The sequence below is a fragment of the Vidua chalybeata genome, chromosome 16 (assembly GCF_026979565.1).
Source record: "Vidua chalybeata isolate OUT-0048 chromosome 16, bVidCha1 merged haplotype, whole genome shotgun sequence".
NCBI classification, from domain to species: Eukaryota; Metazoa; Chordata; class Aves; order Passeriformes; family Viduidae; genus Vidua; species Vidua chalybeata.
The window spans coordinates 642,367-712,091 of NC_071545.1; the positions used below are offsets into that span (position 1 = coordinate 642,367).

A 69,725-nucleotide genomic window follows, 5' to 3' on the forward strand; every position below is an offset into this window, starting at 1 on the left:
CAAGATATATGGTACGCACCCGCGGCCCAGCTTCAATCTGCTCTTACACTGTAAATTCCAATTACATCATGCTGCCTTGTTTAAATACCGTGAAACCTGGCTCATGCCCTAAGTATGTTTTATATATTGCCACATCCATTTGAAATAGATGGGCAATGTGTTTTATGGCACATGTGCAAATATCTCCATATTTTTCCATCTGGGGGTTTATGGGATCTTTCAGAAAATTAATAATGGGGCTCGGAGGAAATGTTCGACTTGGAGGCAGTAGTGGGGATTTATGGCCATCCCACTGGATGCCAGGGAAAAGTCTGAATGCACCCAGAGCAGACGAAGGCCCCACGATTTCACCAGGCGTTCCCTGAGATCTAATTTTGCATAACAGTCAGGACCAGGAATTTCCCCCTACAGCCAGCAGGTTGACAGGAAGGGATTGCTCAGGGAGTGAGGAGCAAGGGATAGGGATGGGGATGGAGGTGGAGGTGGGGACCAGCATCCTGGGGGCTGCTGCCAGTGGCTCAGATTTGGGCAGGGCACGGGAATGACTGAGCCTTGCTGGTGTGGGGGCAGTACTGCCCAGCCACTCCAAGATCCCTCTTTGGCCACCCTGCCTCACTTCCAGCTCCAGGTGCCATCTGGTTTTGCTGGAAAAGGGACAGTCTGTATATGTGTGCTGGCCAAAGCCGCCTCATTTCTGGCTCAAGAGGCCAGCTAGAGCCTGTTGTGGTCTGCTGGGTTTCCTGATGGATGAGCTGCCCCAGCTGCCCCAGCACGGGGAGCACCCAGGGCTCCCAGGACAGTGACCTGAGCAGCGCCAACCCTGTCCCGGGGCCACAGGGATCACAGCATGGGTGGCCAGCAGGGCTGGGAAGGGACACTCAAGAGTCACCACATACCAAAAGCCGCAAATGGCCCTGAGGTCGGGTTAGTGACCCATAGCACAGTCCTGGAGCTTTAAACATTGGAGATTACTTGGTCCCACTGTCATCTGTCTGGCAGGACACAGGCAGGGGACAGGAGGGGACAGACAGGATGGAGCACTGGGCTTCAACCACTGCTGCTGCAGAAGTCTCTGTGGTGATGTCAGTGCCAGGGAGAGACCCAACCCAGGCACTTTTAGACTCCTCGAATGTGCTGAGCTGGGTTTGCTCTGCCCATCTTCATCTCCTCACTCCTGGTGCTGTGAGCAGGACTGTGGCCAACCCAGGGATCAGCTGGTGACTGTGTGTGCCTGGGCTGGCCACTGCTTGCTCTCAGACAGGGAATCCTCCAGGACCAGCCATCTTCTGGGAGTGCCACCTCTCCCTGCTCCTGCACAGCTGATGGTTTCCCATCGTGTGGGTGTGTGGGGGGAGGAAGCAGTGTGTGGTGTTTATTTTGACAGTGGAGAGGCTGGTTCTCCAAGATTTTGTGGTAGAGCATCTTGTCCAAGATGAAAACATTGTCTGTTTATTGAGTCTCACAGTGGCTGTGTAAATAGAGGATAAGCTTTGATGGATGCTGAGGGTCTGATCCTGCCCCATGCAGAGAAATTGTTGATTTCTGCACAAAGATGCTGATCCCAAGACATGGGGGTACCAGCATGGCTCTGATGGGGCAGCAGCTCCCCTGGGTGGATGTTCTCTTTGTGCCACGACTCCTGTGCTGCTGGCAGCAACATCACAGCAGTGCTTCAGAGCCAGCTCAGGGCATATGCAGGTCTGGGGCTGCAGCAGGGCGCTGCTGGGGACACCTCTTCCCTCCTGCCTCATCCTCTCCATTGCCACTGAGGTAGGAAAAACCCAGCAGGAGGGAGCTGATGGGTTTCTCCAGATGGTGCCCCGCTGACCCCAGCTGTTCCCCGTCTTCGGCTCTTCCTTAGGAAAACACGGCTTGGGCCAGCCCATCGATTAATGGTTTCCTCATGTTCCCCCAATACAGCCGAGGGGGGAAGCTGTCTCCCTGCTCCTCAGGCCCTGCTGAACTGAGCCCCCTGCCTCCCTATGCCCCCAGACCCCACACAGGTGCTGCATATCTTGTGCACACGGGGAGCATGTGTTTAACCAGTGAATTGTGCCCTTGCAAAGATGAACAAAGAGATAGGTTGGATGAAGGACTACATGAACAAATGAATGAATGACAGGTAATTAATGCTGATGTAATAAGTGTCCCCAAGGCCAGTAAACATACACTAGGCATATTGAAGAACAGCACATTTCTCATAGCTTTGCAAGGACAGGAGGGGCTTGGAGCAACTAAATTCCCCAAATGCTTGTTTGACATGGTCACGAGTGGGAAAACTGTGCCCTGCCCTGGTCCTACAGCCCCTCGGGAAGGAGCCTAAGTGAGTGAAAGAGCCTTCATTGAGATTGGGACAACAGGAGGAGGGCTGGGAATTGCAGAGGCTTTTCTTTGCTTAGGAGGCAAAATTTAGGATGTTAATGAGACTTGTGAGGGTTGGAAAGTGCCAAGTAAAACACCATGCTTGGGTAAGGGGTGATGGACAGAGTGCTGCAGTACCAAGGGCATGGGACAGAGGATGTGGCACTGGTTGGCTGGACAAGATGTGGTTGGTTGGACAGGTCACCACACCTGAGGAGTGGCAGCAGGCCACAGTTGCCTAGTACCATGTCCAGAGGTGGCAAAGTATGACTTGTCCATGTTATTAACCATTGAAGCCTGAAGAATATGGGCTGGCAGAGCCACCATCACTGCTCACTGACAGCTGAAGCCACTACTAAGATCCACTTGGATCTGCATGGTAGCATGGACACAAGCTGCTCTGTGTACCAGAGAGCATCAGGAGAACAAGGAGAGCAAGACCAGGTCAGACTATGACAGAGGTCACGTTATGTAGGTCTTGCCCCTTCTTAGAGGCTCAGCTCTTCACCAGGAAGAATATTCCCACACCCCAGCACTGAGCTGTGCCCTGCTGGCCAAGCAAAATGCTCTTTGCTTGATCCCATTTCACCTAAGGAATGTGTTTTCCTGTCTGATGCAGTCAATTTTATTTATGTGGACTTTGGTTACCAAGAGCAAAATGATGGAAAATACTCTACACATACATCCATTTGTCAGGCTGGAGTTCAGCTGTTCAAACTCCTGTGATCTCTCGTGAGTGGAGCTGGCTGGACAATACAGAAAAAGAGCATTGAGTTTTCTGTAGTGTTCTCACATTTTGTGTCTTTCCTTGGCCAAATTCTGGGCTTTCATGAAAGATGTCCACTGGTGTTTTGAAATGAGAAAAATTTCAACCAGCTGCAAAATTCAGTCCCAAAGCAGGGGGGAAACTGCAAACTTGGCCTCTCTTTCCGCTGCCTTTGTGTCCCAAATACTTTGCCCCAGCTGAATACTGGGAAAAGACCTGTTAAATAAAAAAACATGGATGGAAATGTGCGTGGTGGTTTTGGCCCTTCCCACATGGGCCGGCATCCACCGCCTGCAGCAGCCGGTCCCAGCACGGGGCTTCTTGGCACACTGAGCTTGGCCAGCTGCTGCAAGGGGAGGGGGATCCGTGCTCGAGGAATTGGGAGTGCACCAGAGCACACCAAAGGCTTTTCAGATACTTTGCTGAATTAATACTTTTTTCCTTGAAGAGCTATTTTGGAAAATACACGGCTTTGTAGTGCCAAGCAGAGCTTGCACTGCAGTCTCTCTCTCTTGCCCTTGCAAAGCCCATGGCTGTTTACTGCAGCCACCAGGACTGTGTGACATATCCTGCTGCCACCTGAGCCCCCTGCCCTGTGTCACCCGTGGCTTCTGGCTGCTCCCAGTGGTGTAAAGCACTCCTCACCACCAAAGGGGTGGACAGGGCTGGGTGGATGCTGGTGGATGTGGAACTACCCCTGGATTTGCAGCCCTCCACCAAATGATGCCTGTGCTGGTGTGTGTTCCAAGCCCGATCTATAGGGCAGGACGAGCAGTACCTCTGAGCAAATCCATGGTGCCTCCTCCACTGCCCTTGGTGTCCTGGCACCAGCTCAGGGTGATCCAGCTACAGTGACCCAGGTACAGCCAAACCCATGTGCAGACCCCAGTTCCCGTGCCAGGCAGAGGGAGAGGAATAAGAAAGGTGAATTCTTGCTTTGGACATGGAGGTGACATAAGAAAGACAAGTCAGGAAAAGTCCTTCAGGGATCAGATTCAGTGAAGAGTGTCTTCCTCAGTCTAGACTCAGTGCAGAGTGTCTGCCTCCAGTCCTTCAACCAGGATTTTAGGACATTCCCCAGCCAAAGGGAGAGAGGGAGAGAGGGAGAGAGGGAGAGAACTCCTCTCCTCAGCACAGACCATGGGGTGGTGGTTCTGCTCTGGCATCTCTGATCTGCCCCAGCATGACACTGAGGTGCCAGATGGGAGCCATCCTTCCTCAACAGATGGCAGAGGTGAAAGAAGAGGGAAGAACTGCTGGGAAGATAAACGGAGAACTCCAATCAGCAAATTCCTTAAAGAGTTTTAGGTACCCCACTTCAGTCCCAAATCAGGTCCCAAAGGAAACCCTGGATTTCCCTGCCTGAGAAGGCTGTGCCCAGTGTTTTTGCGGAACACAGACACATTGTGCCTCTCCTTGCTTGGAGAAACCACGTGCTGCTGAAGCCCTGCTCTGAGAAGTATCCATGCCTGTGGAACAGAGGTGCTGCCCTGCTCCTTCTGGGCTGTGGCTGCTGAGGAAGGGGGGGGGGGTCAGAGAACCCCCACACCCTATGGAGTGATGTTGAGGGATGATCCTGATGAAAGTCCTGTCCTTGCACACCCAAAGGGTGTTCCACCACTGACATCTGTGTGAGGACTCCTGCATTTGTCCAGAGAAGCTGTGGCTGCCCCATTCCTGGAAGTGTCCAAGGCCAGGTTCGATGGGACTTGGAACAATCTGGTCTAGTGAAGGTGTCCCTGCCCCTGGCAGGACTTGGAAGAAGGTGATCTTTGAGGTACTTTCCAACCCAAACAGTTTTGTGACTGTTGGGTGCATGAGGTTGGAGTGAGCCTGAGCCAAGGGCAAGTTTGGTGAAAGCAGCCGTGGGAGGAAGAGGAGAACTGGGTGGCCCAACTACATCAAGAGCTATCTCATGGCAGAGGCCAATAGTCTGTGACATTCCAAACAAGAAGAGCCAGGGATGGGAGGGTCCTTTCAGCTCAGAGAGAGGAGGGAAGAGGGTCTGTGTAGGGAGAGGGGATAATATCAGCTCATCCAAGCCCAAGTGGTCCCACATACCCATTACCCCTCAGCTTCTAGCCTCCCCACACCTCTGCCCATGCCCTTTGTAGGCACCCATGGGACCTGAACAATGGCACTACAGGCCCTCCACAGCTCTGAAATGTCACTTCCAGCATCTCCAGCAGCTTCACCAATGCACCTGCATGTCCACACAGACATCCCCAGGGCCTAGATCCTCACTCCCCAAATTCCCTTGTCCTGAAACCCAACAGTGCTCCACTAGTCTGTTTAGCTGGAAGCTCCAGCACTACCCTGGGATGCTGAAGCCTGGAAGAACCACCCTGGAATGGGGAGTCCACACAAGCTGCCATGGGCTGGAAATGGTAAAGTTTAATGGAAGACCATTAGGCTACAACCCCTCACTGAGCCATTCAATAAGCAAGGCAAGGTTTGTGTGGAAATGAATATCTATTATCAGAGCACCTATTATTTCTATTTGTATTTATTAAGCCAAGACTACTACAATCTCAACATGGGAAGATACTGGTGTCTGTTTAACCAGAGACTAATACATGGTGAAGAAGATATAAAAGCCTAGAGGTGGATCAATGAAAACTCTCTTCCTGTCACCTCTGCCTTGTGCATCTCCTTGGACAGCCTTGGCCACAGCAATTCTTCCCAGGAGAGCACAGTCTGGCCAGCTCTGAAGATGCACACCAAGACAGATGGTCACTTGGTGTCATCTCAAAAGAAACAGGTGGAATTATGTCAGTTAGTACCAGGTGAGAATACAGGCACATAGATCTGGGTGGATGGATGATCGGTTATACATGATGGCTCCGGTCAGCCTGGCTACTCCAGCTCAGGTTCAGACAGAGCAGGTGGACATGGGAGGGGAAAATGGTGTGTCCAGGTCTTTTTCACTGGGTTGTCTGGACTAGGCACCAGGACAGTGGCAACCAGGGGTTGCCAGGTCTGTCCCTTTCTCCCTGGTGGACACAGTCCTGCCTGGTAGTGGCCACCAGCACACTGCCAGGGCTTGGCTTCTCCCTATGGCACTGCAGCACCGCACAGGTCCTGCCCCAGCTAGCAGCACTGGTCCATGTCAGCCCAAGGTCACCGGGGAATAAGGCCTTGTAAAAGTTCGTTTGTCCTTCCTGGTGGAGGTCCTGGGGCTGGACACTGCAGCACTGGACAATTTCCACTCAGCCTGCCCGCATATCGGAATGAGGGACAGAAGACTCTGACTTCCTGTTCCTCCTGGGTGAGGAGAAAGGCAGAGAGAGGTCTGGAAGCAGCACATTTTCAGAGTGAGGAAGAATCATACCTGGGTGCTGGAGAAGGGAGAGCTATCAACTGAGATGTCAGCACTGGGCAGAAGACAACTGTGTTAAAAGGAATACAAAAGCCTTGAAAATGAGTTCCAGAATGCCTGGAGCAGGACACCAATCTCCTTCAAGCGCCTTCAGGTGACAGGCACCCACAGGACCTCGCTCCACTTTGCTCCTCATTAAAGGTTTGTCATTACTGCATTATTTTTAATACACACTTAGAGAAAAGGACTGACACGCACACCCACCCATGCACACGCACACAACGGGAAACCATTGCCAAAATATACACTATAGACAAAGAGTCCATTCACACTATATATATGTACAGAGTCTGTGGGCAGCGCCCAGCTGGGCTGGGGCTGGGCATGGGGGACAGGGTGGGTGCAAACCCCTCAGGGCTTCACACACTTGCCCTTCTTCTCCCGCCGCTGCAGTTTCCGAAGGCGGCGTGTCCAGGCATCCCGCCACTGGATGACCAGGCTGTTCTTGTCGGCCATCAGTCCGGGCCGGTCAGTGGAGTTTTCACTGATCCCCATGACCAAGTACTTCTTGCTGATCTGGATCTTGGGGCACTTGCAGGACAGGTCTTTCAGGTGGATCCACAAAAAGTTGTCACCACGCTTGACCCGCTCGTCACGGCACTTGTAGACAGAGAGGATGTTGATGGTGAACTTGGCCCAGTTGGCCACTGTCTCCATCTCAAGGATGTTTACCTGGACCACTGAGGGGAAAAAAGGGGGAGGCATAGTGATGGGGGATGCTTTGCCTTGCTCCCCCAAAGGAAGGCTGGGGACAGGAACTGCCCTTCTCCAGCAGCCCCACCTGCCTCATCCATTGCAACTTTGGGACGGTTCATTTGGAGACCTCTCTCCATATGAAGTGTCCCCCAACCCCTGGATGCCTTCATCTGCCCCACCCACAGCCAGCCCTCATCTGCCTGTGGGCCAAAGCCCAGGGGAGGCTGGAGGTCCTTACCATAGTCCTTCTTGCAGTACTTCTTCATGTTGATCTTGTAGTTGCCCTTGGCTGGTTTGCAGTAGGAGTCGCAGTCTGTGGCAGAAGAACAGTGGGTTGAGCACCGAGGGGCTCGAGGCACGTGGGGACTCATCCCACCATGGGGGAAGAGGGAGTGGGGTGGAGGGGACAGCAGCAATACCCAGCCTGGCAGAAGGTGGTGGGTACTTGACTCCTCCTGAGCCAGGGACTGAGCACTGCTGGGGACAGGGGTCTGTTGAGTCCAGTTGCTCCCCTGGCACTTCACAAGGGCCCAGGGCTCAAAGACCAGCACGAATGGCTGATGCCACATCAACTGGGAAGAGGAACCAGGTGGCCTTGGGTGCATTGAGCAGACTCTGTCACTTTTGGTGACGGTGTCCTGCAGGATAAGTCAGCAGAGGGGTAGTGGAGGAAGCCTGGAGACTCCTTCCAGACACAGAAAGGGATGGATGGGAGGAGTGCAGGGGAAGTGATAGTGGCTTCCATGGAGGGCTGGCAGGGGCCATGGCCAAAGAGAGTCAACAGAACAGCTGTGACCCGGCAGTCCTGGGTGATGTGGGAAAAGAGGATTTGGCACCAGTCCCACAATCAGCTGCACAGGGGGCAGATCCAAAGGCAGGTGTGACACCAGACCAAGGGGGTCATGATCCTCAGAGTGATTCAGCTCTCAGGGGCCAGAGTGGTGGGAAGCACGCTCAGGGGGTAGCCCCTCCAGGGACCTGTGCCTTGTAGGTTCCCACAAGTGGGAAGGGGACTCAGGCTGTGGGAAGGAGACAAGTGAGGGAAGTGGCCCTGCTCTACCACATCACTCCTGTTGCCCAGGCATCCCCTGCTCAGGCTGCTCCAGAGGGGCTGGGGAGGCCACCAGGCTGTCCTCCACCACCCTGCTGTCCCCCAAGGCTCCTGTCCTCCAGGAAGCTTTTTTCTGTGCATTTCTAAAGCCTCCAGATTTGCATCTCAAGCAGAGGGAGGGCAGGGAATACCTCTTTCCTTCCCAAAGCCTTTGATCCCAACAATTGCCTGAAGCAGCCCTGTTCTCCTTCTTTCTTTACCCTGCCATCTTCCTTTGAACATCTCAATTTGTCTCTTTCCAAATAGCATGTTTTTTTTCTGAGCCCATCTTTCTTCTTTTCTCTGCCTTTTGCAGGTTCTCCCTCTGGTTTGGCCCCGTGTCCCAGGACAGAGCCAGCAGCTTCTAAAGTTGTCTTTGTTTGCAGGTTGCCACAGTGATCACTGGGGATGGAGGCAAAGCTCCGGGGGAAGACAGGGAATAACAGAGCCCTCTGCCAAGGGAAGGTGGAGAAATGAGGAAAAAAGAAGCCAGGAGCACAAACTCACCCTGGGCTCTGCTGTTCTCCTCTCTGCCCAGCTCCTTTTTATCTGGGACTTCATCCCACCTGTTCCAAATTTGTCAGTGATAGAAGCAGTGCAGCATTAAGCTAATTCTTGGCAGAGGGGGGATGAGCTCTGATTCTCAGTTCAGCCCCCCATGCTGCCACACTGCCCCTCTGCCTGGGCTGGCAGAGCTGCCTTGGCCCTGCTGCCTCACCTGAAAGAGCCGAGGTGGCTACAGAGGGGGCTCAGGGCCTCTCCATATAGGGAGGTGGAGTGTGCTGGAGTGCTGGGCAGTGGCACTGAAGGTGCCCTCACCCACTGCATCCCTGGGATGTGCTGCAGCCTCAGCCTGTTGTGCTCTCTGGGATACACTACAGCCCCATCCCAGACCCCAGAGCACCTCCTGAGACAGGCCACAGGCCCAACCTGACACACCACTCCGCCCTTTCCTGCTCCATGAAAGGGACTCTAGGGAGAGCCTCCCACCTTATTTTGGGGAGCGCCCATCAGGACAGGAGCCCCTTTCCTCCCCAGGCAAAGGGGCACAGAAACCATCCTGCACCTGGCACCAGTTGCCACAGGCCTGCCCATGGACACCGGGCACTGTGGGGAGGAGGGTGGCATGGCCTGGGGGCTCAGCTGGAGCGTGGCCTGGGCTGGGATGATGGGTGCTGGGCTAGTGGAGTGTGGGGTGATGTGTGCTAGGAGGAGGCTGTGGGGCAGCCTCAGCCAACTGCCACCCCCTTCCCTTGGCAATGGGGGTGAAAGAAAAGCAGAAAGAAATCCTGTAACTGCCCTGGGCTCCTGCTCATGATTAACAAAATAACACTGTGATTCAAAGGAGCCAGAAAATGGTGTTGGGAATTAACAATTTAGGATTAGTTTAGGGTTTTTTTTAAACCACGGCTTTGTGCTGTAGAGGAACATTCCTCAAATGTAGAATCAATTCCTGCTCCACTTATCTAAGAAACTTGGGAAGAAAAAAAAAAAAGTCCAAATAACTGGAAACATTTCCGTGCCTTAGCCCTGAGCACATGGCCTCCTCCATCACTGGGTGTGGGGCAGACACAGGTGCTGTGGCTGGAATGTGGCAAGGGATGTCAGGGCAGAAGGATTCTGCCTGCACCTCCCCAGACTGCCTCTCCCTGAGCATCCTGTCCTGTTCCTGCAGGGTTTTGCCATGGGAGGTCTCTGCTTGGGAGCTACTCAGTCCCCATCACAACACAGCTATGGAGCATGGTTCTATCCTCCCTGGGATGCTGAGTGTCTGATGGGGCTGCTCCCACAGACAGGCCCTGAGAGCCCATGGCTTTACACATTCCGCAGGGCAGTGTGGAGAAGAGCTGCTTTAGCTGCCTTTCTGCTGTGTCTGTGCAGCTGGACTGGGCAGCCAAGCCCCACAGAAGGGCTAGGGGTCAGCAGAGACCTGACAGAGCCCATGGCATGAAAGTGCACCCACAAACCCTGAAATGCCTCTGCATCTCCAGGATATGCTACAGCCCCATCCCTGGCACTAATGCATGTCTGGGACAAGTTACAGAGCAATCTCTGAGCCTGAGACATCACTGCGATGGGTTACAGCCCCATCCCTGATACTGCTGCATCCCTGGGATTCACTACAGCTCCATCCCAGGCACAAATGTATCCTTGGGCCATGCTGCAGCCTCAGCTCTAACACTGCTGCATCCCTGGGAGATGCTGCAGGTGCAGAGTGGGAGGAGGCAGCTGAAAAACAGAGCCACTGGCCTGGCGTGGCATTCCCCCATCCCTGGGGGGAGCATGTGTGTGAGAGGTGGCAGGTTTGTACATCTGGTTTACTTCTCCTCTCCTTCAAAAAAAGGAATATTTTGTTTTAAGAGAGATGTAACTTAATCAGGTGCTATGGCTGGAAATCTTTTACTGCTTACTTTGAATTCCCTTAAAGCCCTGTTTTGCGCTCCACGAGTTTTTTAATTCTGCTAATGGGGAACGTGGATTTAATTTTTTTTTCCACTAAGTGGAAAATATTTTAAGATAATAATAATAAAAATTATGAGAAGTGGACCCAGGACGTTTCATCACTAAGCCAGTCAGTTGCTCAGGCACAGACATCAAAGCTGGACCTCAAAGGCTTTGGAAAATTGGAAAGGCAGGAGAAAGCTGGGAAAAGTGATGCAGAAGATGGCAATGTCAGTGAAAAGCCTGGACACACCCAGGGACTGTACCCCAGCGTGGAGGAGGATGGGGAGAGGGCGGGAAGCCCAGCACCTGAGCATGGCAGCCCTGAACAATGTCCCCCTGTTCCTGCAGCCAGCACCTGCTGCCAGAGGCAGGGCAGGAGGTGGGGAAATGGGGGGAGAAGGGGCTTGGAGGCTGCCTCAGGTGCTGAGAGCCCCTTGGGGAGTGTCCTGCTCAGGGACAGCTGGGGGCTCCTGGGGCAAAGGGATGTAAGCTGAGGGGCATCAGGGAGCAGGCAGGGTGGAGGTAGAAAAGACCATGGCTGGCAGCCCTGCTTGCAGGAGAAGCACACCAAGTGCAGGTAACCCTGGCAGTGCAGCCAGGGCAGCATCACCCCCATCTCTGATCCCCCCAGTGAAGGGAGCAGTAGGACCCCCACTGGGTCCCCTGATCCTTCAGTGGCAACGACTCTGGGCAGAGGCAGCTACATTGCATTAAGGATATTTGAGCTAGAAGCCAGAAATCTTAAACCAACAAACCCACAGATAAACTGGATGCAGTTTGAGGTAGACCCGCTCTGCTAAAACAGAGTAAGCAACACAGCTCTCCGCCAGTGCTGTTTATTTTTGTGCAGCTGAACAGCTCAGACATCATTGTGAGACTGTTCCTATTTATAAAGCACTGGAGGGGAGTCACCTTAATTAACTCTGCTCCATGCAGCACTCTCTGCTGGCAATAAAACTGGCCAAATCTCTCATTCCGCCCCCCCCCCCCATTTTTTTCTTTTTCCCAAAGCCTGATGTTCCCAGTCTCTCCCCACAGCTGGCAGGGTGGGCAGGGCAGGCAGGAGCAGAGGTGGTGGTGGTTTGCCCTGTCCCATGCAGCTCCCCCCAGCAGTCGTACCATCACCTCAGCTCAGCATCTTCCCATTGGGCAGGATGTGCACTCCAGGTCTCATCACTCCCCCTCTGCCACTGTGAGGAGTGAAACCTCTGCCAGATCCAGGCAGGGATGCTCCTCACTGTCCTGAAAACACCCCCTCTTTTCCGGAGCCTCTAGGGGCAGGGCTGTGAGGGCTTGGCAGTGCCCATAGGTGCTGGGTGGGGTGCCAGGCTGTGCAGAGCTCCCAGGCTCTGCACTGCTCCTTGGGGTGCACGTGTGCTAAGCCAGCACCGCTCTGCAAGGAGCTACAGATTCCTCCTTGTGCATCTCCCCTCTCCATCCCCATCCACACACTTTACTCCTGCCAGAGGAACACAGAATCATTAAGGTTGGAAAAGGCCTCCAAGGTCATCGAGTCCAACCTTGAATCAAATATACCACCATGCCCACTAAACTACATTGCAAAGGGACACATCTACTTGCTTTTTGAATGCTTTCAGGGATGGTGACTCCACCACTGTCCTGGGCTGCCTGACAACCCTTGCAGGGAAGAATTTTTCCCTGATGTCCAACCTGAATCCCCCCTGGCACAGTTGAGTCTGTTTCCTCTTGTTCTATGACTTGTTCCCTGGGAGCCGAGCCCGACCTCCCCATGGTTGCCCCTTCCTGTCAAGGAGTTGTAGAGAGAGAAGAGGTCCCCTCTGAGCATCCTTTTCTCCAACCTGTGCCCCTCCATTTCCTTCAGCTATTCCTCATCAGACTTGTGCTCCAGACTCTTCCCAAGCTCCTTTCCCTTCTCTAGACACACTCCAGCCCCTCAGTGTCTGCCTTGTTGTGAAGAGCCAAAAATTCCATCTCTTCAACACACCTCGTCCCTGGCTCTCTCCCGCAGCCAGCGAGTTCATGCATGGGGCTGCAGCAGCCACACTGGAAAATGTTCCCAGAGGGCTGGAGAGCACATCCCAGGCACACACCAGCCTGGGAAGAGGCTGTTGGCATTTTCCACTGCTAAGGCAAGGTGGTCATGGTAAGGAGAGCTGGGGAGATGGATACAAACAGAGCACTGGCTCTCCAAGAAAGGAGTAGGCCTCCTTGGGATAGATGTACACCAAACAGGGCACAGGAAAGTTGCTCATTAAATATGGGTGTGGGGAGCTGGAGGGGACCCTGCTGTCTTCACATGCTGCCATGGGATGGAGTGGAGGATTGTTTGGGATGTCTATTCCAACACAGTGGAATGCAGGGGAAGACTAGGCTCTTGGGGACAGCAGGAAGAGGGGGGGCCCAAGGAGGGAAGGGGCTGCTTCTTTCCCAGCTTCTCCTTCTCCACCTGGCTTGAAATCCCTACAGGGGATAGACCTGGGATGGCTGGGAACAGCCACACTGCAGTGCTGAGGGGACTGCAGAAGGAAGAGGAGGGGAGGGAGGAAAGCCCTGCTACAGCCCTCTTTAACCCTACTGGGTGCATCCTGCAGCACTGGAGGGCTAAGCATGGTGGCACTGGATCCAGGGGCTGGCACACTGCTTGGTGTCACTGGGACATGCCATGACCCATGACGGTGGGAGCTCAGGGCACTTTGTTGGACCTTGGTCCCTGGTCTGGCTGGAAGAAGGACCCTTAATCCATCAGTGCAGGGAGCATCCATGCACCCACCCAGCAGTGTCCAGCTCCAGCCAAGCCTCTGCAGGAGCACAAGTGAACCTGCAGCTTGTACTGAGACGCCAACCTTCCCACTCTAGTCTGAGGAACCAGGGCAGCTCTTGTGGAGCTCTGAGGACCATGGTAGCAATGCCTCCCTAGCCTGTGCAAGGCCTGCAGTCTGTCAATGGAGCTGTCACCTCTCTCTCTCTGGGTGACCACAGCAGTGACAATGGTCCCTCCGTGGTCCAGTTACCTATGATCCCATCACCCTGTGCAGCCAGGAAAAGCAGCTCATACCCAGACCCTTCTCTCCTGCAGACATGGATGAGCTGAGCACCATGTCACCCACGTCCCAGGGGAGACCCGGCAGCCTGTGCTCCAGCACAGGGGCCCTGGAGCCTGCCTGAGACCTTCCAAGCCCCCCTGCCCCAGCACCTCCCAGAGAGCTGGGGTCTTGAAGAGGCCATGGACACTCAGGAGAAACCTCTTGCACTGGCGCTGATAAAAGGAGGTTAAGCAAAGCCAGCTCCCAAGCACCCACTGGTGCCGTATGTCACAATCCCTGCATTAACCTGCTAAGGGATGGCAAGGCTTTATCCTGAAAAAGTCCATCAGTCTTAGTCAAGTCCTTTCCAGAAATGCACAAGATTTTAAATCTCAGTCACATCTTTCACCAAAACTTTTTACCATTAATTTTTTGCCAAATGGTTGGGTAGAGCTCAGCCTTCCCCTGTGCTGTGCCAGGGAGACTGAAGGTGGGATCTGCCCCAGGTCTCTGGGTAGGGATGAGGCCATGGACTCGGCCAGGGACACTTACCTGCAGGTGCCTCTGTGCTAGTGACCAGGGAGGTGGGGTTGATGGCAGGAATCTCTAGAAAAGAAAGGGAGAGGTATCTCAAGGATGAGATCCCCAGCTCTGGGGGTAACAACTGGGCAAAAGCCCTCTGAAAATGGGCCACAAGGAGATTTTGTTGGTCACAAATGAGAGATGATGGGATGAATCTCAGCTGACCATTGCAGAGCATTGAATAGACCTGGAGATGCACAAACTGAGCTCAGTAAATTGGGCCAGGCAATTCTGCAATCCCCAAGGGCCCTAAGTAGTTGTGTGAGGATGTGTGCTCCAGGGATGGATGCTTCCTGGGTGCTCAGCTCATCTGAACTGAGTTTGGACATCAGATGGGTGCTTGGCTGAACTCAGCACACCTCAGGCAGCCCAGCACAGGGATAAATGTGGGAAAAGGTGACACTTTCTCAGGACTCTTGGCAGCAAAACTGGGGGGGATTTCTTTCCTAAACTTAAATCTGGGGAAGAACAGAGAGAGAGGAGCCAGCTCCACCAGTCACCTGCACTGCCACTGCTCCAGCAGCCCAGCAAAAGCTGCAGGGTGGGAAGTTGTTCCTCTGCCACTTGGGTCAGATGCAAACCCACTGTTACAATAAACACAGTTTTATGCTGACTGTAGGCTCTGGCCTTGCCCCAGAAGTGACCGTGCTCAGGGCTCAGCTGGGTGAGGAGGGCACGTGCTGTACCAAGGATGGGATCCAGCAGAGCTGTTTCAGCCACCTGGAAGCACTGACCCAAGGGGTCATCCAGAGCCTCCTTCACTGGGGCAGGTGAAGCCCAGGTTGCCCCAGAAAGTGATTAGAGAGTCCCACTTGACCACATCCTGGAGAACATCCATAAGGACAAACAGTCTCTTGTCTGAGCCTCCCACCCACCACAAACCATCCAAGGTGAGTGAGGTCCAAGGGGCATCCCCTAGTGCCTGTGGGGGTCCCTGAGTGCAGGGCAAGGCGTGGGGCACTCACTGATGCAGGGGGCCACCGGCGAGCGGCTCTGCTGGTAGCCCTTGGCACAGCGGTTGCAGGTGAGGCCGGTCACGCCGTCCTTGCATGGGCATTGCCCCGTGGTCTGGTTGCAGGTCTTGCCGGCCGCACCAACGGGGTGGCAGTCGCAAGCTGGGTGGGAGAGAGAGAAATGGTTATGTGAGAGGGGAGGCACAACACAAACCCCAAACTGGACCCAAGGTGCAGTCCCAGAATGGTGAATAGGAGGGGGACCCTTCCAGAGCACTACTGGAAATCAGCTACTGGGGCTGGCACAGCACAGACCCAGCTGGACCCATGGGTCCGGACCAACCGTGGCCCCACCTGTGCTGTGATCAGCACTGGCAGGAGGGCGAGTGGACAAAGGGGTTAGCCAGGGTACGGCCTAGCTGACAGGGATGCTCAGGAGGAACACCTGGAGCCTCTGCAATTCGTGTCTGCAGGTGTCTGCAGCGACCAGCTCTCATTTAAGATCTTCCCCCACCTCAAATCCAGGGAGATGTTCCTGTCACAGCAGTAAAAACCATTTTCTCCACTTGCTCCCCTACCTCTGAGCTTTTCAGTCAATGGAGCTGAACCAACACTGGGTTTTTACACAAACAACAAACCTTGTCTTGGTTTTAGAATGAAGCAGGTTTTCTCAATGTTTCCCAAGCTCATAAGCCTCAATGCCCCTCCTGACTCCTGGAGACCCTGGGTGACTCCACACCTTTCTACAATAGTCTCTCTAGGGACAAGCCAGACCTGAGATGGGTGAAAGCTGCCTTTGCTCTCAGAAGAATGCTCCATCACGTCACACTGGATGATGGACCCTCTGAGGGTTGTCTACATGGAGGGATGTAGGAAGGAGATACTTGCTCAGAGGAGGACCTTCCCATCTGCTTGCCTGGAGCTGGGCTGGCAATGAGCTGGAGGAGGTTATCTTGGCCTCCATCAGTGTAAGAGTTGAACATGATTTCAAAGCAAAACAAAAACATCTCCCCCACCCGCCCCCACAGCCCCCTGATGTTACTGTTTCCCTAATTTTCACCAGATGGGACTGGTGGGAGCACCATGGCACTTGAGCCCCTCTCCTGCACAGCCAGAAACCAGAGTGAGCAGCCTCTAATGGGGACCAGATGCTCCATCCTTATCAGATCTTGGCTAGGAGTAGAAGCGGACATCTTTCTGACAGGAATATATTGGGGGCTCAGCTGTGATAATAAATGGCAGCGAGCAAGGGAGTCTTGGCATGACACAGGGCTGTTGGAAACACAAGGCCTTTCTTGGGCCCCAGTGGTCTGTTCCTGGTGTAAAGTTTATTGACAGACATAAATCTCAGCCCAATCAGGATCCAGTTCATCTAAGCTGATCTCTCTGCATGTGGTGGAAGGCAGATTTCAGTGACTCCGGATGTTTTACCCAGATGGGTAAGTAAGGCAGCTTTGCTCATCTTAAGTGCACAACCAGAGTCATCAGGGTATGAGTTTGGTCTCTTCCAGACCAATCTCTGCCCACTTGCTCTACCATAGTGGGATTTCCCACAGTCTCACAAAAATACACTGTTCCTTCCCATTCCCATGGGATGAGTATCCCAGGCAAGAGCGCTTCCCCTGATGGGTCCCGCACTGCAGCACAGTCCAGCCCAGCTGCGGCTGTAGCATCTCCGTCCTTCCTCATCCTGACATAACCTGTGGAGGGGGCTGTCTCAGGGAGCCTATCCCAGCCCCAGGGAAGCAGCTCTGCACTGCTGCCCACACACCGAGCCCTGCTGCTCCCAGCCTCTGGCTGCCAGGATCTGGCCCATGGAGCTTGAATGGTGGATTAAGTCACTAGCTTGGAGCTTAACTCATCAAGCTGTGCTTGCCAGAAAGCATGTCTTGCACCTCATTTTGAGGGTATTTTTGCATCTTGAGGCTTAGCTGCTACTGCTTCACCAGTTTTCATTGGAGAAAAGCTCACGGTTTACAGCTTTGTTTAAATTACCGAGATTAATGCACAGCCATCCTTTATTTGACTTTTCAATTAGCACCATTGAATTAATCCTGAAGGTTGCTCTGCCTTTTCCATCCTCCCAGCTTTTCCACCCCGCAGGGTCCAGCAGCAATGCTGGCAGTGGGAGGGAAGCACTCCTCGCTCACTGGCCAGTGGCCGAGGGCTCTGCACAGTTCGACACAATCTGCAGCTGGTAATTTTGTGCCTATTTCAGGGATGCTGCATCCCAGCAGAGGCAAACTGTGGTTGAAGAGTTATTTAGTACTACATGCTGGGGTTTGTTTAAATAAGATGTGGTAGTTCCTGGCCTCTGGGTTACTGATTTGCCTCCTGAATATTAACTTAGCCATCTGCAGCTTGGTCTAGCGGAAGGTGTCCCTGACCATGGCAGAGGATTGGAACCAGATGATCTTCAAGGTCCCTTGCAACCCAAACCAGTCTGTGATTCTATGAGCATCTTCCTTCATTGCGATGCCCAGCCTCTGCCCTGGGCCAGCACTGTGGCAGGTGCAAAAGCCTTTGTTCAAATCCTCAGCACACTGTTCCCATCCACCTGCTCCATGCCTGCTCTAAACATCCACTGAGAGGATTCTTGCCTTGCCTTTTTCCTGCAGGAGTGTAGATACCTGAGCTGCAGGTATGGGACATATCTTTGGAAAACACAAGTCTAAATTGTCTTGTCACACTTCTATGTATTTATATGCCTCTCTGGGAGAACCAGCTCTCCATTGCCAGCACTGGGACCTCACTTTTCCTCTAAGGAGCTCCCAATCCCAGCAGATCCACCTCTGTGAAAGGGAGGAGTGGAAATGCTTTCTGCTTTACTGAAGGAGGGGCAGCCAAAGATGCAGAAGCATCAGGGATTTTATTATTAACTCTGTTCTCCAAGGGACAGCCAGGAACTGGCTGCCCAGACCCAGGGTACCACCTTTCCTGCCAGATCCTCCTCAACATATGCACCATGGCAGGGGTCAGCCCTGTGCATATGTTCATCTGGCTCGGCTGAACTTTGCAGCCCTTCTAAACCACAGGCAAACCCTGCCAGCCCTCCGGAAGCAGCATCCTCCGCCCAGCCTGGCAGAGCCCTGCCCGTGGCTTGGCGCAGGGACAGAGGTTTGTCTGCGAGGGGGCACCTGTCCCACTCCTCTGCTCCTCTGCAGCCCAGGCACTTCTGGCTGCCATTTCTCCTGTGCTGCAGCATCTGCACTCACCCCATCCCATCAAATCCTGGGCATCCTGGGATGCTTTGCCCACCCTGTCCCCTCCAGAGGAGCCACCTTGGATCAGAGATACTTTCCATCACTGTAATGCTGCACAATTACTGCCCTGTGAGGGTGGTGGAGCAAGACTCACACTGACAAATGGTGGGCACATGCAGGTGGGAGCAGCCAGGCCCCCTCTGCCTCCCCTATTCCCTGCAAGGAGAAGGGCTTGAGCCATAGCCAGGTAGGAAACACTGCAACCTGCAGCTGCCCTGCTCCCGCAAACCATGCTATATTCAGTAATCCTCCCTGGTCCCAGCCATATCCAGCTTGCTTTATTAGGCTTTGGCATTTTTTCTATTATTGCTCTTTGCTAAGTGCTCTCTTTCCCATCTGGAGCAGAAACTGAGCTCTTCAATGCCCAGGGAAGTGGTGCTGGGGGCCCTGGAGAGGTGAATGCCTGCAGGGCATCCACTTTGCTTGGTATTGTATCAATTTTGGAGCAAAAGTAGAAGGAGCCGGTCAGAGAATTACAGAATATCCCAAGCTAGAAGGGACCAAATATGACCATTGAATCCAACTCCTGTCCCTGCACAGAGAATGCCAACAATCCCACCCTGGGCATCCCTGGCAGTGCTGTCCAAATGCTCCTGGAGCTCTGGCAGCCCTGGAGCTGTGCCCATTCCCTGGGGAGCCTGGGCAGTGCCAGCACCCTCTGGGGGAAGAGCCTTTCCTGATATCCAACCTAAACCTCCCTAATCCAAAGAAAAGCAGAAACTGTTCATTGGGGAGGGCTGGGAGGTGAGCTGCTGCCTGCAGGAGATGAAGGGTGAGGTGGAGGCAGCACAGCCACCCCGGTGTCTCTCAAGTGCTGGGGGAGCCGGGGCTGCCTGCCAGCCCTCAGCACTTGACGGAATCCTCATGGAAAAGAGAATTTTGCTGCAGCTGCCCCAGTTTGGTGGTGCTGTAGCAGGAGCTGGGGGCTGCTGCCATCCATCCCTGGTCTCAGCAGAGCCAGGACCCCTCCTGGGAATGGGACACAATCTGGGACACTGCACCATAGACCATCAGGATGCATGCTTTGTCCTGCCTCCTCCTCTTCCTCTCTCCCAGTGTCTGCCTTGTGTCACCCTGAGGATGCTGGCCCCTGGCACAGCTTGGGACCTGGCTGACACCTGATACAATCTTCATCAATGGTGTGCTGCCAGGGGTTGTCATGCCCACAGCCATAACTGTGGCATGGCTTGGCCAAGGCCACAGGGTGGAAACCGCTTGTGGTTCCCGGGAACACGGGCTGTGAGGGGGACATGTCAAGTCAGCTGCTTGAAAATTATTAGCTCAGTTTGCTAATGAGCTGGCTGCAGGTAGGGCTCCTCCTGCCAGTGCTCTCTCCGCCCTGCTCCTGCTGTGACACTGCACAAACACAGGAAGTTTCTCCCTTCACTCCATCCTCTCAAGCATTCCTGGCAGTAGCAAGGATGAGAAGAGTCACTGGCACAGACCAGGCAATGGAGGGATTTCCTTTATTATATCCCAGCCTGAATGAGCCAGACCTCCAACAGCACTAATGCACCTGACATAGGAACCCCAAAAGTCAAATCCTTCAATTTGGGTCCATGCCCACAATGTTAGCGGTCCAAAACCAGCTCCAGTAATTCCTGAAGGCCCTACATAAACACATGAGCATCATGTTCTTGCAGCAGTGAAGGGGCCTGGTGCCCCCACAGCTGCAAAATGCATTGGAGAGAGATCTGAGAGGGTCACTGTTCTCCCTTCCAGGAGGGACTCACAATCAAAGACAGAAAAACAGGGATCAGGGATGAATTCTCAGCCTCCGAACAGCCATGGCTGACTTTCTGCCCATCTGATGTTCCAGTCTGGATCTAAACAGTCCTTGGGGACAGGCAGGGTGTTTTCTTATCTCAAATTCTTTAGTGAAACTATTGTTTTGAAAAGGCTCCATAGACAGGCTGAGCAGGGAGAGGGAAGAGGAACCAGATAGGCTTGGCAAGGAGTTAAGAGGAGGGAGAGGAGAGGCACAGGTCCCATGATGTTTGGAACAGGCTAGGGACCTTGAGAGGACAAACTGCAATTTGATGGTTTGGAGCCATTGTGGCTCCTGGCCAGCTCAAGGCCAGGCCAGTTACCAGGAGCCACAGCGCTCAGCATCTCCCCAAAAACAGATCCCAAGAGCCATCTCACAGCTAAAAAACACAATGTGGGGTCCAGCCCCACAGCCCACGTGGCGGATGTGACTTTCACCAGCATCCCCAACCCTCCAGAGCAGGGAACCCATGCTCCAAGCATGTCTATATCCCAGACAACATCCATATCAGAGACAGAGTTTCAGCACATTTAGTCATGACTGTTTCAGCAGCTCCCCAGCATCTCTCCAAACACTGACCAATGGAGATAGTAACTGCAAACACACCAGAACCCTCCCAGGCTCCTGGCAACCTGCTCTCTCCCTTCCTGTAATCCTCCTCCACCTCGAGTTGATACTGAGTTCAAAGTGCTATCCCTGCCTGGTGCCCTTGGGGTGGTAGAGGAGATCAGGGTGGTGGTGGCTGGAGCTGACCTGCAGCTGCCAAAGTGAGCAGAAGGACATCCCAAGGATGGGAAGGGAGAGCAAGAAGAGCGAGAGAGATTCTGTCCCTCATCTGCCCCCACGAAGCGCCTCCAGCTTACCCTTGCAGGCTTTGCGGTCAGTGATGGCCTTGCTGAGGTCGCGGTAGAAGCCCTCCTTGCAGTAGTGGCAGTGCCTGCCCGCTGTGTTGTGCCGGCAGTTGAGGCACACGCCGCCGCTCTTGCGCCCCGACAGCTTGAACAGCTCCATGTTGAAGCGGCAGCGCCGCGCGTGCAGGTTGCAGTTGCAGGCTGTGAGGGAAGGGGAGAGGATGAGGGCTGAAGGTGAAATTCAGGACCCTCTGGGTGGGCTGGAGCTGCCCCGGTGTCCCCCACTGCAGTGAGGGGCTGTGCTGGGACTGGGATGGACACAGCACAGCACAGGTTGTCCCAACGTGCCGTCCAGATGTGCAGTGTCCACCACCCTGTGGGGCCAGTGTCATGAGGTCAGGGCAGAGGAGGAAGGACACGTGTAGGAACTGGCACCACTCGGCTGAAGGCAAGCAAGTGTGGGATGGAGGGCTGCAGCTAGGGGGTTTGGCAGTGCCAGCTGGGCACTTGCAGCCCCATGGTCCCCCCTGCTCCTTCCCTGGCAACTGGCTCTGGTGACAGAGCCCACCCGGCCTTCCAGCAGGACCACCCACCTCATGCCAGGCTGTGTGACAGCCCTCCCCTGCAACCGAGCCCTCAACTCTTTATATTTATGGCTCTATCTTGTATGCATGAGCCACACACAGAGAAACCCACGCAGCAGCCTCTGAGTGCTCACGTCCCTGTGTGTGCATGCACAAACATGCACAAGCACACATGCACACAAACATACCCATGAACACACGTGCACACAGACATGCACCAAAATACCCCCAGAGCTGTACATGTGCCCATGGGCAGGCACACGCAGATGTGCACAGAAACATCTGCACATCCTTACATGTGGATGCAGAAATTAGCCCCGGGAAGCACACAGCCCTCCTGGTTGATTCCATGTGTGTGAGATAAAAAGGCAAAGCACTGCCTATTCCAACTTAACACTCTTGCAAAAAGATAATGGGAACAAGATTTCCTTCGGCAAAATGTGGCGCCCTGCTCCCCCAGCCCTGGCCCCCTCCCCATGCTGGTAAAGGGAGGTTGGGTGAGAGCTTTTCCAGGCTTACTGTGAAATTCATTAATGTGCCGGCCCAGATTTAACTGCCTGGGCCTGGCCTGGCGGCCGTGTGAAGTTGCCTCCCCACAGCCAGTGCAGCTTCACCCCGCACAGATCAAACACCGCCTTGCCTGCCCTGGTGCTCTGGCCATGGGCACACTGCAGGGAGAAAGAGCAAACCCCAACAGTAAAAAAGTTTTTTGGAGGCTTGAGTAAAGCATAAGGTAAGTGCCAGCACACTCAAACCTCGGCTGCCCCCAGAGCTCCCCTGAGTTATGAGATTAGTGAGAAATCACATGGCAGGCATCAAAATAACACCCAGCGTGGCTGTAGGTACCTTCAGGGGCTTGTTCCTTTTCAGCTTTTTTCTTTTTTCCTGGTGACAGTGGAAAATAGGGATTTTTAAGGCGAATTTTGGATTGTGGTGTGTGGAGGGAAAGCAGCAAATACTGCCCAAGGCTCCAGGTAGCACAGGATGCTGTTGAACTGGGAATGTTGACATTCAAACAGTCTTTGCCAGGGCTGGAAGGGACTCAGTAAAGTCTACTGACAGCCAGTGTGCTCTTGCAGTCTCCAGATAATAGGACAGGGACAAGACAAGGTGGTTTTTGCTACAGAACTGTGGCAAAGGAGCAATTTTTGGGAGGAGAGGGGCCTTGTTTTCCCCTTGCCGCACTGAAAGGCAAGTGAGGTCATCCCAAAAGGCAGTTCTGTGTCCCTGTTGGAATACCCCCAGCATGCCCGGGGGAAGAAGAAAGACTAGCAGCCCAGAGGGGAGGCAATGGGCAATGGAGGAGGACTGTTGGGTAAATGATTTACTGTCCTCGGCACAGGTTCCTCTCTGCCTCCAGTTTAATTGGTGACAGAGTAACTGGCGGTGCCTTCTCCTGGCATCATTGACCCTGGCACATCCTGATCTACCCCAGGGCCACCTTTCCCTTGGAACATGCTGCAGATCCTCTGACCATCCCATGAGCTAGATTTGGGGAAGAAACCTCCCCTGGTAGACCAGTATTATCCCCTCTCCTTCAGGCTGCCCGCTTTGGGCTGGTGTTGGTAGCTGCCAAGCAGACAAGAGCCAACAGGGGGACCTGGCTGGGCTTGGCCACCTCGGCTTGGGTGGCTGTCCCCACTCAGGGACAGGGTCACACCAGCACGTATGGCAATCCCCTCAGCCCCTGGCGCAGCCATCCGGAGCTAATCAGGGCAGACAGGTCCCCCTCTTACCCAGCTAAATACTCTCGCTGTTCCTCAGTACTGAGGCAGTTGTAAGCTCTGTCTCCTGTTAATCACTAATTAAAGGCTTGAATGTTCCCTGCTGTTTGGGGTATTAATAAGAATTTAATTGCACAGTTTGGGGCTAATTACCTGGTAGCTCGCTTCCGCCCTTGTACAGTATGCCCAATTAAACAATCATATGATCAATTAAACAATCACAAGATCTAATAATTTGCAATAATAGACTAAACATTGACACCTTGCAATGGAGCAATCTTTTGTCTCCCTTTTGATGGTGTTTGAACCCCTTCACAGGCCCTGGCCACCCCAAAACCTCTCCTCCAGGCTGCTGCAGATGTAGGAGCCTGGAATGACAGCACGAGGGGGTTTGGGACAGAGACCAAGCACAGGGCACAAGCAGCGCCATGCACCGAGGCACACGTGGGGCAGCAGTGGAGCCCGCAGGGCAGGAGCAAGGCTCACCGCCCCTACAAATTTCCTGGGAATAATTAGGGAAGGCAGCCGGATCAGCGAAACCCTAGACTGGCTGCTGCTGCCAACCCGCAGTAGATTTGAGCTACGCCCCTGCTTTGGCTGGAGCAGAGCCTGGCTGGGACACAGGGCAGGATGAGGCTGCACCTCTCGGTTCCATGGCAGCTGAGACCAGAACAGCCCCTTTCCTCTCATCCACACTGTCCCTCTTCCTGTGAAAGGCGCTGGGGGAGAAGGGCTCACTCTGCTCCTGCCAAGAAGCAGCAGGAGAAGCAGGAGAAACCCCCAAGGGGCTGCGAGGGACAAGGCTGAGGCATTCCAGCCCCATCCCGGGAGGAGCAGAACTCAGGATGGTCAGACAAGTGCAAATCTCTGCCGGGATGGCTGCCTTCCCCTGCGCTCCAGATCCGCTGCGACTCGGGGGTGCGGTGGGGGGGGGGGGTGTCCAGACAGGGGTGGCAGGGACACACTGTCCGCCTGCCCACCTCCCAAAGCCAGTCGCCTTCCCCCTGCTCTCCCCAGGAAAGGACCATGGCTGATGCTGCTGGGAACTCACTGGTTTCCAGCAGGTCTACTGGGGAGCAGGTGCAGAGAACCCTGTCAGGGGAACTCCCAATAGAAGGGAAAGTGTACAGGAAGGGGCACAGGGGACAAGGGAATTACATGTGATCCTCCAAATCCCACCACTGCTACGGGGATTGGTGTTTTCAGGCACCGACGTCCCGGGTGGAACACCACATCCCCCCCGAGCAGCCGGCGAGGTTTTCCCAGGAGAGCACCGCCCCTTCCCCGCCGAGGCCCCGGATCAAAGCGAGCTCCGTGCATTATCCCGGTGCTCCGGAGAGTGCTCCTGCCGCGGCGGCCACAAAGGGAACAAGGGCTCCCGCATCACCAGCGAGTGCATCAATTACTTCCAGTGACTGCCTCGTGCTAATCCGCTTCCCCTTCTTCCCCAGGCCGGGTGTTTGGGGGCCGGGCTGCCCCCAGCAGCTCGTGGGTGCAGGCTGAAACCGGCAGCAATGCTGGGGAGGTGGAGGTGTAAGTCTGCAGCGATAAAGATGGGGGCGAATCTCCAGGATTCTGGCAATCCTGTTCCTGCCAGCCCCTTCGCTGGGATATTCCTTCACACAGCCTGTCTCAGGCTAAAAGCTGGGGGGATACATCCCTCTTCCCTGCCCTGGACACACAGAGCGTCCCAATACTGGCAGGGCAAACTCCCTGCGGGACGTGCAGCCCCTATGGTGTGCCAGGAGAGCCTCCCGTGCCTGCGGGCCGATGATCTCCAACCACCAGGCACGGAGGAGTGCGCTCTGCGGCACAAAGCTGGCACAGTGCCCTCTTGCCAAGCCAGCAGCTTGGCAAATCCACTGTCACTGTCCTGGCTGCGACAGCCCCAAGCCTCCCTGCTTGCCAAACTCATGCTGACCCACTCAACACTGCAGCACAGTGATGTCCCCACGAACACCACAGTCACCCTGCGGCAGCCGTGGTGGGGTTGTGCCGTGTGCCAGTGCTCAGACCTCAGGTAGTACTTGCCTGCTTCACCTGTGCGTTTTCCAGAGGCACAAATTCTAGTGAAACAACAAATGTTTATCCTCACTTCCATCTGAATGGATACATGTCCCGACATCGTGCCATGCTGTAGGACATAAGTTTGTCCCCGTGCTGGAGCAGGCTGAGACTCCCATGCACTGGACTGAGGAAAACCCCCATGCATAGTGCTGGGGAGCACAGAGCCAAGAGCTGACACATCCCAACATGACCTGAAGCTGTACCAGCCCCATGGATCCATTCTCACCCCCTTTCAGGGCGCTGTGATCCTCCACCCTGGCCCTGGGCTGTCACCGAGCTGCCAAGCCCCTGCATCCACCCACTCTCCTCCTCTTCCTCGCCACGTCTGACATCCACCACCACGAGCCAGCAACAGCGCTGTCTGACCACAGGACAGAGTCCGAAACCCCGCAGCCCCCAGGCTGAGCAAAGGGAACTTCCCGGGCAGCCTCTCCTTTTAATTGGTGCTAATTGCTGCGTCTGTTCGTGCTGGCTGGGGAGATGTCATTGTTGAAAGGCACAGAGGGGAAGGCTCGGGAAGCTAATCTAGCTTTCAGCCACTAAGCCATTCGAAGGCGGGTAATGGAGAAGCTCTTTCAGGTCCCTTCAGAGAGGGCACAAAGCCCGAGAGAGGGAAGGGAGAAAGAAGGGGAGCGAATCAACAGGAAAAAACTACTTTCACACGCAGCTCGGGGAAGGGTCTTTGTGTGCGGAGCTGTCGGGGGGGGGGCGGGGGGCGGGGGGGTTGAAGGGATGGCGCTGCGGCCCCGCCTCCTCTTCCCTCTCTCGTTTATCTTTTCAGCTTCATCTGCCAAAAGGGTGACGCAGCTGGGGGCTGGATGCTCAGAGCAAGGGACCCTCACCCTGCCCTGGATGAGATGGATAGAAAACCTGCAGATGCTACTCAAAAATGAGCCTACTCTGTTTTAACCCCTTTTGTGCCAGCAGAGCCACCTCCACTGCTATCGTGCTGCTTTACTGGAGGATGTGGCAGTGAGGCAGGTGTAGAGTGGGGAGTACAAGGGGGCAGCCAGTGGGGTGAGGTCCTCCTTGTGTCCTGGGGGTTTCCATGGGCTCACGCACATGCTGAAGGCCTCTCCTGCCTGACCTGCAGCAGCCCTGGGAGGGTGAAAAGTGGAGGTTTTTTTTCTGAACTCCAAAACTTATCTTTCTGAAACAAGTGTAAAAACACAAGGGCTGACACATTCCCACAGGGCATGAGGTGGCTTAAAGCATCAGCTCCAGCACTTGCTTTGAATCCGTTGCCTTTTTAACCATTCTTACAAGAAATCTGCTGTAACATGTATATATTGAAGCAGACAGCTGGGTTCTCAACAAGACATCGATCACAAATACTAACAAGTCCTTCTGACCTCTGGCACATCCACTGAGCCTTTCAGAGGCTGATTAATGGTACAGCTCTCCCTTGTCTCCATCTTCCCGCCACCCCCTGAGACCTGGGCTCCTGTCCAGGAGGAGCAAAAGGCTCTTCCTCCCTCTTCCAGACATTCACAGGGCTCTGGCATCCCCCAGCTCCATCCCAAAGCAGGACAAAAAGCAAAAGTCTCCACCAAAATCCCATAAAGATTCATGAGCAGGAGAGCCAACTAATACCAGTTTGATGTTTTGGAAATGTTTCATTTTGTGATAATATTTTTAACTTAGGGAAACCTTTGCAAGGACAGACAAGCTAAAACCACCACACAGACTGAACATGAAGGATGAAATTTCAATCTGGGAACCTCAGCCTCTGCCAGGTTTTTCTGCCTGCTCCCTGTCCCCAAGCACATCTCACAGGGAACTGCTGCAATTGTGCCTCTGGCCCGCAGACAGCTAGTTTGCTGCCCAAGGGAAACAATTCCACAGGGGCATCCCGCACTGAGGTCTGCTGACTGGCTGGAAGACACCAGTGATTTTTGGGAGCATTTTGGTACTTTGGCTCACGGTGGAATCACTGCATCTCTTACAGAACAACTGCAGCAGAGACAAGGAAGACGGTTGAGCCTTTCCCAATCCTCCAGCATCTCTGGACAAGCACACTCCATTGCTTTGGCTCAGCACCCATCACTTCCTACTCTGATGACCTGTTTTAGCATTTCAGCCCCAGAAAACAAAAATGTTTAAAAATGCCTTACCCAGACACTCGTTTGCCTCACGGGCAGTAGCCCGCTGCCAGGGCCGGTCGTAGTGGAAAGGCTTGCAGCGGTCGCACTCAGGTCCCTCTGTGTTGTGCTTGCAGTCACACACCAGCTTCTGCTCCTTGTCCTTAATGCAGCGTGCAGCGTGCCCGTTGCACTTGCAGCGCCCACCGACCTGCAGCTCCCCCACCGCATAGTAGTAGGGGGTGGAGCCCGTGGCCCCCTCCTCCTCAGCGGCATCCCGGCTGCCCAGGTCACGGAAGAGATGCGGGCGGCTGAAGACCACGCGGATGTCGGTGGCCGTCACCCAGTCCTGGAGCACGGGGCTGCTGTCAAAGTCCTGGGCCGAGGGTCGCCCGTCGAGGGTGCTGAAGGCAATGAGCCCCCCGGTGAGTGGATAGAGGTCGGTGAGGCCGTCAGTGCACAGGGCCTCCTGCTCGTTCTGCTTGGTGACTGTGGCTTTGCTGGGCTTGCCATAGATCTTACGGCACTGGGAGGAGTAGTACTGGTAGGGCACCCAGGTCTTGCCGTAGTCCATGGACTTGAGGATGGCAGTGGACTCAGGCCGGGGTGAGCAGAACTGGAGGCTGACGTAGACCACCTCAAACTTCTTGCCAAGGGAGAGAGTGAGGGTGACGTTCTGGGGTGAGTGGTGGAGGGTTTCCGAGCGCCAGCAGGTCATGTTGGAGGCGGTGTTGAGGTCAGTCAGGTAGGCGGGTGGGTGGGCTCGACGGGGGTCCGAGGCGTTGCAGTGCCGTGTCGGGGGCTTCCCGCATATGCTGGAAGCTTGAACCTCCTTCCCAAAGGCAGCGTTGACAAATTCAGGGATACAGCGTCGAGGAGCACCACTCTCATCGTAGCAAGGGTCTGGGGGGCTCTGCTGGGCCACAAAGGGGTTCACTGTCTGGGACAGGCCCAGCATGGCAGTGGTGAGGAGCAGGCGCAGGAGCTGCAGGACCTCCATCCTTCTGGGGAGAGGGAAGTGGCTCCTCCCTGAAGGAAGAACAGTAAGAGCAAATGGTACCAGCAGTGTCATGGCCACAGCACCACACATATTGGGAAGGCTGGTAAGGGATGGAAAACTGCCCCATGTCTGGTCCATCACCTGTACCCATCTTTCCACCCTGTATCCACTGATGCAGTATCCTGGGAGTGAGGCAGGGAGGCAATTACTTCAACAATTGGTGTGTTGCCTCATCCACACCAATCCCTCACTGCTCATCAGCAGGACTGAAATACCATGGAAATGGGAAAAGGGCCTGAGCTTTGGGTGTGAGGGGTTGAAATTGGGGTACAGCCTTTCCCCGGCCTCTTACAAACTGTCCTGTGGTGACAAGAATGTTCCTGTCTGCCAGCAGCCCTGGATGTCACACACAGTTCAGAGACCCTGTTACTGAATGGGTGACAAGGGCTGGTGGTGGGGAAGAGTTAGGGGAGATCTTTCTGATGCAACAGGAGCTGCAAACCCCAAGTTATCTACCTGTGGCACAAAATAGCTCGAGAAAGAGCAGGAGAAACAGACAGCAGCAAAAACACCTTGAAGGCACATTGTGCAAGAGACAGGAGCTCGTTGGGATGAAGATCTGGAGCTCCTGAACACACCACTACTTTCTTTTCTGGCTATGGGCACAGTGGCTTCTCCAGGCCAGGGGCTGGATCCCCTCCATATTCCTCTGCCACACTACCCAGCAGGAAAGGAAGTTATTCTGACCTCACCCCCAAGAAATCCAGGTCTGGGTCTGGTATTTTTGTTGACTGGGGGAAAGGCCAGGACCAAATGCAGGACTTGTCTGGGCCCCTCTCTCAGCAGCTGCAGCACAGGGCCAGGGAGCTCAGTGGCTCCCAGGGGATGTGGCCCATCTCCTGAGTTACTGGCTTGAAGAGTGGAAGAGCTCTGGAGGTCACATTCCCTCCTGCTGGCTCTGAATGCATGAAGGATCTCCCACACAATGCAGATTGGCCATGTCCCTTTCTTGCTACAGCAGACCTCTGAGCCTCCTGGATGGGTGGGTGGCATCAGCCCTGTCACCCCATGGGTTGTGCTGAGCCAAAGCCAAGTTGTCCAGCCTCAACAAGCCCAATGCCACGACCAGGCAGGAGGAGGGGGTCCCCTGATGGTCCCCTCTTCCACTAGTAAATCTTTACAGGATGACTTGTGTTTCTCTCTGAGGAACGAAGGTCTGCATGACCTAGCCCAGTATCCCCAGCTCCAGCCTCCACCTACAGCCCCAGTGCCACTCCTGCCTGTCCAGCTGCCTACTCTGGCCAAAGGAAGCTCCAAGGAACAGCCCATTTCAGTGATCTAGGACCTTTTTTTTTTTTGGTTTGTTATTCCATTTTGCAAAGCAAAAGGAGCCATCACTGTGGAAGAAAACAGCCTCTCCAGGCTGCCAAACCACTAATGAGGGAAAGCTCCTCCCTGCCCAGCCGCGGTCAGCCCAGCAGCCACGGCCTGTGGGTTGCTCCCAAAGGAGCAACAGGGACAGGGGTCTCAGCCCATCCTCCTGGGATATCTTCCTCAAGGCAAAACCTGCCCCTGCCACTTCCGTGCTGTTTCCTCATTGCTTAATCCTCTGCTGATGGAAAAAAAAAGATGTGAAAAATTGGTAGCTCCCTTGGTGGTCCCTGCATCACCCTAACAGCACAGTTCCAGCTTTACCACAATGCTGCAGAGCCTTTTGGGGACATGTCAGCCCATCGCTTGGTGACTTGGCTGCCAGCAAGATAAATATACTGTCCCTGGAGTTCCCAGAGCATTGAGAACCCACTACTTGAGTAGTGTGGCTGCAAGATTAGAGACTGCAGGGATGTAGCAGTCACCACAGCAGAGGAGGTGCCATGCCATGAGCACCAGGCAGTGAAGAGCATTCCCCCACAGGCAGGCAACCTACAGGGCCCCGTTGGGGCTCCTGGCCCCACTGCAGGCAGCTGCCTCCTGGGCAGGAGATGAAGCTATGGCTGCTGCCAGATCCCTGCATCTGCTTGTTGAGCAAAGGCTGCAGCTGGTGAAACCCCCAACACAATCCTGACAGGATGATCCCCCTGCCCCTGCCTGGTGCTGAACAGTGCACAGTGGGCATAAGCTCCTGCCAGCTCACTGGTAGAGCCCTGCTCCTGTATTCTCACTCAGTAAAGGGGCTGCAAGGTGCTGATGGATCCCCCTTCAACACCTGGCAAGACCCAGCCGTGTACTTGCAGAAGCCAGCACAGCATCTTTGGCCCTGTGGTGCTGCCAGCCCTCTCCCCCACAGTGTCCCCCTCCAACTGCATGTCCCACAGAGGGCACACAGTCAGGTGCTGCAGCCATCACCTCCCATCCCACCACCCACAGGGCAGCGCTAGCAGGGATACAACCCTGTGGGAAAACCTCTGCAGCAGGAGAGAGTAGAAACCCCCAGTGGTCCTCAGCAGCTGCATCCATCCACTCCAGGAAGAATCAGGATGTAAGGAACACGGCATCTACTAAATCCATCCTGCCATCAAAGAGTCTCCTCCACCTCCTCTCTGCTATGTGGCAGCAAGGTGACAGGAGTAGGGACATGCTCAAGCAAAGGTCTTTTAATTTCCTCTCTGGTAAGACACAAAGGTCTGGGGAAATCCTTGCCCAGGGGAAAGTGACAGCAGCAGCATCTCTGGTAACCAGGGGAGAGGCCACAGGCAAAGTTGTTATGAGCAGCAGGTCTAGGACCCAGAACTAGGTTACTACTGGTTTTAGCATGCATGGGGCATGAGCATCTCTTGCTCATCCTTCCTGTGCCAGTGGGGAGCTTTGTCCCTCCTGCCAGTCTTACCAAAGCACAAGTCCCTGAGGTTCAGTGTTAAAGTTTTGGTGGCTCTGCTGCCGGGGAGCAGCCACTGGGGAGCCAGCAGTCGCTCAGCAGCACATCAACACTGCAGAGGCAGGGCAGGAGTGGAAATCATTATCATCCGCAGGACCACACACAGGCACGCACACTCCGTGCTCAGCTCACCCCATTATCCCACTGAAAGAGAGCTGGGGCCGGTGGTCTCCGTGGGCCTCACCTCCGTATTGGAGAGGAGGGCAAGCTGCAATCTGCTCCCTTTCATGCATATTCAGCATGACCCTGGGACTGCCGGCAAGCTGCCAGAGAGGCCTGGGAGTGGGTATTTCTCTCCCTGGTCCCCAACTGCCCCCCTCTTTCTACTTCCCATTTTTGCTGCCCCTGGTTCAGATCAAATGGAGACACTGCTGACTAAGCAGAAAGAATTGGGATGACCCCTGCCGAATCCAGCCCAGCACGTTCCGGGATCTGGCATGAGGAGTGACACGAGCAATGGAGCCCCTTTCCCTGGGACAGTATCCCGAAGGTGTCCCCAGCAAAGCTCTCGGGTGGCTGCCAGCTCCCTGCCACCAGCAGCAGCCATGGCCCGGGGGAATACGGCAGCGGGGCTCACCCTTCCCGAGGAAGCGGCCGCCCTCCCAGCTCCTCCCCAGAAGCGGCTGCATTTTTGAGGTGTGCGATTTCCTCACTCCTCCACCCCGGGAATGCTAACAGCCATGCGGCTTGGAAGGAAGTCATGCTGCCAGAGCACTTCAGAAGTGCTTTAAAAAAAAAAATGAGCTTCCACATCCAACACCTCCACACCCCTTCTCTCTACGACCACACGCTTCCCAGAGCGACCAGCAGTGCTTCCCTGCCTTGTGGGAGACTTGTCAGGGCGTTGCTCCCGCCTACCATGGGCTTCTTCTCCATCATCTTTGCAGAAGCCAGTGCCACCGAGGGTCATGCTGGGTGCAGATGCATGCCTGGAGCTCCAGGTCTCCCAATGCTGAGCCATGGGGGTGGTGCTTGGCCCCCAAAATAGAATGGGTGAGGTAGGGCAAGGAGAACAAATTTCCCACGATGTGGATGCTGGTGCCTACAGCAGGCCCAGGATCACCACCTGGCAGACCAGGGCCACAGCAACTTTGCTGAAGTAATTACAGGATTAGGTGCAACAACACAGGGCAGAGAGGGAAGCAGGTTATTAACCAGATTTGATCCCAGGACCTTTGCAGCGCAGGAGCAGCTTTCTCTAATTAAAGTGGAGGGGAAGGCATGAGTGGTGCTCTGCTGTTGGAAAAATGAGGGCTTAGAGGGCAGGTGACAGCTAAAGCTGAGCAGCCAGCGCTGCCCTAGAAGGGGATGGGAGAACCCCAAGGAATGGCAGGGGAATGGTGCTGCTCCCCCAGGTTGATGCTCCTGCACCAATGCTGCTGCCATGCTGCAGCCCACTGCATTTTTCTTCTCCAGGCCAGGACAGCATAGTGTGTGGGAGAATTGCATTACTTGAGGAAAAGACGTGGCCTCACTTGGAACTGGTTGAGAGGGGAATGACTGGTCCCCATGAGGTGCTGCATCAGCCTGCGCACAGAGATAAGGTCCTGGGTGCCAGTGTGGGGCAGGGATAGAGCCACCCACCCACATGGGACACAAACATGCACAGCAAAAGCCATGGATAAGGAAGCAGAGATTCCTGGGCAAGGATCAAAGGAGCTGAGTACTTGAGGGGGTCCAACAACTAAGACTCTTGGGTAAGACTGATCCAGGAGGACTGCTCATTCCTGAACTGTGCCATCCCCAGTAAAGCCCACCAGCATCTCGGATGTTCTCTATGAAGGAAGCCACTGGGAGGACAGGACCCAAAGTAGAAGAGAAATTATGTGCTCAGAGAAGCTGAAACCAGGCACAAATGACCAGAGCATGTCCCTTAACCAGGGTGTATCTGCTGCCACAACCTGCACACTTCCACCTCATTACAGGCCCTTTGTAATGAGGGCATCTGCACTCCCTTGCCACATGTGCTGTGGGAGCAACCCCCTGCAGCTCTGCCCCAGCCCATGAACAAGATCCATCCTGGGGGGCTGCCAGGGTCCCTGGATACCCAGATCCCTCTCCCACCATGCCGATGCCAGCTCAGGGAAGCTTAATTTCTCCAGCCAACAGAGTCAAGCCCAAACTCTGCTCTGGCTGTAGATAAATCATTCCATGTGTTTCTGGGATATAAAAACACAACTGAGAAGTATTTAAAGTGAAAGGAAAAATTCCATGGAGCCAAGGTACTGGTCCAGCTCAGCTTTCCAGAGGGAGGGAGTGTGCGCTGGGAGAAGCTGGAGAGGTGCAGTGTGGCTGGGAGTGCTAATCGCCTTCCCAGCCACTAATGGAGCAACTGGTGCCCACTTGGGACACGGCTAATGGCACAAAGGAGAAGCCTCACTTTCTTTTATAAGCTCCCTCATCTCTCCTGATATTTAAGTATCAGAAGCTTCTGAGTGCTTATGGCCCCACAACCACAGGGCTGCCCACTCCACGCAGCCCCTCGGACTCAGCCCCCTGCACGCACAGCTCAGGAGGGCAATCACACAGCAGCATCTTCCTGCAGCAGGCATTGCAGGTGAGGGATATTGCAATGCACTCTTGGCAGGTCACAGCCAGAATTACACAAGCCATACGATACCCTGGTGGTGCCAGGAGATGTGTACAAGTTACACTGCACACAGGAAAGCATGGGCCAGATTCTGACCTCAGTGCTTTGGCACCAGCCCGAAGTAACTCCATTCACATCGGGCCAAACCAAGACGTAAGCAACTCCATTCAAATTTACACTGGCATACCTGTGGTCAGGATCTATCCTGGCTTGAATTAGTTGCAGCCTGATGTTACAAAAGGCAGCAGAGCCCAGATTTCCAAGGTTATCAAAAACAATTAAAAGAAAAAAGAAATTCACCATAAAACAAACAGTCCTCAGGCTACTCAGCTATGTGCACGGAGCTGTCAAATGCAGGACGCTAGGACACATCCCTGCTCACCAGTTTCAGTAACTCATAAGCCATGCTGACCATAGGAAGGAAGGACCAATACCCAGCTTGGGTGTCCTGCTGGGTCCCCCATGCCCACTCTGCTCACCACTCACTCACCCTGGGTAGAGGAGACTTCAGCATAGTATCACCATATGATGCAGACCTGAATTCATTTTGCTGCAAAGCTCTTGCATCCCCCAGCTAGTGCAAACTGGAGATCTCCTAAAGTTCCCAATGCAACAGCAGCTCAAGGAGACATTTGGAGCCCTTGACCTTGCAGGACAAGCAAGCACTGCCTGGATGCATTTGGACACAATGGTCCTTGTGGGTCCCTTCCAACTCAGGGTGTTATATGTTTTTTTTCTACCCCATTTATTAACCCCTACTGCATCTTGGCCCATTAGTTTTTTTACGCAACTCTAACCCCACCGCAGTCTCCCGAACCCCTTTGCACATTCCGACCACCATGCTTGGCTCTACTGAGTGGTCTCAGCAGTATCCCTCAGGGTGCAGAGAGTTTTCCTCCCACTACTCCCAGTGGATGCAAGGGACTCAGAGTTCCAGTCCAGAAGTCCTCATTGCTTCCACCCCTTTCCACTCCATATGAGAATAAAGTGATCTAGTTTCCATAACATCCCTCATTGCGTTTTCACAACATGCTGGGCACAGATGTTGAAAATAGTCTGGATGAATATTTAAAATGGTATTCAGAAATGACAACATTTGGCCAGCTTTGAAAGAGCTCTCACATCGGGCAGAGGATGGCTCACAACAACGGGCTGGAAACACACTGCACTTTGACATCTCTTTTTTTTTTTTTTTACCCCCTCTCTGGCTATTGGTACAATATTTCATGCCCCTGGTGTCCCACGGTCTGTTATTGCTTGAGTGCCAGCCAAGCCTACAGCATTAGGAAGAAGCTGTCATGTACATTTTTAAACATCACGGGGCAAAGCGGAATATGGAAAATCTGTCGCGTTTCCATACCGAGCACAAGTGTCCTGCGCAGGCTCGGGGAGAGGCTTGAAGGGGCACAGAATAATTGCTTCCTTATGGGGCAGGGCCTGACTAACCAGGGTCGGGGAACAGGAGGCAGAGGTGTTGCCTCAACACCCTTGACATGCTGGGCTGCTTTCCTGCTGAAGATGTCTCAGCACACCCCCCCAAGGTGTGCACTGATGCTCACTTCCTCCTTCAGGGCAGGGGAAACCCCCTCTCACAGTCACACTTCTGCCAGCAGTCAGCCAAGGTGGGACCTCCATTCGGTCCAACCCAGACTGAAGACACCATTGTTCTGGTGCTCAGAGAGCGGTGGAAATGCTCCTCAGCCTGAATACCTAGCAGCTTGCATTTCTGGTGAGCATCTTGCACTCAGCTGCATCCCTAGGCCAGCCTTCTCTCTTCCACAGCCTGCAGACACACATCAGCTCCTTCCCAGTCTGGCATTATACCTGCCCTCTTCTCTGCAGGGACCTACCTTCCTTCCACACACAGGTAGAAGAGGAAGGGGTGTTGGGACCCTTTCAGCACACCCTGCTCTTGGACTGCTGGATCTCCTGTCCGCTCATCAACCCGCTCCAAACAGGTGTCAGAGGAGCACAGCAGCTCCCTCTGTTTTGTAAATGGGATACTGCAGAAAAAGAGAAAAAAGTTGCCCTCCATCCATCCAAACACCTTGGAGACTGTTTCCAGCACACGGCCAAAGCCACATCCCTCTCCACTGGTTACAGAGAGCTCTAGCCTCTCCTGGCTCTGAGAGACAGGCAACAACAAACTTGGCCAGGGAAGAAGGATCTGTGGCATTTCCAGCCATGCAGGGTGTGCACATCCATGTCTGCATTCAGTATTGTCTCAGCCTGGCTACTGGTCCAAAACAAATGCCACAGATGGAGGTGGGGATGCTCAGCCTGGCTTACATCCCATATGTTCATGGCATGAGCTCCCTGAGAGAGGAGCATTCATGCCCAAGAGCTGCCTAGATGACCATCAAGCCAGCAGGACCCAGCACTGCCAGAGCAGCTTGTGCTCCTGCTCGTGGGGCCTTCCTCACCCACCCTGCTTGGCGACACAGCAGACTGCCAAGCACCACGTCCCCGTCACACCAGTTAGTCCTCATCCCAAGAAAGGTATTTCCACCCACTCACTCTCCAGTGGGCCAGGGAAGCTGCAGGCTGGTGTTTTGAGGAAATGAGGTTTCAGCAGCTCCAAGAGAGGAAAGCAAAAGCAAACCCACCAAACTCAGCCCAGCTTCCCTTCCCATGAAGGGAAAGGCTCGCACATTCACTGGCCAGAGCTCTCACCCCAGCTGTGGCTCAAGAGCCAGGTGCTCGGGGTGCCAAGGGTCTCACCCAGTCTGGCTCCAGAACTGCAACAGAACAGAGCACATCCCATGGGAGCCGTTTCCAAAGGGAGCCGACCCACCCCGCGGGGGAGTCTCTCGGAGCAGCCGTGCTGGGAAGGGACCAGCAATGGACCCCAGCCTGGGATGGTGACAAGAGTGATGCCTCCTGCCCAGGTGGCTTTGTGCGGGTGGAGCCCTCACGGGCGGAGAAGGGCCTGCGGTGGGAGCGGAGGGCAGGGGACCACGTGCGTGCCTCGCGCCCGGTCAGCCGGGCTGGCACCGCAGGCTCGGCCTGGCAGGGCTCCCGCCGCTGCCTGCACCGCACCCGCACGGAGCGGGGCCGGGGCTCCGCCGGGCTGCGACACTGTGGGGCCCCCTAGAGCGCCGAGAACCCCCGAGCCGGCTCTGCAGGGCGGCGGCAGCGAGCCGGGCCGAGCCCGGCGAGGGTGCGGAGCGGCGGCGGCCGGAGCTGCCCGGGGACGGGAAAGGGGCTCGGCGGCGGGCGGGCGGCCTCGCTGCGGGGAGGTCCCGTTCTCGGCGGTGAAAAGATGGAAAGGGAAATAAAGGGAGGGTGAGCGCGGGGGGAGAGGGAGGAATAAAAGGCAACGAGAGAGGGAGCGGTGGGGAAGAGAGCGGGAGCCCGGAGCGTCGGGAAGTTGGGAGCGCAGCTTACCGCGGCCGGGCAGGTAGCGGGGCCGGTCTGGGCGACAGGTCCGGGAGCGGCGGCGAGAGGAGCCGGGGCCGTGGCGAAGCGGACGGCGGGCAGGGATAGCTCCTTCCCGGTGCTGGCCGCAGCACGAAGAAAGGAAAAAAAGTGAAGAAAAGGGTGTATGGGGTGAAAACCAGTGATAACAAATTTCCAGGGAATCGTGCGTGGGGGACGAAATAAGGCGAACTAGTGAAAAGCGGGAGCGCTGCTCCCGGCAGTGCGGGCGGGTCCCAGCGCCGTGCCCGCAGCCGGCCGCGCTCCCGCCCGCTCCACCGAACCGCCGGCGGCTGCTTTGGCTGCGGGAGGGAGGAGGAGGCGGCAGGGGAGGGCGAAAAGGAGAGGAAAGGGAAAAGAAAAAACACCCCTTAAAAAAAAAAAAAAAAAAAAAAAGAAAAGCAAGAATTGGAGAAACTGAGCCCCGACCGCCGCCTGGACGTGGAGTAAAAAGACTCCAATAAATCCCGGGTTGAAAAGAAGGGAAAAGTCACCTCCCCGAGGAAATCAGAAGCAGATTTCGAGCCATTTAATCACATGCAGGGAGGTGTGTGCGTGTGCGCCGCCCGCCGCCGCTGCCAGCCCTGCCTCCGCCCTCCGCCCCGCCGACAGCCCAGCGGGCAGGGCCGGAGCCGGGCGGGAAGCGGGGCCGCCCCACCGGCACGCAGCCCTCCCCGCGGGGTCCCGGGTGCCACCCCGCGGGCCCTCCCTCCGGTCAGCGCCGCGAGGGTCCCGGTGGCCGCCGTCCCACCTGCTGCCCGGCCAGCTCCGCCGCACCCCAGGACTTCGCTCAGCCCACAGAGGCTCCATCCCCGAGGGGTGCGGGAGGCTGTGGACCGTAGCCCACCACGCCGAGGGCTCAGCTGTGCCGCAGCCGAGGCAGCCGATTATTCTCCCTCTGCTTCCCAAAGCAAATGAGGCGGAAGCAGCTCCTCTTATGGAGAAAGCTGGAGTCTCCGCTCCATCCCGTGGTGCAGGAGCTTGTCATGCGCTGCTGCATCAGAGTCGCTCTTGGTCTCTGATTTTTGGGCAGGGAGGGAGAGAAGCGGGGCACTTACGTACCCAGCACAGCTGCCTTCGGGCTGCCCCCGGGGGCTGCTCTGCTATCCCCAGACCACCTGTGAGCGGGCCACCAAAAAGGTGAAACTAATTTAATGAAGCTTGTACAAGGGGGTGGAGGAGAGCAGGAAACTCGGACCTGGATTTTCTCACTGGGGCCGTGTTCACAGCCCTGCGGCCCCCATATCTGCCAGTTTGGCCTGGGGAACATCCTCTTGTAATTGCCCTTGCAATGGATGTGAGGGCTGAACACAGCACCGGAGGTGGGATGAAGGGCAAGGTGCCAGCACAGTGCCCACCCATTATGTTCAAAGCCCCCACCCACCATCACCCTGCTCCCGGGGTCCCTGGTTGCCCATATCCTGTTGCTCTGGGGCAGCAGGTTGCAGGAGCAGCTCTCCCAGCCGGCTGGCAGATGCTCGCTGAAGGAGCAGACCCCAGCTGGCCACGAGCCCCAGGGGAATTGCTGTTTGCTGCTCTCTGCCTTGTTGCACTAAACACATTTCCACTCCTATTCCAGCAGCTGGGATGTGGATAAACAAGAGTGAAGTCACCAGGACAGAAGAGACCTGAGCAGGGAAACATCAAGGCTCTAAGTCCAATGCTACGGGTGTCTTGTAGCCTCCCTGTCTCTCTCAGGGACACTTATGCATTTGGAGAGCTGGGCAGTCAAGCCAGAGGCCACAAAAGCAGCCCCAATGCAGATCCCAGATAAGACTCTAGTGCAGGGCCAATGTTTGCTTTGTGTGGGATCACATCAGACTGCGGGACAGAGCAAGGCCCAGGGTTGCCAGGACAGTGTGGCACCAGGGACAGGCTGGGATGATGAAGGCTATAGGGCAAAATGGGGCATGGCTAGAAGATCCTGAAGTGACATGAAGCAGGAATTGTCCAAGGGATGGACCTGAAAGCATTTTCCTCACCAGGAAACACAAGGACAACCATGAACAGGAGCTGCAATACTGACCCAGCCTGGCCTGGCTGCTCCAGGCTGGTGCTGAGCTAGGGGGCCTGCATCACCACAACCTCAGTGCTCCTGTTTTCACACACATTGGACCCCCACCCTCCCGTGACTCAAACATGATGTTGGAAGTGCTGGCCACCATATTGAAAAAATTTGGGACTGCTCTCCACAGGCATTACATCAGTGAAAGCCAAGTTGAGATGGGCAGAAGCTGTTTCCTGAATCCCTGTTTCCCCTGTTTCCTCTTCATAGGATGGAGAGCCTGAAAGAAAGATGTGAATCTGGATTTGGCAAATGGGAGTGCTACAGATGTCAGCAGGGATGGAACACTCACTGAGGTAGGAATCAGACTGAGACCCTGTTGGCATTCCTCAGTGTGCTGACATCACCCAGTGTTCGCTGCCTTCCTGGGCAGATCTGGCAGGGTTGGCAGGATGAGAGGGCAAGCACGCTGTGTTGTTTGTCACCCTGCAGTCTGCAGGAAGCTCTGCCTGTTGCAAGCTCCCATTCTGCATCCATTCCTGCTCCTTGTGCCTCATGAAAGCACAGCATTTGGTGCCAGCCAGGCCTTCCAGTCAACAAAGGATTGCTGAAGGGACACAGACATCCACAAGCTGTTGGAGCAAAAGCACCAGCATCAAGTCAGCTGGGGCAAATACAGAATTGTTAAATGGGTTGGAAGGACCTTAAAAGATCATCCAGTCCAATTGCACAGCAGGGATATCTTTCACTAGACCAAATTGCTCATTCAAACTTATCCTTGAGCACTTTCAGGCATAGGGCAGACACAGCTTCTCTGGGCACTCTGTGCCAGGCCCTCACCACCCTCACAGCGAAGAATTTCTTCCCAATATCCCATCTAACCCTGCCCGCTGCCAGTGGGAAGCCATTCCCTGTGTCCTATCACTGCAAAGGCCCTCTCCAGCTCTGTTGGAGCTGCTTTAGGAATTGGAAGGGGCTCTAAAGTCCCCCTGGAGCCATCTGGCCCCCAGACTGATGCCCTCTTCGGTCCTCTGTACCTCGCCCCCCATCCCCCCTCCCCGTGCAGCACACGCTCAAAGCCAGCCCAGCCCTGCAGAGGACTCCCCCGGCCATTCCTTTGTGCTCACAGAGAGACTTGGACCCAACACCAGACAGCAGAGAGCAGAGAGCAGACAGTGGGCAGTGGGCAGTGGAGAATACAGAGTGGAGAGTGGAGAGGGGACAGTGGACAGCAGACAGCGGGCAGTGAACAGCAGAGAGCGGGCAGCAGAGAGCAGAGAGCGGGCAGTGGAGAGTGGACAGTGGGTAGTGGACAGTGGGCAGTGGAGAGCGGGCAGCGGGCAATGGACAATGGGCAGTGGACAGTGGGCAGAGGGCAGTGGGCAGTGGGCTGCAGGCAGTGGGCAGTGGGCTGAGGGCAGTGGGCAGTGGGCTGCGGGCAGTGGGCAGTGGGCAGAGGGCAGTGGACTGCGGGCAGAGGGCAGTGGGCAGAGGGTAGTGGGCTGTGGGCAGTGGGTGGTGGGCAGAGGGCAGTGGGCAGAGGGCAGTGGGCGGTGGGCAGTGGGCAGAGGGCAGTGGGCAGAGGGCAGTGGGCTGCGGGCAGTGGGCTGCGGGCAGAGGGCAGTGGGCAGAGGGCAGTGGGCAGTGGGCAGTGGGCAGTGGGCAGAGGGCAGTGGGCAGTGGGCAGTGGGCAGAGGGCAGAGGGCAGTGGGCTGTGGGCAGTGGGCAGTGGGCAGAGGGCAGTGGGCAGAGGGCAGTGGGCAGTGGGCAGTGGGCTGCGGGCAGTGGGCAGAGGGTAGTGGGAAGTGGGCAGAGGGCAGTGGGCTGTTGGCTGTGGGCTGTGGGCAGAGGGCAGTGGGCTGTGGGCTGTGGGCTGCGGGCAGTGGGCAGTGGGCAGTGGGCTGCGGGCAGTGGGCAGTGGGCAGTGGGCAGAGGGCAGTGGGCAGTGGGCAGTGGGCAGAGGGCAGTGGGCAGAGGGTAGTGGGCAGTGGGCTGCGGGCAGTGGGCTGCGGGCAGTGGGCAGTGGGCAGAGGGCAGTGGGCAGTGGGCAGTGGGCAGTGGGCAGAGGGCAGTGGGCAGTGGGCTGCGGGCAGTGGGCAGTGGGCAGAGGGCAGTGGGCAGTGGGCAGCGGGCAGTGGGCAGAGGGCAGTGGGCAGTGGGCAGTGGGCAGTGGGCAGTGGGCAGTGGGCAGTGGGCAGTGGGCAGAGGGCAGTGGGCAGTGGGCAGTGGGCAGTGGGCAGAGGGCAGCGGGCAGTGGGCAGAGGGCAGTGGGCAGAGGGTAGTGGGCAGTGGGCTGCGGGCAGTGGGCAGTGGGCAGAGGGCAGCGGGCAGTGGGCAGCGGGCAGTGGGCAGAGGGTAGTGGGCAGTGGGCTGCGGGCAGTGGGCTGCGGGCAGTGGGCAGTGGGCAGAGGGCAGCGGGCAGCGGGCAGCGGGCAGTGGGCAGAGGGTAGTGGGCAGTGGGCTGCGGGCAGTGGGCAGTGGGCAGTGGGCAGTGGGCAGTGGGCAGTGGGCAGAGGGCAGCGGGCAGTGGGCAGCGGGCAGTGGGCAGAGGGTAGTGGGCAGTGGGCTGCGGGCAGTGGGCAGTGGGCAGTGGGCAGTGGGCTGCGGGCAGTGGGCAGTGGGCAGAGGGCAGCGGGCAGTGGGCAGCGGGCAGTGGGCAGAGGGCAGTGGGCAGTGGGCTGCGGGCAGTGGGCTGCGGGCAGTGGGCAGTGGGCAGTGGGCAGTGGGCTGCGGGCAGTGGGCAGTGGGCAGTGGGCAGAGGGCAGCGGGCAGTGGGCAGCGGGCAGTGGGCAGAGGGTAGTGGGCAGTGGGCTGCGGGCAGTGGGCTGTGGGCAGTGGGCAGTGGGCAGTGGGCAGTGGGCAGAGGGCAGCGGGCAGTGGGCAGCGGGCAGTGGGCAGAGGGTAGTGGGCAGTGGGCTGCGGGCAGTGGGCAGTGGGCAGTGGGCAGTGGGCTGCGGGCAGTGGGCAGTGGGCAGAGGGCAGCGGGCAGTGGGCAGCGGGCAGTGGGCAGAGGGTAGTGGGCAGTGGGCTGCGGGCAGTGGGCTGCGGGCAGTGGGCAGTGGGCAGTGGGCAGTGGGCTGCGGGCAGTGGGCAGTGGGCAGTGGGCAGAGGGCAGCGGGCAGTGGGCAGCGGGCAGTGGGCAGAGGGTAGTGGGCAGTGGGCTGCGGGCAGTGGGCAGTGGGCAGTGGGCAGTGGGCTGTGGGCTGTGGGCAGTGGGCTGCGGGCAGTGGGCAGTGGGCAGTGGGCTGCGGGCAGTGGGCTGCGGGCCGCGGACACTCGAGCCCCGCGCCCCCCGCGGTCTCGCGCGGCACTCTTGCACCCCCTGGCGGCCCCTTCGCGCAGCGAGGAGTCGCGGCCGCGCAGGGGTCCGGCCCGGCGTGCGCGGTGACGCCGGGGCCCGGCAGCACTCACTGATGAGCCCAGCTGTAATCCAGTCCACAGCCCCACCGAGGAAGGAGAACGTGTCACCGCGGGCAGCCCCAGCCCCATCCCGGTGTGTTGGAACGGCTCATTGAGGTGAAGGCTCATGTTTCCAGACAAGCAGGGAAGAGACCCTACCTACTGCCTCGCCATGTCCTTCTTCACCCTCCTCACTGGAGAAGGAAGAGGTTTACTGCCAGAAGGGAGGACTCTTTCCTTTGACTGGTCCCAGAGGCCTCTCTCCCAGTGCAGTAAGAGAGGAGGATCCCGTTTCAGCCACTGGGTCATCCTCAGGATGTCTCCATAATTCGCATGTTTCTCTTCTTTCTGTGCTATTTACTCTTCCAAGGGCACCTTATCTGCCTCCCTTTTGGGTCTATCAGTCTCCTGACAGACACATCTGCCTTCCCACCCTGTGCTCAGAATCTGTCCTCTCACAAGGTTTCTTCTGGAGTGCAGGTCACAGCAGCAGTTGCCAGGAACTGATATGTGACCTTGAGGGGAGGTACCGACACCCTCCTCATGGGGTGTGATTTGCCCAAGACATTCTGCCATGCTCTGTCACACCAGTGCTTGGGGCTCACTTGAGCCTCAGCAGCCCTTGGGAGTCTGTTCCCTCCACCCTGACTCTCCTACTCACCACCAGCCTTCCTGCAGGCCCAGTGCATCCATGATGCATTTGGGTCCTTCCTCTTGCTCTGCACAGCTGGGGAATACAGATGTCCTGGGCTACCTGCCCAGCCTGGGGTCCAGGTGCAGTTTGAGCACTGTGGGGATGTGGAGGCAGCCCAAATAGGTCCTCCCTGGGGACCTGTAGCCCTGCTCTGGGCCACAACAGCTCTTCTCTGCCACTCAGAAAGGTCAGTAGGGGCTGTTCACCCTGGTGGAGACAAGGTTTGTTTGTTGAAAGGTGTGCAGTGAGCGTGGCTTGGGAAAATGGAACCCAGTGTAACACCACCAACAAACCCAGCGTATAATTCCTTATAACACATATAACCACTGAGGTGACATTACGTGGACTTTGCCCTGCCCTGCCCCTGATCACCCCAGCATAAACATTGCACAGGTCAGGCAGAAAGCTGGAGCTTCAGCTTCCAGTCCCAAGCTAAGGTGGGGCAGCCCAAGGGACTGCAGTTTGCTAGCAAGGCTGGAGAGATGCTGAACCTGCAGCAGTGTGTGCTGAAGTCATGTTCTGGTGTCATTGACATTCCTGGTCTTGGACTGGAAAGATGCTGCAGAGGCTGGGGACAATGTGCAACACAGCCCTCAAACACACTCCATGCCTCTAGGAAGTGGCACCTCTACAGGCACTCCAGGTCCTGCTCTTCTAGCACATCTTCAGCTCTGTTATCCTGTGGTGACTTTTAGCCCATGGCAAAGGGATTTGCATGGCGCTACTCACAGTGAAAACATTCCTGGACAATGCTGAATGTGATAAGCACGTCCCAGGTCCTCCTATTCAGCAAGCAGCTGGGGTCAGGAATTGATTTTGTGCCTCTTTCTCTCTCATCAGCTTTCTGACCTGCAAGACTAAGCCTGACCCTTTTCCTGAACATGCTTTGGTTCATCTTTATCTAATTCCATCCCCTCATCACTGCCATGGCTGTGTGCGCAGACCGCTCAAGAATGTCACCCCCACACCTTACACTCCTGTATGTGCCCCCCCTGCTCTGCAGTGACTGCTATGGCACCGATACGTTCCTTCCCCACGACAGGCAAAGGGTCACGCGTGTCCCCAAGGGCGAGATCGCAGCAGCCGCGGGACCCACGAGCCTCGGCCGGGCGGCCGCGAGATGGAGCCGTTCCCCCGCAGCTGCGGCCGCGGCCCTCGGTCTGTGCCGGGGAGAGGCTCCGGCAGCCGCGAGCGGGTGGATTGGAACACCGGATACACCGGTCCCACGGGGGCACTGACAGCTGAGTGTATGTTCCCATCGGCAGGAGGATGCTAAGCCCGTCCTCTTGCCATCAGGGGAAGGACGCTGTGCTTGTCACAAGTGAGAGGACACTGTGCGTGTCCTGCGCGCCTTGTGCCACGGCAGGAGCCTCGGCATGCTCTCGGGGCAACGGGGGCCTCTCAAGGATGCACAGCTGCCAGCCAGCGGCATCTCTGCTGAGCGGGATTATGTGGCTGCAGAGTGAGAGCTTCTCCTGGGAAATATCTCTCCTGAATTTTAAGAGCTGTTTTCCAGGGGCCCAAATGCTGTTCACGGGCCTGAAGTCAGAAGCAAAGCTTATTTAGCACAAGGGGTTCTTTTAATAAACCTCATCAGCTATCTCAGCATCTTCATGTGCTGGGGACCCTGCTCCCGTCTGCTCTCTTTTCCCTGCTCCGAGCCTTGTGCAGGGATCGGAAGGAGTCGGGCGGTGCTTTCGCACCGGAGGAATGTGAGTGAGCACTGCCGGCTGGCAGATAACACCTTGTCCACAGCGCTGGAGGAGCAGGCAGCCATTGCAGAACGATGTGGCAATCGGAGCACAGCGTGTACCTGGTGCTTCAGGGGTGTTCCCAGCGAGACACCAAGGGAGGAGGTCCACAAACCTGCCTGGCAGATGGAGGCTGTCCTCTGTGAGCTGGGAGCTCAGGCTCACTCTGGCATGGCTGGGGTTGAGGTTTGGCTTGCATCTTGTTTGCCCCAAACCAATTCAGTGTTTGAGTAGACTTGGGTTGGGATTCCAGAGAGCCTCAACAGCTTGGGCTGTGCCTCTGCTGCTCAGTTGGGCACAGCACAGGGGGCCTTGGTTGCCCAAGGGTTGGGGCCCCAGCCTGCTGCTGGGACCATGAGCTGCAGCACAGAGATGCCAGCCCAGATCTCCAAGGCAGCAGGGCCTGTTGCTGCTCAAACTTGCCTCGAGCAGCTCCCGTGGCTCCAAAGCCTGCTCAGTTGCAAGCAGCAGCAGCCACTGTGATACAAACAAATCCCTGTTTTTTGAAGTGGTCATGGGATTGAAGTGCCTGCTTCCTTGTCCTCCTTGGGAGTGCTGGTACATGAGCAGTTCTCTAGGGATGAAGGCAATTCACAGCCCCAAACTTGCCAGAGCTCCAGAAGTGTTTGGACAGTGCTCTCAGCCATATGGTGGGAATGCTGGGGTGTCCTGTGCAAGTCCAGGAGCTGGGCTCGATGTCTGGGTGCCACTTACAGCACAGGAGATTCCGTGATTCTGTGAATTCCTGTGAGGCAGTAGAAGTGTGAGCATATGGTCAAATGCATGCGGCCACACTTCTCCAGTCCTCCAGATTGTCTGGGGAGGTCATCCCTCCACTGCCTCTGCTGATCTGGGGCTGATCTCCAGCGAGGCAGGAGCCCAGGGGGTCCCTTGGTGTAGCCATGTCAGCAGGTGGCACGGGCCTTGCTGAATCAACTCAAGACTTTTGTCTGAAGCTCTCCTGAAAATGAGTCTTTCTGAAAGGTGGTGGTGGTATGTGGCTGGCAGCCAGATGGTTGGGGGAAGAAGGGATATTGAGAGGAAGGGTTGGGACAAAGGGCTGGGAAAGAGTGAGCAGGGTGAACAGTGAGAAAAGGAAGGCAGGAGAGGAGAGGTGGGAAGGAGGGAAGGGAAAGAAGCTCATAGGAAAACATGGTGTGAAGAGGGACAGAAGAAAGATGGTTTGGGGGGTTGGGGGGAAGAGAAACACACAGAGTTTTGTAACAACTTAAATTCATTCCAGACAATGTCCAAGGAGCCCTGGCAGCACGGGTTGAAACTAACCCTGCCTTTGATTTTATGAGTTCATTATATGTTGTTTGGGACAGTGATTCATGCATCTTGGCTGCTTCACATTTTCCCTTGTGTCACAAATGAAGAGGGGACCATGAGATGGATTCTTCGGATGGAAAGTATTCCCTCAGCTGTTAGGTAGATGTCTCTGTGCCATGCAGAGGTCCCAGGAGAGTGGTCTCCTGGGCTGCCCCAGCTCCCTGCACAGCACACAAAACCTCTGTGCCTCGTGTCTTGCTCCCTCTTAAAGGGAATGTACAGTGGGTGGCTGGGCAGAAGGATGCCCAGTGGTGGCCACGTATGTTCTGTGCCTGCCCTTCACTGCAAAGCCCAGATGGGCCAGAGGATGGACAAATGGGAGAGCTCAGACCTGTGTGGGGAGCATATCCAGCCACCAAGGATGGTCCTATGACCAGTGTGCCAGAGCCCATCCCTGAAGATGGTGAGGGAAGGTGACCCCAAGGCCACAGTCCCAGCTTGGGAACCATGCTGAGATCATACTGCAGCACTGCTCTGGGTGCTCCTTACCTCCATCCCCTCCCCAAGAGCATCACTACACTTACAGGTTCTCACTGCTCAAAGGTACGAGGCCCTGGATGAACTACAGGAAAAACTGTTCAGGAACAAGTTGGTGACTTCCAGACCATTTTGGTTGGGAATATTTACAACCCTCATAATAGGCCCTGGTCAGAAAATTAAGAAAACCTGCCCAAGACAACATCAAAGTTTGCATTAGAGCTTACTGAAAAACCCTAATGACTTGGTTGGGTATTGTTACTATTTTTAGCATTCTGTGTCATTTCAGGCTTTCCAGTGGAAGAAAGAAAAAAGTCTCACAGATTTTTAAAACACGTTGGTAGAGAAAATACAGGCCTCCAAAACTGGACACCAAAAGCTCTTTGCCTGGCATTTTCTGGTTTTGATTTAAAATTTCTCTTCCAAATGAGACAAAGTTCAGCCTGAAAAATTTTGACCAGAAAGGCATTTTTCAGTGTGGTTGGTCCTAGCCTGAGCCCTATAAATGATAGTGCTTCTACACTGGAGAGCTGTGACCCGCCTGCAGAACCTCCCATGCTTCTGTACCTTACGTTGACCAGTGGGAAAGTGCCTTGAAGATCCACATTTATTGAGGCATGGAAACCTCTGCAGAGGCCTGAAGTAGCTCAAAAGGAAACCTGAGGCTTCCTTACAAGCTTGCACTAGTGCCAGATGAACTCCACGTGGACTCCCATGTAGAACCACCACACAGAAACCCATCTTGAGATGTGCTGTGGTGAAGAGGACAAGAAGCACTGAAAGTGGGGTGTCTGAAATCCTGGTGGGGGGACCAATAGTCCAGCCCTGCAAGCCCAAATCTGCCCTGCTCCAACTGAGTTCCAGTGACCCAGGTAGCCCACACTCCCTCCTTCCTTCAGGCCTGGGCTCCGGCACTGCTGTTCCTGCGGGGAGCCTCTTCTGAGGATACAGCACACTCATTCTGCTGGGATTGCAGGCCAGCATCTTTCCCCAGCAAAAGCTTCACTTCAGGAAAATGCGTAGGTTTTTTTTTTGTTTGTTTGAATCTTGTTGTTTTTACAGAGAATTCTTAGGAAAAACACTCGCTGAGACGGATCAGTTCATGTTCAAAGTTATCCTGAGGCAAAAGGCAGAGGGTGTGGGCTGTGATACACACCCACATCTGTACAATGAGGAAGGCAACAGCGCAAAGCAAAAACAATTGCATGAAAAGCTTTCCAACAACAAAGTTTGCAAACCCGCAGAGCCCAGGCTATTTCTTGTGGTTGATGGGTAAGAGTTCCCAGATAATAGGGCCTGACAATGGAACAATGGGGGCCGAAAGACTCGGTTCATGATTAGGAGTTATATAACAGTGGCTGGCATTTATTAATAACACTCGTGTTGGGCTTCATTTTCTTAGTTAGCACTTTTCAGGTTCAGAGCACTTTACAACCCCTGGCTATTCCATATTGGATGCTCAGCATGAGGTGACCTGGAGCAGTGGGAACAACCTTCATGCCTGCTTCTCTTGCAGAACTTAAAGAGGAGAAAGGAAAATGCCAAGCAATGGGCTTTCACTGGCTATTTGGGACCTCTCCTCTACCCCACAGTCATGGCATGGTGTAAGATCACAAAGGAACATCATTTGGGAAAACAGAGTTTTCTGAGATGTGTTACTGAACCTTAATATTTACAAAGTGCTCCTTTTCATGAAGAACGACAAAAACTGGTACTTTCACTGGGACTCAGGAATAAGTTTGGGTGTGATCCCAAATAGGAACCAGCCCTGGAGGAACAGTCCCACAGCCAGCCTGCAGTGATAGCATCTGCCTTCTGGCACAGTTCTGGGAGCAGGAGTGAGACATCCCACACAGACAACCCTATGGCTGCCTACCCCGTCCTGGACATGCTGGTTGGAGCAGTAGGCATGGCTGCTCCTGGAGGATGCACTCGGGGCTGGGCCAGGATGGTGGCTCCCTGTGCTGGCTCCCATGAGAGCCTGACGCAGAGCAGTAGCTATCCCGCTGGCACAGGGGATGAGCGGTCCAGTCTGAACAGGTTGTCTCCTTCTGGTCTGGCTATTTATTGCTCCTCTGACTGTTGCTCATGGTATGTGCTGACCGCTCAGCCTGCTTGTGAAAAACAAGAGAATTCCCGTCCAAGCTTTGGTGCCAAGCAGGCAGCAATGCTTTTCTTCTGAGCAGGCCTGAGAACCTCTCCTCAGCCCTGGGAGGCAGATGTCTCAAAAGCGGCTCAGACCCGGGAAAGTTGTGGTCCAGGATCAGGCTTTGGCCTCAAACACCCAAACAGCTCATCAGACAGTCCTCAGTCTGCTCCAGAGGCAGAACCAGTGCAGGCAGGAGAAAAGCCTGCCAGTGTTCGTGGAGGCAAAAGCAAAGGGCCTCATGGCCCCACAGCTTTACTCCTAACCAGGAGGCATGGGAGAGCTGCAGATTCCCACAGGAAAACACAGGAGAAGGAGGCAGGGTTTGCACCTACAAGGGATAGGACCTTGTGCCTTTTTCCACTGGTTCTAGAAGTGCATGTGCTCCAGTGCACAGCCCTGAGGTATGGAAATTCACACTTCCAGCAGTTCCTCTTATAGGAAAGGCCAGGTGATGCTAAGCAAAGCCAAGGGCAAAGAGCCACCCCAGGGACAGGCCTATGACAAGCCCCAGGAGTCCTAGGGAGGTGCCTGCGCCTGACTGGAGGCACAGGGCTGGGATGCTGAACTGATTCCCAGAGCCCACTGAGCAGTAGCCAAGCTGATGCACCCTGTAGGAGGAAATCTCTTTTTTTTGTAAGATTGAGATCATTCATATCTGTCCAGATGTGCCCACCTGCACAGGACAGATCTTGAGATAACAGATATCATGACCCTGCTTTTTTTTCACCTGGTCTTTCAGAGATGCTGGCAGCACCAGGAGCAATTTTAGCACTTGTAAACCATCCTCCCACATGGGAAAAAACTTCCCACACCATCAGCTAATGCTGCCTAGTGGAGAGCAGATTGCACTCCAAATGCCAGAAGCATTGATGGTTCAGGGACTCTGCTCACTGGCAACCATCTGCTAGTCGACAGCTGATCAGCTCCTCCTACTCAGAAGTGCCTGCAGACTGGTCCCTGCACACCTTCCCTGCCTCCATGCTAGGTGGTGTGTAGGGCAGGGACAGCACAATGCTGGCATCTCAGCATCCTCCACGCTGCAGCCAAGTCCAGGTAGGGCTGCTAGCAGGGGTCACTGGTGATGCAGAGATGGGGCTGGGTTGCCCTCAGGTCTTTGGCTGCAGAATGTATTGCTGGTGGAGTCAAGAGAAACCAGGATGTTTCCTGGGGCTCATGTCTCCTTATGGGTCTGCCTCAGGCTTGGGAAAGTCAGTTCTGGGGCTTCTTCCTGCTCTTCCTGTGCACCTTCCTGCACAGCTGGGGTGAATGAAAACCAGGCTGGATCAGGGGGACCCCACACAGCATGGCCATGGTCATGCTATGTGGCATGGGTTCTACAAGGGGAATAGTGCCCCTCAAGCCCCCAGCCCAGGACATCTGGCCCTGATGATCACAGGTAGACTGCCCAGAGCAGCCCAGCATATGCGATCCAGCTGCCTGTGCCTGGCTCCAGGTGAGGCAGGATGAGGTGAGAGTGGCTGGATGAGACGAGCAGCGAGGCAAGATGATGAGAGTCATTTCAGTCCTTTTAAATCAAGATTTGGATGTGCCCTTTGCTGCTGAGATTGAAATCAGGACCCTCCTAGCTTCAAAGACGGTGAGCATAAAAGGTCAGATTTCTTTACTGTACGTTCCAGGTGAGAGCTACAGCCAGAACTGTCTAACAAGCACAGTGTTCCAGGCAGGAAAATCCTTTCATTATGTACCCTGAAGTGCTGAACAGAAAAGGCTTAAATACAAATTAGTTTTTTGCAGGGAGAAATACATACTGACCCCAGCAATCTGAGGAGGATTAAAACATTCTCCTCACACTTACTGGGAAAGAATAACATTCACCATCTGGCCTGAAAGGAACTTCTGGTTCTTTTTTGGCACCCTAATCTGAATGCACAGGAAAACTGTGTTCAAAATGGGTTCAAACTGGGTCAAAAGGCTCTGGTGCTGTCTGGGGGAAACCTCTAAAATCACCATCACGACTTTTTCCCTACAATTTAATTTGTTGGGAAATTGCACAGGCAGAAAAATAATATAGTTTCAAGGTAAGTTTGGTCTAAAAAAGTTTCCTGCCAATGTTGAATGCAGTTCCTGGGGCTATTTCCTTCTGGCATTTGTCTCTGCATCCATCTTTCATGCCTTCCCACCTCCAGATAAGGTGCATTTAACAGCATGGCACTGGCATAATGACAGATAGTGCCAAAGCTAGTATCTCTAGATCTTAGTGGCAGCTACTCAATGGCTCATCTTTGTGTGTTTCTCCATCTGCTCTGCCTTGTTTGAGGTTTTACCCTGTTGGAGATTGGGGTTTTTTTGGACTTGTCCTTCTGGTCATGGCCTGCACCTCAGAGATCAAATTGAAGAGCTTTTAAAGAGAGATGAAGGAATACCATGTTCTCTGAATCCTTGCCCTGGGCATTCCCTGGCTGTGCTCCAACAGCTCTCAGGACACAGCAGGGCCATCCTCCTCCCTCAGAGCTCAGTGTCACAGAAGAGGAAAGGAAGAAGCAGGCCAGCCATGATTTGAACTATAAGTCCACAGGGTTCGTTAGCAGGAATTTGTGCTTTGTTTACCAATGCACTCCTCTATGCCCAGCATTAAGTCCTCACATCCCATGTTTCAGCAGGCTTGCCCAGAGCATGTGAACAAGAGCTCTTATTCTCCTGTGTAGGCATCCACAGTGTCACATCCTGTCCGTGCTACACAGGGGGGAGGTTTGCAAATGGTCTTTCTTAGGCAGATGTGCTGCATAGTCCTTGACCGCAGTTTTTAATGAAAAATGGCATAAAAATATAAAATTTTGATGAAGAACAGGGGGCAAAAAACCTGACTGAATTTTCACAATTCCTTTCCTGATTCCTGTCTCACTACAGTTGGTTGAATGTTTCTAAATTCAGCTATGCTTCAACAATTTCTGACCAAAAAACATAAGGATGTTTTTAGAAAAACATTTCTCAGTTTTTCCCTTCTGGTTTGGCCATGTGTTTGACTCACTGAGAGGAGACTCCAGTTGGTTTTTCTGACTAGAACCACACTTTAAAGAGAACAGCCATTCCCTTAATTGCGGCTGATAAATCTCATGGGCACAGATGAAGATAAATCACATTTTGAATCCAGAGTACAAATTCTCAGGGTTTAAACATTTGTGGTATTTGTTAAGCAATTTGAAGTCTTATTGAAGTAACTGAGCTGGACAACAGGGTTGGACCTGGCCCAGGACAACAACTGTGCCCAGACACTTGGCCTGTATGGAATAGGGATAGAGGGGCCTGGATGAATCCCACTTCACTCGGAGCACTCATGGAGGATATGTCCTTTCTTCTATGCAGGATATCTTTGGTTGTGCTTCTTCCACTGCTCCCTTTGGGAGGATGGAGGGATGTTCTGTCAGCTCCCGTGGGCAGCCTTTATATTCCAGGCATGCTAAAACTCCTCATGAAGAACAAATTTGCTTCAGCCCAGAGGAGAGTCATGGAGGACTTTCTTATGTCTGCTGCTGCTGCAGCCTCCAGAGGAAAAAGAGGCTCCTGCCACCCAAGGGTCAGCAGTGGCTGCTGCAAAGCTGGAACTCCTGGAAAGCTGCTGCGTGTCCAACACATGCCATCCCATCGGGGCACAAAGCCTTGGCACTGCAAGCTCGGGCTGCTCCTCAGGACGGCACCACCGCATTGCGACCGCCGCAGGGCACTTGGCAGACGCTCTTTCATGTCCCATGGCCGGATGCTCGAGGTGGCGCATTCCCCTGCCTCCCACGGAGGCACCTCCAGGTGCTCCGAGCCCCGCGGCGCTGCCCCGGACCCAGCGCGTCCCGCCTGCCCCGCACGGCCGCCAGGTGGCGCCGCTCTCCCGGAGCCGGGGCCGCGCTCTCGGGGCCGGGACAGCGCGGACAGCATCCCCGTGGGGCCCCGTGAGGACACTGCCGTGCCGTGTCTGGCCAGTGGTCCCTTCACCAGCCTCCCTAGGGACCCCCAGAGCAGTGTCCGGGAGCAGGCAAAGCCCGCGTGTTCCCGCTGAGAAGTCACGTCCCAGCCCGGTCCAGCAGCCTGGGCGCAGGGCACCTCCCTGTACAATTCAGCCCAGGGCTCTGTTGAGTACCACGACATCACAAACACCATCACCATGTCCTTTATTGGTGTCCTTCTTTATCCAGCTTCATGGCGAATCTGTTGACCCACACGCTGCCTTTGCTGGCGCAAAGAGGTGTCCAAGTTGATTGCTGGCTCAGTTCCCAGGTGGGAAGGGGGGAGACAAATGTAGGCTCTTTCCTAAAATATGGTCGAAGAGCAGAACACCAAGTGCAGCTCGGTGCTTAATCTCAGCTCCAGGAGAAATACGATCTCTGTCCCAGTGAAGTAGATAAACTGAGCCAAGGCTGGAGGCCCAGTCCTTTGTCAGTACCATCTCCTGGAGAGAAAGTGTCTTTTGGCAGCAAATGCAATGGAAACAGATCGGACAGTGCTTGAGGACACAACCAGCCTCAGAGGGGATCTAATGGCTCTTGCAGAACCCTCCAAAAAGCTTATGGACTCAAATACCTGTACATGATCCAACATCTATGATAAGGAACTAAAAAGTTCTCTGGCACTGTTGTTCTATTTCCCACCCCAGACTCAGAGCTGGCTCTCCAAAGGCTGTCCTGTCATGGAATCCAGGAATGCAGCCTTTACTTCTCTTCTCAGCCTTTCTCTGCTCCACTCTGCCTCCTGCTACCTCCCCAAAGGCTGCTTCCAAAGCAGCCAATGCTGAAACAGAGGAGCTACAAGGAGCACTGAACATGCTGCTGCTCAGTGGGTGGAATCAGCATCCTGGAAACTCCAGTGTCCCTGCTGTGGACCCCCAGCAGCTCTGGCAGCACTGGCTCCAAAGCCTCAGCCTCTCTTAGTGGCATGCAAGACTCCCCCTGGGGAAAGGTCAAGATCTTACTTAAAATGGGGGGGCCAGTGAGCTTGGCTGGGCACCTTGCTGTCATTCTTCTGGATGGGGAGATCACTGGTTTCCATGGACCATGTTCACAGGTGACAAAGCACAGGACATGGCTGACCTAGTCAGATTATAAGCATGTCCCATATCTGGATACCCTTCACTCCCAGCTTCCAGATACAAGAAGGAGCCTTTCCCATCACATGCTCTGTCACATTGCTGGGATCATGGGCTTTTCTGAGGACTCCTCTCCCTTTTTAGAATATCAGTGTGATGCTGGAGAGCAGGGTCTCCTACCATATTCCAGCAGTGGTCCACAGGCCCTTGGTGGTATGTGTCCCACTCCAGGGTGCCCAGGAGGAGGCCAAGGTTCTTTGGGCAGGCCATTGAAACTCCTTGGAAGGAATGGTGGGGCCTACAAAAAGATGGGCAGATGGGCAGAATCAGTCCACTGAAATTCACTCATGGGCTTGGACATGGCTGCAACAGCCACATCCGGCACATCTGTTTCAGGGTTTGGGTCAGACTCATCCAGATGAAAAAAGTAAAATATGTAGACTGTTTTGCTGTTTGCAAACAGGCCCCTTTTTTTTTTTTTTTTTTCTTTTGTGAATGGATTCATTCACCGTCCTCCTGAAAGGGCAGTTTTAGCCAATGGTTGGTTCACAAGCGCTGCCTCCCAGCTTCTCTCTGTGGCTCTGCCTCTCTGATTGGGCTCCCAGTGCCACATGATGCTGTCCCTTCTCCTTGACAGGGGTCTGACACTTTTAGGCAGAATACCAAACAGCTAACGCCAAAGAGCAGCCATGTCCCTCGGATGCTGCTGCTGTAAATGTTTGGTTTTAATCACTGGGGGGGGGAGGGGAGGCTCATGCACGGCTTCTGCAGATGAGCCAGCAACCCTTCTGACACCTCTGGAGTGTCAGTGAGTAAAGCCTTACACTCCCTCATGGAGAGGGGTCAGGGTCCTGCTCTGCCAAGCAGCAACTGGGCACGAGGTTGGGTTTGCTACATGGACACAGTGAAGGAGAACAGCACGGGAGTGGAAAGGAATCCTGGGTCTTGTACAGAGAAAGCAGAACTTTCACACTTGTACCCAGTAGCCGTGAGGAGATGGTGAGATGAGCCCAACACTGCCCACCCTGCAGGGCACATGTGGTCAGCACAGGATCACTGAGGATGGAAAAGACCTCTGAGATCATTGAGCACAGTGCACCCTGGCACTATTAACCTCAGCAGTGTGGCTTGATTTTCATTGAGGTGATGAACGAGGAGCTGGGGGTGCCTGAGGAAGTGGGTCCAGCTCAGCTGGAGCTCCTAACCAGCAGCAGTCAGCAGGATGAGCTCACTAAGGACCTGCTGCTAGACCAAGCAGGGTGTGCAGAGAGACTGGCTTTCCCTGATAGCTCCTGGTGGCCATGACGGGCTGCAAAGGCAATTGACAACAAATGCTCAGCCTGGAGGAGGAGATGAGCACAATTTTGCATGTTGAGAAAAGGTTTAGCCTGGGCTTCAAAGATTAAGAAAGGCAATTAGTGCCTCCAGTCCATTCGTCTGCCTTTCTAAGAATGATGAGGGATGAGCCTAGGTCATCACCTGGGCCTGAGTCAGATATCTCAAGAGCTGGCACTGAACATCTGTGAGCTCTGGCCCCATTAATCTGAGTTACCCTGGCAGAGCCAGCATGCTGACAGAAACTGCATTCCTGGACACCGGCCTTAGTTGAGGGGACGTGAGCTAAATGGGGAGAGGCAGGGCAGAAAATGGGGATGAAATAAGCTTTGCCAATGAGACAAAGAGTTAACCTGCTGCTGGTGTCAAAATCAAACTGGGATGTGAAAGAGGAATGGAAAGGTGACTTCATCCCATCGAGTCAACTGTCAGGAGCCATCCTGAACTCATTCTCTCTCCCAAAAGAATCAGGATAATCTAAATCTGGGGTTCATGCATGGGAAAGCAATTCACCAAGTGATAGAAGGGCCTTGACATGCAGGATAGGAGACCTCTGCAGACCTGAGAGAGGTTTGCTTCAGTCAGGCTTTGTAGGGATTACAAGGAAGAGATCCAGCTGTGATCCAGCCAAGGGAGCTGCCCCTGAACCGCACATGGTGTTGGAGCAGGTGAGCTCTGGCCAGTGCTGGCTGTGGAGAGGAAAGCTGCCTTTGCTTTCCCATAATGCCGAGGGACATGTGCCTGCAGGAACATCCATTGGGTCCTGTGGAACTTCCTTCATCACATGTGCTCTGCCCTGCCTGAAGGAAGAAGTGGTTAAAGGGCTGATCCTCCAGATAACCACCTTCTGCTTAAGCATGGAGACTCAGTGTGAAGAAGGGTCACTGCAAAGCATTGGGCTCACTGCAGCTCCACAGGGCATGGGCACGGTCCCCTGCCAGCACCAGGTGAGTGGAGGAACAGCTGGGTGCCCAGGAGTGGGAGTGCACAGCCTTGTCAGTGAGTGCCCGTGGCCGTGCATGGCTTTTGACAATGTAATGACAGGAGGGACCTGAGTTAGAGGATGGCACCCACTCTCAGTGCTCCAGCACTTTTCCCGGTCCATGACCCCAGAACACACTGGGAAAGTCCGTATTTTCAGAAGCTGGCACCCACCACGGTTCTCGGGGTTCTGCTGGTTCTGCCTGTTCTGTCCCTTTCCCCCTGCAGCTCATCCCTTAATCACAAGCAGCTTGGGGAGACAATGCAGTAACCGCACCGAAGAATCAGGCTTGTTCCCCTTTGTCTTAGTCTCCTCTGAGGCTCGGCGGTTGAGGCAAGCCATCACGCCCATGGCCCGGCCATCATACGTCCGACTCACTGCCTCCCAGGGCAGCCAAGCTCCTCAGCACGAGGGCACTGTGCCACCAGCACCAGGTGACCGTGGTGCAGCGCTGTGGAAGGTTGGCGAAGCAGAGCCGGGTGGGCTGGCACACAGGGCTGCCCTCTGCTCCACAGCCCTGGCCTTCAGTGAGCACCTTGGCTCTCAGCTCTCATGCTTTCACCTCCAGACAAGCCATCATCTCAAGCAGGACCACTGAGTTCTCCCCAGAGATGGAGGCAGCCCCCCTCCTCCCTCTAGCACATGGCATGGAGGCTTTTAGGCTGGTTTTCGCTGAGTTCACACAAATCTCGCCTTCCCTTTTCCCAGCCCCCCTTCCCCATGCAACTGAACTCAGCCATTGAGCCCAGCGAATGGTTTATTTCCCAGGTTAGCACAAAGCAGGGGTCTCTGTGTGCCCCTGGAACCAGCAGAACAAAACGCACAAAGATGTTAGAGGGCCATTTGTAACCAAATCCCAACACACCAGATACTGTTGGGATTATGTCAGAAATATTTTCCCAGAATGCCTTCCCCCCATGCTCCCTCCTACAGATGTTCAGCCCCCACACCACAGATGTTGTTCCTCTTGCAAAATGAGCTTTCCCCTTTCTCTCTGAAATGCCCCTGATGTTTTGCACATTGTCTTCGCTGAAGTCTCCTTTTCACCCTGCCCTCTGCATCTCTCCTTTCCCTGATCCCTCACTGACAAATGTGTGGAAAGACCAACCTGCCTCCTCAAATGGGGATGAGAAGATGGCTGCAGGGCTCTGCAGGGATGTGGGCTATGGGGTGTCACTGTCCCTCTTGCCTTGTCCCCACCATGCTCATCTCAACTACTCTCTCCCTGTTTCAGCTTCAATCTGTGACCTCCAGGCTCTGTAGTCCTGCTTCATGGGACTTGCTGGACCTCAGTCCCCTCAGACAATAATGGAGGGATACAAGCCAGACCCTTGGAGGGTCCTGGTGCCTTCCCATGGGCTTGGTGTCATGCTGCTCTCCTGTGCTGCATGCTAAGCTGGAGGGGGGCAGGGTCTCCTTGCTGCTCCACAGCTGCCTTGGGGGAGAACATCTCCTCACTGGCCAGGTCCTTTGGCAGCAGTTTGTTTTTCAGGGATGCCAGGCACGTTTCGGGCACGTTTCAGACACGTTTCATTCACCAGCAGGAATAGCCAGACCTTCCCCTCCAGCACCAGCAGCCCACGCAGAACACGCAGGGGAATGGCCTGGCAGCCTGTCAGGGCCGTGCTCCAAGCCCTGTGACCGACAGACAGATCTCCGTCGGCAGCGGGCTCACACTGCCAGTGCCCTCGCTTTCCTGTGCCGGGCTCCTCCCCAGCCCGGCTGTCGGAGCCCCCCCGTGTGGAGCCGTCCCGTTTCTGCCTTGCCCTGGCTCCACGAGCTCCGGTGGGAGTGCTGGGATCGGCCTGGCACCAGCACAAGCTGCGGGCACTGCACACCATCGCAGAGTCTGCTGACCCCGCACACACCCAGCGGCGCTGCGGGCAGGATGCCGGACCCGGGGCTCCGTCGCGGCAGCAGGTCGGGGCGCAGGGCTCATCTCCATCCTTCTCTCCTTTGCTACTAGCGGCAGCCGAGAAAAAAACATTTGTTCCGACACACGCGGGGCTGCCAAGTCGTGTCAGGCGCTTTGATGGCCGGGGCAATAACCTCGACCGCTTCCTCTGCCAGCGGGAGAGCCGAATCCAAGAGCCGCAGAGCGCGCAATCTCCCAAGGACTTCAGGTGACACCTCCAGTCCGGGACATCGCAGCTCTTTTATGCGTTACGAGACATTTCTCTCCCCTCGGTGTTTTTCTATCTCCTCAACAGGTTATAGTTATACAAGCAAAAAATCCCAGAGCGGAATCCCGGAGAGACAGAAACCGGAGGAGCTGTCCCGACTTTTGGGGCATCTCGTGATTTACACCAGCCTGGCCCAGGCAAAGCCCTTTATTCAGCACCTGCTCTGAGTAAGAATCCGAATTTCTGCTGGTCTCCCAGAGACCTGGAGTGCAGCATGGGGTTTTTCTTCAAAGATAGAGTTTATTGCTAAAAATGTTTTGATGAGTGATAGCTCATATTTACATTGATATGTTTTTAAAGGAATATTCAAGTAAACATTTCCAATAGTTTCTGGCATAATCTCTAGCTTTTTTTTTTCTATACACAAACATTAAAAATAAATAAGCTGTACACAGAAAATTTCTTTTAACCTCTACACGACTATATGTATGCCCACACAACAAAACAATTCCACTCTTTCATAGATTTGTACTTTCCTTTAAAATTTCATTCTTAATTAATTGTTCTAAACTTAAAAAAAAAAAAACCCAAAACACTAGAGAGCTTGGCAAATTAGTTCAAACATCAGTGACAAGGTCTGAAGAAGATAAAAAAATACAGCACAGAGAAACAACCCTTCGGGGATGCTGTGGTTCTTGTCTTCTTTTTTTACACCCTTTACCCCTTTTCTCCTTTTGATAAAAACATCTTTACAAGAAATTTCTGCCCTTCCCTTCGGGAGGGAAGTGCATGGGTTCTGTGGGGATGGGTTTAAAATGTGGTCCTATGTCTTTAAAATAATAATAATAACAATAATAATTACAATAATAATAAAAAACAGCTGCGATTTCCCCCCCCTTTTCCTTTAAAATCTCTCTATTTACACGGCTGGTAGTTTTTTTGTTTTTTTTTTTTAAGTTTTTTTTTTTTCCTTTTGTTAGAAGGCTATATATGTATAAAAATAGACATCTGATTGTAGTGCTTTACTGTGCCTTTGGCCTGCCCTGCAGTTCCTCGGTTCGCTTTCCCCCCTTTTGAATAAAATAATATTAAAAGAAGTCCAAGAGAAAAAAAATTAACAACAAAAAATAATAATAAAAAACCCCAAAAAACAAAAAAGCAAAACAAAATAAAACAACAACAACAAAAAAAAACAAAAAAAAAACAAAAAACAACAAACAAACAAACAAACAAACCAGAACAAAAGCCCCCTAAAAATTAACAACAAAAACCACCAAAACAAACCAAAACTCCAAAGCGGTTCATCTTCTCCCACTTCGCTCTGGGGGGTGGGGAAAAAAAAACACCTCCCAAAAAAATTATCCCAAAAAACCCACCCCCCCCCAAAAAAAACCCACCCGAAAAACCTCGCGCCCCCCCCCCCCCCCAAGAGATCCGGAGGAGGAGGGCGGCAGTGCAAGGGGCCGGGGAGGCTTAGCAGGAGCACTTGCACTCGGAGATGAGCGGGTACTGCACGGGGATCCAGGTGCAGTACTTCTGACTGGACCAGCCCTGGCAATGCCAGCGCAGGAAGGTCTTGGTGACCGACTTGACGGGCTTGCAGAACATGCCCTCGGGCAGCGAGCAGGACTTCTCGGCCAGACAGTTGCCCTCCTTGATGTAGCGCGGCCAGAAGCGCACCCCCAGGTCCTTCCAGGCGTAGAAGACGGGGCAGTGGGTGTGCGCCCACAGCCACTGCAGCACCTTCCGCCGCGCCTTCTTGCCCAGCCGCAGGCGCGGGCCCCGGGGCGGCCCCAGCTCCAGCCGCCGCAGCTCGGCCGGCAGCGCCGCCCGCCCCCGCCCCGCCGCCGCCGCGGCGCCCGAGGCGTTGGCTGGCCCCGGCACGGCCACGGCCATAAAGCCGGGGTCGAAATGGCTGCCCAGCTTCTTCCTCAGCGTCCTCTCGTCCAGGTCCTGTTCCTTGGGGTCGTACTCGGGGTCCGGGTGCTCCACGATGTCCTTGACGGGCAGGTTGTCGCTGGGCGAGGGTCGCAGGCGCAGGAAGGGCTGCCCGCCCGCCGGCAGCCCCAGGCAGAGGCAGAGCAGCAGCGCCCGGATCGCCGTCATGCTCCGGGCGGGCCCCGGCGCTGCTCCCGGCGGCCTCGGCTCCTAGCGCTGCCCGGCGGCGCCCGCCGGCTCCCGGGGGCTCATAAATAGGCAGAGACACCAGTGTCCGGCGGGGCCCGTTACTTTAAATAGCCCGGCCAGGGTTGTGTGACAGCCGCATCTGAGACTCGCCCCGCGCCCGCGGCCGCTGGCTCCCGGGGCTCCCCGCCGAGCCGGCTCCAGCCGCGGTCGGCAGCGCCGGGGGGTCCGAGCCTCCCCCGCGGGGGAGGGCAGGGCACGGCGGCGACCGAGCCTTCCTCCTCCTCCTCTGCCGCCGGTCTCGCTCGCTCGCTCCCCCCCCAAAATTCACAGCGGACTCGTCTCCATCGCCATGGTGACAGCTGGGCCGAGCCCCACGACAGCTCGTCTAGACGATGTGACAGGGTTTGGCGTGAGACCGGAGCCCGAGAATAAAACCCTCCTTTATAGCCGGGCGCGCCGGGCGAGGGGGCGGGAGGAGGGTCACGGCGCCGGGGCGCTCGGGCGGCCCCTGCGCGGGCACGGCCGGGGCACGGGGCTCAGGCGGCGGCGGGCAGCGGCGGCAGCGCCCGCGGCCCGGCCGGATTCCTCCTCATGGCGAGCGGCGGGGGAGGCCCGCAGGCCCCCGGGGCATCCTCGGCGTGATGGGGCTGGGGACCCGGAGGGTGTCCCCCGCACCGGCGAGGCGGTGCGTCCGGATTCCCTGGCGGCTCCTCGGCGGGGACGGGCAGGGACAGGCTCGGCCGTCGCTCAGCAGCCCCGGCGACCCATGCTGCTGCCGCTGCTGCTGCCGCTGCTACGGGGGCCCGGTCGTCCCCACCGCGCTCAGCGCATCCAGCCGCGGCTCCGCTCCGTGCCCTGCGCTGCCTGCTCGGCTCGGAGCGGTGCGGTGCAGCCCGCCCCGGCTCGGCTCGGCGCGGCTCGGTGTCACAGTGTCCTGGCTGCCGCCGCCTCCCGCCCGCCGCGCTCTGCCGCGCCGCCGCTGCCGCCCAAGTTAAATACGCGCCCGGCGCGCGGCCGCCCCGCCCCCCTGTCACTTTCACCGCGCGCTGAGTGACAGCCGGGTCCTGCCGCCACCCCCCCGGAGCCGCCCGCCTCCCTCTGGAGCCGCGTCCCACCTGCGGTCCCGGAGCCGGGCTCGCCGGGAGCCGTCACCCCAGCAGCTCCGATGGCCCCGGAGCAGCGGGGCACTGCACGGACCCCCAGGTAGCGGGACCCTCACCCTGCCCCTGCCTTCCACAGCTGCTTTGCTGTCCCATGTCTGCTTTTCCACAAGTGCCCAGCCGCCATCAAACCACCTTCCAGCTTTACGCAGAGCTTTAGTAGAATAGAGTGCCATGTCCTTAGAGCCCCTCTGGGACAGCACACCAGGTTGGGACCACTCCAGCATCAGCATCTCAGCACCCTCTGCAAGGAAGCCTGCAGCATTCCGGGAGCATCACACTCACTCGGGAGAAAGCCTCCCTGTATCCCTCGGTGCAACACGGTGTGATAACCAGCCAGGTTAAAGCACTGGCTCTTCCTTCACCTCCTTCTACATCTTTTTTTTGGAGAACAGCTGGACCCACAGCCTTTGAGGCACAGAGACTGCCAGCCTGGTGTGTGTCAACAGTGCAAAACCCTAAACCCTCCTCACCTCCTTTACCTCCACATTGCTGAGCACTGAGCTCACACTTGAACCATATCCAGAAATTGGACACACAGCTGGTTCCTCCAGGCTCACAGTGTGTAAGAGCATTCCTGCCCATGCCAGTCACTCTCTCCCAAAGCCATGAGGTAACCAGTTACCCACTGGAGCCAAGGCAGGGTGCAGAGGGCCTGAGGTGGATCATGGGGCCAGTTTCTCACCACAGTGTGCTTCTGACCTAGCAAAGTGAGGGACTGTTGCAACAGGTCATCCCAGAGCATCCCTCAGGCACATGCTTGGGGTTGTACAGCACTGGCTTCACTTACTAGACTAAGTAACAGAGCATCTCCCCTGGCTTCTATCTCTTCATCATCCCAGAAATGCCAAATATTGGGTTCAGACAGGAACAATAAACAAATCCCCCTAAAATAGAGAGGCTGGACATCCAGCCCTGAGTCTGAATAGAGTCAGAGCATCTGCTGGATACTGGGGAGAGAGAGCTGCTGTACCAGCGTGGGAGCTGATCCCACTAATTTACTGTGTGCAGGAGTTTAAGTGTATCTAGCCTTTCTCCCCTCACTCTGTATTTCTGCTTTCATGATCCCAGTTTGGTTTGCTGAACTTGGAACTTCACTCATTTGGCTCACACATACTCTCCAATTAGACCTATGAAACTGTACAATTTCCCAGCTTTTTCAGCATTAGCTCTCAACAATTTGCAAAAGAGATCGGTATTGCTACCCCCCGAAGCTGAATATTACCCGTGAAATGTTCTCATCATCTATTTCCTGACCCCGATGCACATGCAGTGCTTGAAGTGAAGGCAACCTGAATGTGCAAGATGTGCTCTGCCATCGCTCTCTGCTGGGTGGGAAAATGCAGCCCTCTCAGCAGTGTCAGAACTAAAGCAAACACAGAAATGAGAAGCAGCTCAGAGCAGAGACTCCCAAGAGTCAGGAAGGGGGCAATTACTCAGCAAGATGTACTGATGTTGGCACTGCTGCCTGAGTAAATCTTGGTGGGGTGATTAACATCTGACTATAATTGTAATAATAAAATCCAACATGTATACAGCATTTTTCATCCTGAAGGATCTCAAAGCACTCAAGTAACTTAACTCCTTCAACTGTCTCCTGGACTTTATAAACAAGGTTCTTAATCATCCTGCCCAGGCAAAGATGTCTTTGCTCTGGCCACCCTCACCTTGCTTTGACAGGTCCCCCATGGGAGAGGAGAGACTCTCCAGGGTGGCCTGGAGAAGATTTCCCCTTCTGGAGGTAAAATTCCTTGAAAATCGGGCTTGGCATGTTCTAGGGGTAGCGAGGGGGAAAGCACCAGTATCTCCAAGGGGCTTGGAAGACAGCAGTGGACTAACTGCTCTGCTCTTGCGCTAGCCACTGTGAAGCACTTCACTTGGTCTTCTTCTGAGGTTCCCAAAGGGGAAAGAGGAAATGAAGACAAGCCCCTAGGGAGGAAATTTAAGGTTACATTCTGTCTGCAAGGTCCACCATGAGAGCCGAAGGCTCCTACTTCCCTTCCCTTCCCTTCCCTTCCCTTCCCTTCCCTTCCCTTCCCTTCCCATGTGGCACCTGATCTCGCAGTAGGAAGCTTTCCAACCTACTAGCTCCAGTGCTTCCTCCCTCAGATGCACACCACAAGTGGTCGCTCCCCGTCTCGTGCCACCAGCAGGGCAGAGGGTAGTGGTTCGGCCACAAGTCAGGACCCCTTATCACCTAGAGCAGCTGATAAAGCAATCCATGCCAACAGGTTGTGATAAAAGAAGAAGGGAAGGGCTCTTGCTTGCATCTCCCAGTAGTTTTATTCCACCCCCAGGAGAGGAGAGAGCAGATGACACAAAGTAGCACACTCAAAGGGAAGCAGAGGCAAAGAGCCAAGAGCAAAGGAGTGCAGTGACTTATAAAGGGGGGGCAGTCTCCAGGGGGGAGAGAGCCCAACAACCAATCAGGCTAACTTAAAGGAGGAGCATTAGGTGGGACTACATTAGCATGAGACCAATAGGGAGGTGGAGGGGATGAGAGCATAAGACAACCAATGGGGATTCCGGGATTACATAACTGATAGGGAAGGTTCTAGCAAAAGGGGTAGGCATTACAATGATGGATAGGGAGTAGAGGCAGGGTTACAGAGACTGACATGGAAGGGACTGGAAAAGGGGGTAGGTACATGAGTTGATGGATAGGAGAAGGGGAGGGTACAACATGGGTGAAACCATTTTGAAAAGGAAGTAGGGGTACATAAGAATAAACTACTACAAACATTCAGAATCAGATTCTATAACAATCTAAGAAAACATATCTTCAAAACACACAACCACAATTCCCCCTTTTTTGTTTCGTTTTTTTTTATGGAGTTTGGTGTAATGGGTAGGTTCTTTAAAATTGGGTCTCTTCCCACCACCGCTGAGGTGGGGAAGATCCTTGGCTAGTAGATGTTTTTATTAAAAATCTTTTTATGACACTAATAGCAACGGAAATTAAGAACTAGAACGATCAAACAATTGTCTTTCACAAAAGGTGACACACTTTCGGACAGACCCCATCCTTCAAAGAGATCTTGGAACCAATCTCCTGTACTTTCTTTCATCTCGTGCATAAGATCTTTCATCTTGTTGATTGAGGTGTGGACACTTTGGCTTTGGTCAGTGATATTAAAGCAGCACAGTCCCTCAAACTCTTGGCACCCATGCCTGTGTGCTAAGAGAAAAAATCTATGGCTGCTCTGTTTTGTAGTGTCGCCTGCCTGCTTCCTCCTCTGCTAACAGGTCACTGAGCGCTGTAGAACTTATGTTCGCCTGTTTTGCAACCCAGCACTTGATGTGGCCTAATTCCCCAACTGCTTTGGCTGCAGCCACTCATGGCAAAAAGGCGGAGACCACAGCCCTTGCTGGAAGAGATCAGCACTGAATTTCTGAATCACAATGTTCATCCAATTCTGTGATGCTGCGCCTACGCTTTTGGATTGCCGAATTACTTAATTTGGATTGCTAATTCAAAGTTTGTGCCTGATTGGATGAAAACAGGGACAGCTGCCCGATGGTGCATGGACCTCCTACTAGATGAGAGGGGATCCCTGCCTAGGCCCTCTGCCCACAATTCAAAAACATACCCTTTGGGAGTTTCAGGGGGATCTGATTTTCGCTTGCTGGTATGTTCAGGTGCCTGATTGACTTGCACCAGCTGGCCACCTGAAACTCCTTTTTATGTATCTTAACTGAGATGTAGGACTCCAGGTAATATGGAGGTTTAAAAATAAACTGAACGCAAAAAGAGGCAATCAGAGAAGCAAGTAACTCAAATTCTGTAGGTTCTTTGTCTAGTTCAGGCAAATTTGATGACCATTTTCTCCATAAAACTAGAGGGTTGGTAATGGGAACATAGCGACAATAAACAAGGGGAGGATCCTGATTAATGTTATTCATGAGGGCCCTGAGCTCAGATGGAAATTGATCAATAGAAAAAGGGATCCCCACCAGGCATGTTGACATGGGGTCATCTGCTGAGGCCATAGATAAACACAGGTGGTTGCGTTGCAGCGCATGAGCAAGGATTACCCAAACATTCTGTCTGGGTTGAAGGACAATCCACGCCTTGAGGAGATGGGGCATAAACAGCAACAGGGGCCATGCGAGTATTCTTTTCCACATATTGTCCGGAATGGATGTCACTTAAATATAAAGGAGAGAAAACACATTAGGAAACCTTAACACTAATTTTCGTTGGGGGTAAAGAAAGAAAATATGAAATTTATGAATTCTCATCTTCCTTTATCCTCTTATGATTTGAGGCTATAGTGATGTTGGCTGGGTTGTCGACTGGTGGCAAGGTGGTTGTATGGCAGTGTCTACTCTTGGATGGTATATACGGTTTCACCACTTCTGCGGGATCCACTTTGGGCCTGAGGGAGTGGATACACATGTGTACCCACACCCCCAGGTGATCAATTCACGGGCCCCTCTGGTTTCCTGGGACTCAGGATCTTTAATTAGAACAGGTGGTCTTTCCTTAAACTCTAACATACTGTTCTGACTGAAATGTCTCAACATCGGCAAGTGAAGGGTTTCAAAGGAGCAATTCAGCAAATTCATTGTGAAAAACACCTTTGAAAGCCTTAAGTGAGGGGATATTATCATGGCATCAGCCCTCTGGTGTTCAAGGGTCCACTTCAGGTTCTGATGGGTACTTTCTATTATTGCCTGGCCAGTGGGGGAGGATTGGTATTCCAGTTTGATATTCAATTCCCCAATCGAGCAGGAAATTGCTGAAGGCCCTGGAGATACAGGCTGGCCTGTTGTCAGTTTTGATGACATTTGGGATCCCTAACGTGGAGAAGGCCTGCACTACGTGTTTCTGCGCATCCTTGGCCTTCTCCCCTGTGTGGGCTGAGGTATATGCTGTGCCAGAAAAGGTATCCACGGTGACGTGCACATACCTGAGCTTGCCAAACTGGGGTATATGGGTGATGTCAGTTTGCTAAATTTCACAACTGCAGAGTCCTCTGGGGTTAAGTCCTGCCCCCAGCGATGGTAAAGTGGACCCCTGGCACTGAGGACATGTGGCCGCAATTGCCCTGCCTTGGTCACACTTTAGGTGGAATTGGTGGAACAGACCAGGCACATTCTGATGAAATTGCTGATGGCTGATTTTGGCCCAATGGAAGGTATTCCCTTGGCCAGCCAGCTGTAGCAGCGCGGCCAGGGCATCAGCTCTGCGGTTGCCCTCTGTGATGAAACCTGGAAGGTCAGAGTGCAATCTCACATGCATCACATAAAATGGTTGCTCCCGGTGGGAAACCAGCTATACTAATTTTGAAAGCAACCTCTATATCACCGTATTTGGGACTTCTTTGAGCATAGCGTGCTCTGCCCTAGACACTACCCTGGCCACGTAAGCCGAATCAGTTATGATGTTAATGGGTTTGGGAAATCTCTCAAAGGCTCTGATGACAGCATCCAACTCAGCTACTTGAGGGGAGCCCTCCACAATCTTGAGAAATGTACTCACACAGGTTCTTGACGAAGCTATTATTGCCTTGTCGGGAGCGGGATTTGAGTTAAACCATGAAAAAGTGCAGAGGCTACCGCCCTGGAGATATTTAGGCCTTGAGATCACCAAGCACATGATAACACCACAGCGGTTTGGTGATCAAAGATGAGCCCAAGACCCTGTGGGATCTCCACCAGCTATACTAATCTTGAGAGCAACCTCTATATCACCGTATTTGGGACTTCTCTGAGCATAGCGTGCTCTGCCCTAGACACTACCCTGGCCACGTAAGCTGAATCAGTTATGATGTTAATGGGTTCAGGAAATCTCTCAAAGGCTCTGATGACAGCATCCAACTCAGCTACTTGAGGGGAGCCCTCCACAGTCTTGAGGTCAGTCTCTCACCACTGAGTCAGGGGGTCCTTCCAAGTCATTACTGACTTGTCGGAACTCCTGGATGCATCAGTGAAAATGGCTAGGGCCTTAAAGGGCTTATGACTTTGAATATCTTTTGGAATCAGATGGAATTCACAATTAAACAATTTGTGGCCTTGTTGACATATCGATAATTTCCTGGGTAGCTGTCCAGGGCAAACTGGAGGTTCTCATTCTCCCTTAACAGATGTTCTAAAGTCTCATTCATTAACTTTCTGGTGAACAGCCGAATTGGTACGTGGATACACACGAAATCACACCCCGCAAGCAACTGCATGTGTGTCCTGGCCTTACATATCAGCTGGGCCATCAACTCCTGCATGATACTCTTGGACAGGTTATGGCAAAGGAACACCCATTCTATGATCAAGAGAGGGTCCCTCTGACCTGTCCCATTGAAAGGTCAGTCCATATAAGTGTGGCAACTTCCCTAAGATGTTAAAACTGAAAGGGAGCTCTGGCTGGCAGCAGTGGGCTTGCCGGCTTTCCAGTGCCAATTGGATCCTTTCTAACACGGCCCGAGCCTCCTGGGTTAATGAGACCATCCATCTCCTCCCCGCCTTTTAACAAGTCAAAAAGAGGAGACAGATCCCCCATGGTCAGGCCCAACCAAGCCCTCACCCAGTTCAAGGACCCACACAGCTGCTGGAGATCCCACAGGGTCTTGGGCTCATCTTTGATCACCAACCGCTGTGGTGTTATCATGCGCTTGGTGATCTCAAGGCCTAAATATCTCCAGGGCGGTAGCCTCTGCCCTTTTTCATGGTTTAACTCAAATCCCGCTCCCGACAAGGCAATAATAGTTTTGTCGAGAACCTGTGTGAGTACATTGTCGGCGGGGGTGCACACTAGTACATCATCCATATAATGATAGATGATGCCCTCCCCTGCTCTGGCACGCACTGGGGACAAGACTCTGGCGACATACCATTGGCAGATGGAATGTGAGTTCTTCATCCCCTGAGGAAGAGCACACCAATGGTAACGCCACATGGGAGCTCCTCGATTGATGGAGAGAACTGAGAAGGCAAAAAGTGGCACATCAGCCTGGTGCAAGGGAATTTGGAAAAAGCAACCCTTGATGTCTATGACTGCCAATTGCCAATTTTGTAGGAACATCAATGGGGACGGCATCCCTGGTAGAAAATACCCCATATCCTCTATGACATTTTTCTCAAATCGTGGAGGAGGGGCCACTTGTCCTTCCCTGGCTTTCTGATGACAAACACTGGGGAGTTCCAAGGGCTGTTAGTCTCTAAGATGTTAGACTCTTTGTCTAACTGCTCTTCCATGAGTTGATTGAGCACACTTAATTTCTGTTTACTCAGCGGCCACTGATCTAAACAGACAGGTATATCAGTCAGCCAATTTAATTTCTGAGTAGGGCACTCTTTTCAGTGACTGCAATCAAAAACCCTGGGGAGTCTTTGGTATCTCCAATTTTACTCCCCATTGGGACATGCAGTCTCTCCCCCACAGGGTAAATTTGGAATTCAACACAAAGGGGCATATATTTGCCAATTGCCCATTGGACCCCTTCATTTGCACGACGTTCCTTGACTGGTAAGGTTTGCCAATTGTGTGCCCCCTACACCTTGGAATCCACGTCTTGCAACTCCCATTGTGATGGCCACTTGTGCGGTGGAATGATAGTCACGTCTGCCCCTGTGTCCATCATCTCCTGAAGTTGGATTTTGTGCCCCTTGCTTTTAAGTCCACACCATATTAGGGGCTTCTCCTCTCCCACCAGTTCAGTATAA

The 69,725-nt window shown here is 54.5% G+C and overlaps 2 protein-coding genes across 4 annotated transcripts; both read right to left on the minus strand.

Annotated features, from left to right (window-relative positions):
- Positions 1-6,767: 6,767 nt before the first annotated feature.
- NTN3 (netrin 3) lies at positions 6,768-38,309 on the minus strand. 3 transcript variants are annotated; one of them, XM_053957682.1, is made up of 8 exons: positions 38,249-38,309; positions 37,468-37,579; positions 27,649-28,644; positions 21,172-21,360; positions 15,290-15,439; positions 14,295-14,348; positions 7,441-7,515; positions 6,768-7,186 (listed from the first exon to the last, which is right to left on the minus strand). In XM_053957682.1, exons 3-8 carry the CDS (start codon positions 28,613-28,615, stop codon positions 6,858-6,860), a joined length of 1,764 nt encoding a protein of 587 aa, XP_053813657.1. In that variant the 5' UTR covers positions 28,616-28,644; positions 37,468-37,579; positions 38,249-38,309; the 3' UTR covers positions 6,768-6,857. The 3 variants fall into 3 exon arrangements, with proteins under 3 accessions (XP_053813657.1, XP_053813658.1, XP_053813656.1); XM_053957683.1 differs by lacking the exons at positions 37,468-37,579; positions 38,249-38,309 and adding an exon at positions 35,931-36,001; XM_053957681.1 differs by lacking the exons at positions 37,468-37,579; positions 38,249-38,309 and having other exon boundaries at positions 27,649-28,753.
- A 20,658-nt stretch (positions 38,310-58,967) lies between these two features.
- On the minus strand, positions 58,968-61,759 carry LOC128796223 (noggin-2-like). Its single transcript, XM_053957689.1, has one exon. The coding sequence runs from the start codon at positions 60,880-60,882 to the stop codon at positions 60,250-60,252; it is 633 nt and encodes a 210-aa protein (XP_053813664.1). The 5' UTR covers positions 60,883-61,759; the 3' UTR covers positions 58,968-60,249.
- Between the last annotated feature and the right edge of the window lie 7,966 nt (positions 61,760-69,725).

Bases quoted from the DNA above. Each gene is read 5' to 3' on its own strand.
- NTN3 (XM_053957681.1), bottom strand. From the start codon at position 28,753: ATGGACCAGACATGGGGCAGTTTTCCATCCCTTACCAGCCTTCCCAAT. The intron at 21,361-27,648 runs GTAAGGCATTTT...CTTCCCTCACAG, and splicing joins TGAGGCAAACGAGTGTCTGG to CCTGCAACTGCAACCTGCAC. The intron at 7,187-7,440 runs GTAAGGACCTCC...TTTTCCCCTCAG, and splicing joins GTACTGCAAGAAGGACTATG to TGGTCCAGGTAAACATCCTT.
- LOC128796223 (XM_053957689.1), bottom strand. From the start codon at position 60,882: ATGACGGCGATCCGGGCGCTGCTGCTCTGCCTCTGCCTGGGGCTGCCG.